The 60,948-nt window shown below is 44.0% G+C and overlaps 3 protein-coding genes across 3 annotated transcripts; all 3 read right to left on the bottom strand.

The window, feature by feature from the left end:
* Positions 1–21,514: 21,514 nt before the first annotated feature.
* On the bottom strand, positions 21,515–22,312 carry LOC102919559 (proline-rich protein 23A3-like). Its single transcript, XM_006975187.2, has one exon. It carries the CDS (start codon positions 22,310–22,312, stop codon positions 21,515–21,517), a length of 798 nt encoding a protein of 265 aa, XP_006975249.2.
* A 7,754-nt stretch (positions 22,313–30,066) lies between these two features.
* Positions 30,067–31,335, bottom strand: Prr23b (proline rich 23B). Its single transcript, XM_006975188.3, has one exon. The coding sequence runs from the start codon at positions 31,333–31,335 to the stop codon at positions 30,553–30,555; it is 783 nt and encodes a 260-aa protein (XP_006975250.2). The 3' UTR covers positions 30,067–30,552.
* An 8,230-nt stretch (positions 31,336–39,565) lies between these two features.
* LOC102920184 (proline-rich protein 23A3-like) lies at positions 39,566–41,428 on the bottom strand. The gene has a single exon (XM_006975189.4). It carries the CDS (start codon positions 41,289–41,291, stop codon positions 40,491–40,493), a length of 801 nt encoding a protein of 266 aa, XP_006975251.2. The 5' UTR covers positions 41,292–41,428; the 3' UTR covers positions 39,566–40,490.
* Between the last annotated feature and the right edge of the window lie 19,520 nt (positions 41,429–60,948).

Genomic DNA, 60,948 nt, shown 5'->3' with positions numbered 1-60,948 from the left:
ATACCAGAATTTATTACTTGAATTTTGGGACTTAAGAAATGAAATGAACAATAGATTTCATTGCAATGGGACAATTTTGAGTTTACTTATAGTATTGACCTAGGAATTGTTTTCTGGAATTGTGTTAAAAATGAACTGTGCTTAAATGAAGAAATTTATTGTTTCTACCTTGACTCAAGATAGTTTTGTGTATGCATATATGCTGGTGATTCCTAAATTGTTCTTGGTTAAAAATGCAATTGTTTTGTGGAACTGTTGATGTAAAAATGGAATTACTTATGGAACTGGTTTTGTCTTACAAATGAAACTGTTTAAACAGAAAAGTTTGGGTTTTCTAACTAGGCTTGAGATTTGTTTAAAAAAATTATAAAAAAAAGGGAGAGTTAATATTCCTTAGTCTATTTAATTAAAAAAATTGTTTGAGTGGATTAATGTCATGTTTTGTTAGTAAGAAATGCAAATGGGGTATACTAAGACTACTTTTAAAGTGTAAAGAGTTTTAAGAAACTGCTTTTGGATGTTTTGCTAAAACTTTAAAGTGTTAATGGTTAGATTGAAAAGATTGCTTTTCAATATGGGTTTGTAGGAATTGTATGAGTTTGGATTTTCTTCTAACTAGGTTTGAGATTGTTTCAAAAATTATAAAGAAAAGGAGGAGTTATGAGTGAATTAAGGTTGAATTATGTTTGCAGAAATTATGTTTAACCTATTGGTATTAATGCACCCTGGTTTTGTGTAGTTAAGGAAATATTTAAGTTTATGAATACATCAGAAGTTTTTCCTATTTTCTGTTAGCAAGAAAATTCAAATGATTCTACTAAGAGTTAAAGTTGTAAGACTGAGGATTGTTAACTATATTTAGCACCCTATGTTAATTCAAATGGTTCTCTTAAGAGTTTGCTTTGACTTGTAAGATTGGGAGAATTGTGACTATGTATAGCAATATTTCTGTTAAACTGTTAATGGTAATGATGAAGCTAAGGGATTCTTTAAGTTTGTGATTGCATTAAGTTTTTGGTTTAGAAAGGGCTTGAAGCAGCTAAGACTGCTGAGGTCACCTTGGACCTAATTCATAAAAGAAATGCCATCTATATCATCCTCTACTCCCATACTGGGAGGTATAACGGCTATGGAGATTGCTGTAAGCCATTAATAATGAGTTATTTTTTATTAAGAAGGGGGGACCTGTGGGAGCCCGTTTTCGGGCTCCTCGTGGCTTTACCCAGCAGGTCCGCATAGAGGATGATTAGGGCCACGGGCCTGAGTGCAGGTGTCCGAATGGTCTGCACTTTGGCTGTGCTGGGGGAGGATGTCTTTTGCTGAACATTCACTACGCAGGACTTGCCTGCTGTGAGACCGGGTGTGTTTCTGTGTGTCTTCAACCGCAAGTAGCTGAAACCCTCAAGGGGATTAGCTGTGGGGTTGGTGGGTAAATGCCCTGCAGCTCTGGAGAGGCAGAACTGGAGACAAGTTGAAAATGGCAGGCATGAGAGAGGGCTGAGGTCAACAGGGGATCATGTTGCCCAGCAGGGTTTAAGCAGGGTGTTGTGCAGTGAGATTTCTCTAGCTCTGAGCAATGATGGAGGCCTGAGATGAGGGATGGTTCATTTTCTGGATTGTGCCTCCTTGAAGGACCATCTTGGTCCATGATGCCACCAGAGGCCATGTTGGTGTTCACGATGCTGGCCCAAACGGTGATGAAGCTTGAGATTCACCTGGATGTTCATGGTCAATACTGCTGACTGAGGCCATGTTAATGACAATGGGCCATGCTGACGCAGGGGACCATATTGATGTGAGTGGTCTGTATCGCCACCTGGAGCCACAGTGATGTCCAGTGTTGCCACCAAGGGGCATGTCTGAGTCTAAGGTCCTACTGCAAACCAGGTCTATATTGATGTCCCTGGCCCATGGTACCACCAAAGGCCATGCGGTGTCCATGATCTGTGCTGAAGCCTGAAGCCACATTGATGTCTGAAGCCTGTGCTGCCACACGAGGTTATGTTGATGGCAGTATTTGGGCTGCCTCCAAGGGCCTTGTCTGGGTCTATAGTCCTACGGCAGCTGGAGCCGGTGTTCTTGATGTGTACTGTCGACAGAAACATGTGGAGGCACAGTATCCATAGTCCTGCTGACTGTGAAGAGCAAAGAGACTGCTTTTTCAGTGATAGCAGTGGTTGCAGAGGCAGAGTTGAGAAAGGGACATAGGAGACCTCTATGACAACTCCTATGTCCCCCAAAAGTAACAGCCTAAACAGGAGGCTTTTGAAGAGAACTCATAAAAATTGTGATAAGAATGCTGGTTAGCTCGCCACAATTGATGGCTTGTGGCAGAGTGCTGAAGGGGAATGACTCAGTCCTATTTACAGGGCAGGACAATGAGAGTAAGAAAATATTCCAGTGAGTATATAGATAACACAAATTGGGCTTCTTTATTTTTTTATTCTTTATTTAGTTTTTTCTTTTCTTAAGAGAGAGGTCCTGGGTTGGAGAGATGGCTCAAAGGTTAAGAGCACTGGCTGCTTGCTCTTCCAGAGGTCCTGAGTTCAATTCCCATCAACCACATGGTAGCTCACAACCATTTAAAATGAGATCTAATATCCTCTTCTGGCATAAGGTCATACATGCAGATAGAGCACTCATATATACATAAAATAAATAAAAAATTCTTTAAAAAAAGAGAGAGGTCCCAAAACAGGGTGGGGTGGACATGGAGTGACAGGAAAGTGTGATAAGGTGCATGCTGTGAAATTCCCAAAGATTCAAACGTATTATGCAAATAAAATTGAAAAGACTACTTTAAGTGTGGAAATGGTCTCAGTGGTTAAGAGCACCAGTTGCTCTGCCAGATGACCCAGGGAAAAATTCCCAGCACCCACATGGCAGCTAAACCCTGTCAGGAACTCAAGTTCCAAGGGATCTGGAATCCATGCAGAGAAAACATGCAGGGAAAAGACCAATGCACATGAAAATAAATCATAAAATTAAACTTAAAAATGGCAAAAGAAAAAAACCCTCAAACAATTAAAGTAATATATTATTTTTCAAGAAGATGAGACAAACTCAATAATGAATAAACATTTTAACAAGTTTGGATTACATGAGAAAAAAGGGAATGGTGGAGTGAAAAGCATGAACCATGAAGCAAAGACTACCTCCAGCACGGTTTCATAAGTCAATGGCAAAAGGCACTATGAGAACTTACAACAAATGGAAATCCAAAACTCAAAGAATACTGAAAACCGCAGACGAAATTCTGCATCAAGTCTCGTTCACCAGAGGGGAAGGACTGCTCCAGAGGGTGATAGTATAGCAGCCAGGAAGAAATGAACAGCTTTCTCCCACTGGGGTATTCATCAGTTCTCCCAAGTCTTGCCGCCGTTTGCTTCTCTCCTCCTCCTAACAACTGTACAAAATACTGGGTTTCCTTAGGACATTCTCATACATGTGTAAAATAGACCTTGATTTCATTCATGCCCCACAACCCCCTCCTCTTGCTGGCTCTGTTCCTTTTCCTATTTATCCCTCAAAGTACTCTAAGGACTTTAGAAATACTTTCAGCATTTCTCTTCAGCAAGAGTGTCATGTGCCCAACCCAACTGGCCCAAAACACACTATGCAGTGAGGATAACCTTGGACTTCTGATTGACTGTCTCTACCTCCCAAAGGCTGGGGTGCATGTACCAACACCTTCCTTCTCCTGCTGTGCTGGGGGTCTTTCCACCTCTAAAGAACCAGATTCAGATTGGGTCCTCTGCTGTGGGATGTTCTGTATGCTGTGAATCTATGTTGTTCTGATTGGTTGATAAATAAAATGCTGATTGGCCAGTAGCCAGACAGGAAGTATAGGTGTGATAAGCAGAAAAGGAGAATTCTGGGCAGAGGAAGGCAGTGACAAAGGACACCAGCCTGCTGTCCAGGGAGCAGCACGTAATGACAAACAGATAAAGCCACAGAACACTTGATGACATATAGATGAACAGAAATGGGCTGAATTCAAGTGTAAGAGGTAGTCAATAGTAAGCCTGAGCTAATGGCTGAGCAGTTTTAATTAATATAAGCCTCTGTGTGTTTACTTGGGTCTAGGCAGCTGTGGACTGGGCGGGACTCAGAAAATATTCAGCTATACTTCCCACCTCAAATGGTTCAATCAAGAAAAATCCCTCACAGGCATACTTGACCTCTAGGGGTTTAGTTAATTCAAGACGTAATCAAGATGACAACCAAGACTAGACACCACACACTCCCTGTAGAAGAAATTCTTAATCTGATTTTTTTCATTCTTTATGTCAAACTTTTATATTTCATTGGCTTATGTGCACGTTTGTAGATCTTTGGCAGTGTACATGCACTTGGGGCATAGAAGAGCCTGGAGAGAAGAGGGTGTTAGAGATCTTCAGGAACTGTAGTTACAGGTGGTTAAGTGCCATCCTGTGGGTGCTACAAGAGCAGACAGTCCTTCTAAGTGAATGGTTCACCACTGTCCTAATGCTGGGACCCTTCAAACAGTTCCCCATGTATTGAGGACCCACAACCCTAAAATTATTTCTGTTGCTACTTCATAACTGTAATTTTACTACTGTAATGAACTACTTTGTAAATATCTGCTCTGCAGTATGCCTCACATGGGACCTCTGACCCCTCAAGGTTGCCTCTCCCCATGGGTTGAGAATCACTACTCTAAGGGCTGAACCATCTCTCCGGCCCCTCTTTACTTTTTGATCTCTTTGACACTGTCCCTTACAGCCCCATTGCCCTTGACCTTCCTCTGTAGCTGTGTGTGGGCTCCAACTCCTGATCCAGCTGCCCTCACCTGGATTACGGGCATGCACAGCCACACTCAGTTGCTCCTCATAGTTTCACATGTTACCTTTCCCAGCTTACCTCTCTGTCAGGTTCACCAAAGGTCAGTGTGGCCAGTGTCCACCTGAACCCTTCCTATTCTTCTCTCAGTGTCCTCCCTGCTGCTGTTGGAAGCATGGGCCACCACACCCAGCACAATTTAACCTCATATCTGGATGGAATTGATTATTAAACCCACCAGATAGTTATTCAATTTCACTTTTCATGTGAAATATGATGGTCCAGTCATATCTTACTAAAAAATTACCTTTTCCCATTGAACCCCATAACTTCCAGTGGCTTATTTTGGGTGTGCGTGTATATGTGTGTGTTCATTTCTGTTTGTGTGTTCTAATTCTATTTCATTTTTTTTCTTTTTTTTTTGGTTTTTTTGAGACAGGGTTTCTCTGTGTAGCTTTGCGCCTTTCCTGGAACTCACTTGGTAGCCCAGGCTGGCCTCGAACTCACAGAGATCCACCTGCCTCTGCCTCCCGAGTGCTGGGATTAAAGGCGTGCGCCACCACCGCCCGGCTCAATTTTTAAAGATACCTGTTTCTCTTGATATGTGTAGGCAGAATGAATTTCCCGCAATTGACATTTTAATATGTTTCTTATTGAAGATGATACATTTGGTATTGCTTTATACTCGGCAGGGGCAAGGGAAGGTGAGACCCTCCATTTCACTAGCAGGCTGATTTTCAACCAATGTGTGTGTTCACACAGTCCCCCATATTGCTTGTGGTTTTATTGTCTGCTTTCTCTAATACACACACACACACACACATAAACACACACACACACACACACACACACAGAAAAACACAATCTCTCTCTCTTTCTCTCTCAAACTCCTTTACACAGCCTCACATACTGGGGTCCACAAACTTTATTAATTTATAAGTGAAGTTGGAATTACAAATACTGTTCTGGAGAAGAGCATTTCAAAAGAAAGTCATGAAACTGGAGTTTTTTGTTGGAGAGCAAGCTCCAGTTCAGAGAGATCTGCTAGGGAGCCTCTGGTTTTCCAGGGCTGGGAGCTAAAGGCACATGGCAGCTCTCCTTCCCCAACTGCTTCCTTCAGTAGCTTTGTTTGTTTGTTAGCCTTGTCTTCTGAGATGGCATTTCACTATGTAGGTTTGGTTGTCCTGAGGAGATAGATAAGGGAAGACTGTTCCAGCAGGTTAAGGGATGGTTGGGAAAAAGCAGAGAAGCATCATACACTCAGGGCTAGAACCCACCTTCTCCCACTGGGTTATTTGTTGGTTCCTGGAGGAGCAGCAGCTTGAACTGTCCAAGAGGCCGAAGGCAAGGTCAAGTCTCCATCCAGTCTGGGGACACAGAAAGGACAGTGGTGGGGTAGCAAACCCAGTACTCTTGGTTCTGTTGAAATAGGGGACACAGAGTATCTGTCCAGGGAGCCAGCGATGCAAATGAGGGGGATGTGGAAGGTTTTGAGATGAAGACTTGAATTGGTTCTGGAAGGCAGCATTTTGACTTCAGGGGTGAGATCTAGTGTCTCCATTCTTCCACAGTGCACAGCCAAAACCACCTGTGTGTAGCCAGGCTCAAGGCTGGGTTGTTTGGTGTCTGGAGTAGCACAGGAGCAATCCTCTTTCTTGGAAGAGGCATCTCCGGGCCTCGCAGCAAGGGCACCAGATCTTCTGATGACTCTGAGGCTCCTGTGCCTGATGACTTGAAGGAGGAGAGGGAGATGGAGGGAGAGGCTGCAGCGGTGAGCTCGGGAGAGGCCACAGCATGCTGCCTTTGAGGCTCCAGACGGAGCTGGGAGCATATCTCTCTGCACCAGGAGGGGCTGATGGGCCCCAGGGACGTGACACTTGGCCTGGGAACAAGGGGCTGGACACCACAGTGAAGGGGAGAGGCTTCCCTGGTACCATGCTGGCTGGAGCATTCGTCCATGGCATAGGCCTCAGGAAGTCTGCTAAGCCTCCTGAGAGTCTCCATGTGGGTCAGAGGCGTTTCCCCAGCCTTGGGTGTCTGATAGAGATGTGCTGGAGGATCCCTACTGGAGGATGACCTGGTGGTAAAGGTGCATTTCTAGGAGAGTGGCCTCCAGCTGGCTGGTGGGCCAGATGTCAGGCTGTGCAGTCTGTGTGGAGTTCTGGAGATCCACCAGCACCATGATGGTGTGTCCAGGGAGTGTCACACTCATGTCCCAATCCGGCTTGGCTTGAGCATTCATCCATGGCATAGGCTTCAGGAAGTCTCCTAAGCCTCCTTGAGTGTCTTGATGTGGTTCAGAGGTGTTTCCCCAGCTTTGGGTATCTAACTAAGATGTGCTGGAGGATCCACACTGGGGGCTGACCTGGTGGTCGAGGGGCATTTCCAGGAGAGCGGCCTCCTGCTGTCTGGAGGTCCAGAAGCCAGGCAGTGCAGTCTGTGTGGAGTCCTAGAGATACTCAGGCACCGTGATGGTGTGTCCAGGGAACGTCACTCTCATGTCCCAATCGGGTTCAGCTTGAGCATTCATCCATGGCATAGGCCTCAGGAAGTCTCCTAAGCCTCCTTGAGTGTCTCCATGTGGGTCAGAGGCGTTTCCCCAGCCTTGCGTGTCTGATACGGCTGTGCCCAGGATCCCTGCTGGGGGCTGACCTGGTGGTCCTGGGGCATTTCCAGGACAGCGGCCTCCTGCGGCTCGAGGGCAAGAAGCCACGATGTCCAGGCTGGTCGGAATCCTGGAGATCCTCGGGCACCACGATGATGGTGTGTCCAGGGAGCGTCACTCTCAGGACCGAATCTGGCTCGGGCTCCAGCAGCAGGTCTCCCCCTTCCAGATGGAGTTTCAGGGCAAGGCCAGCAGGCAGCAACATGGTGCTGGTGAGCTGCTCGCTGGCCGGCCTGGTGGGCGCTTCCAGGTCTGGCTGTGCCTGCGATCCCGGGCAGGTTCATTCGTGGAGGCGTCGGCACTTGGCAGGTTTGGGTCCTTCTGGTTGTGGTGCCCAACAGGGCAGCGGGTTGTCGGTGGGGCTGTGGGGCCACATTCCTGGCATTATGCGGCGTTGACACTTGAGGAGAGAGTTGCAAGACAAGATCCAATGCTGCTGATGGACTCTGCTGGAGGTCTTCTTTCAGGGACAGCTGTTGTCTGGCTTCTCTGCAAGAGACTCTGGACCTTCATGGAGAGAGATGTGATCAGGATGACTGACGACTCATCAGGAGTGTTTGAAGAGGACCACAGTTCCCTATTTAAGCCTGACTTCCAAGAAAGCCCCACCGAGGCAGGGCGGGGCCCAGGCAAGGTGTGACCCTTAACCATCAAGAACCCACCTGTGTGCAAGTGTGCATGTGTGTGTGCATGCACCCAGGTGTTATTGGGTGGTGGTGGTGGTTGAGAGAAGAAATCGACCTTGGCGTGTCTTTATTGTTTGTATAGCCTGATTGTTGGCAACAGATAGAAACAGGAAAACCGCTTTCCCAACCCCTTCCTACATTCTCATGGATTCTTTGCCCCATCCCCACATGCCAAGTCCTAAAAGTTTTCTTCATTCCCAAAATAAAACAGAAATGGAAATTAACATAGTGAAACTTGAGTTCGTTGAAGGTCAAGGTTGCTAATAAAAACCAGTGGCTACATTTTTGTATATGGCTATTTTTTAATTTAATCAAAAATTGATATCAGATTTATATGGTATCATGAGCAAAGAATTGATCTAAGAAAATACCCCAAGGATAGAGTGTTTGTCTCACATGCTGGAGGCCAATGGGTTCGATCCCCAGAAAGAAATTTAAAAAAGTATTAGTGTGAGTACTTTAGAACATCCCTAACCCCAGAAGTTGGGAGACAAGGACAGGGAGATCAGGAGTTCAAGGCCAGCCTGCTGCATGGGGAGTACTAGGCCAGTCTGTGGAAAAGGCAAATTCCAGGCTAGGCTGGACCCATGACGCCATGTCTCTAAGACATAATTAGTTTATCCTCAAAGGTCACCAGGGGTGAAAAAGAAGTCTTTCAAAATTAAAACCTCGTTTGTTTTAAAAATGAAAGTTAAGCATAGTCCTGCTTAATTTGTAAGTGGCATCTTGGATATTTTTTCTTGTTCTATTATTGTTATGCCCTGTGTCTGACACCTGAAACCAGTTTTACTCTTTCTCTCTCTCTCTCTCTCTCTCTCTCTCTCTCTCTCTCTCTCTCTCTCTCTCTCTCTCTCTCTCTCTTCCCTCTCCTCTCTCTTTACCTTCCCCTGTGGGAGGAGCTCATCCTCATACAGGCCAGACAAACACTAGAGCTAAGGGCCAAGCCCAGCCCCTTATTGGGCCTGTTTGTTTGGTTATTTACTTACTTACTTATCTACTTATTTCTTTGTTTATATCTAACAGGGGTCAGGTAATCCATCTGGCCTACTCAAGATGTAGGCCTAAGATCCTGATGGGTGAGGTTACCATGCTTTTTCATTTGCATATTTATTGAATGTTTCTTTTTATTTTCTTTCATTCTTTTTAATTTTTAATTTTTTTTTGGTTTTTCGAGACAGGCTTTCTCTTGTGTAGCTTGGTGCCTGTCCTGGATCTTGCTCTGTAGACCAGGCTGCCCTGGAACTCAGATTTCTCTGACTCTGCCTCCCAAGTGCTGAGATTAAAGGCGTGCGCCACCACTGCCCAGCCATTGAATGTTTCTTACCTTTTAAATAGTATATCAATAAATCTACTACATGGCACTATGGATGTACATTGGAGAACTCTGTTGAAAGAGGGAGACAGTCATGTGATGATTCTGTCTGCCCTGCTGAGTGATCTTTTTGGAGAAGTTCTCCCAAAAGTCTTCCTTCCATCTGTTTCTCTCCTCCCCCTAACAACTATACATAATACTGGGTTTCCTTAGGACATTCTAATACATGTGTAAAATAGACCTTGACTTCATTCATGCCCCATGACTCTCTTCTTACGGGCTCTGTTCCTTTTCCTAATTATCCCTCAAAGTACTCGAAGGACGTTAGAAATACTTTCAGCATTTCTTTTCAGCAAGAGTGTCATGTACCCAACCCAACTGGCCCAAAACACACTATGCAGTGAGGATAACCTTGGACTTCTGATTGACTGTCTCTACCTCCCAAACACTGGGGTGCATGTGCATGGGGTTCACCTTCCTTCTCCTGCTGTGTTGGGGATGTTTCCACCTCTAAAGAACCAGATTCAGATTGGGTCCTCCATGCTGTGGGATGTTCTGTATGCTGTGAATCTATGTTCTGATTGGTTGATCAATAAAATGCTGACTGGCCAGTAGCCAGACAGGAAGTAAGAAAAGGAGAATTCTGGGCAGAGGAAGGCAGTGACAGAGGACACCAGCCTGCTGTCCAGGGAGCAGCATGTGATGACACACAGATAAAGACACAGAACACGTGATGACATAGATGAACAGAAATGGGCTGAATTCAAGTGTAAGAGGTAGTCAATAGTAAGCCTGAGCTAATGGCTGGGAAGTTTTAATTAATATAAGCCTCTGTGTGTTTACTTGGGTCTAGGTGGCTGTGGACTGGGCGGGACTCAGAAAATATTCAGCTATACTTCCCACCTCAAATGGTTCAATCAAGAAAAATCCCTCACAGACATACTTGACCTCTGAGGGTTTAGTTAATTCCAGATGTAATCAAGATGACAACCAAGACTAGATACCACACACTCCCTGTAGAAGAAATTCTTAATCTGATTTTTTTCATTCTTTATGTCAAACCTTTATATTTCATTGGCTTATGTGTAAGTCTGTAGACCTTTGTTAGTGTACATGCACTTGGGGCATACAAGAGCCTGGAGAGAAGAGGTATTAGAGATCTTCTGGAACTGTAGTTACAGGTGGTTAAGTGCCATCCTGTGGGTGCTACAAGAGCAGACAGTCTTAAGTGATTGGTTCACCACCATCCTAATGCTGGGACCTTTCAAACAGTTCCTCATGTATTGTGGACTCACAACCCTAAAATTATTTCTGTTGCTACTTCATAACTGTAATTGTACTACTGTAATGAACTACTTTGTAAATATCTGCTCTGCAGTATGCCTGACATGGGACCTCTGACCTCTCAAAGTGGCCTCTCCCCATGGGTTGAGAATCACTACTCTAAGGGCTGAACCATCTCTCCGGTCCCTCTTTACTTTTTGATCTCTTTGACACTGTCCCTTACAGCCCCATTGCCCTTGACCTTCCTGTGTAGCTGTGTGTGGGCTCCAACTCCTGATCCAGCTGCCCTCACCTGGATTATGGGCATGCACAGCCACACTCAGTTGCTCCTCATAGTTTCACATGTTACCTTTCCCAGCTTACCTCTCTGTCAGGTTCACCAAAGGTCAGTGTGGCCAGTGTCCACCTGAACCCTTCCTATTCTTCTCTCAGTGTTCTCCCTGCTGCTGTTGGAAGCATGGGCCACCACACCCAGCACAATTTAACCTCATATCTGGATGGAATGGATTATTAAAACCACCAGATAGTTATTCAATTTCACTTTTCATGTGAAATATGATGGTCCTGTCATATCTAAAAAAATTACCTTTTCCCATTGAACCCCATCACTTCCAGGTGCTTATTTGTGTGTGTGTGTGTGTGTGTGTGTGTGTGTGTGTGTGTGTGTGTGTGTGCATTCCTTTGTTGTTTGTTCTACTGATTTGTTAATTTTTAAAGATACCTTTTGATCTTGATATGGGTAAGCAGACGCAATTTCACACAATTCACATTTTATTGTTTCATATTTAGGACGATTTATTTGATATTGTTTCATATTGTTGGGTCTTAGGGAAATGGAGGGTCACACATTCCCAATCAGGCTAATTTTCAACCAGTATTTGAGTTCACACTGTCCCCTTGGATTTTTTTGTTTTTATTGTGCTCTTTCTCAAATACAAACCCATAGACACACACAAACACACACTCTCTCTGTCATGAACTCCTTTACACAGCCTCACATACTTGGGTCCAGAAACTTTATTACTTTGTAGTTGAAATTGGAATTACAAACGTTGCTCTTGAAAACAGCATTTCAAAATCAAGTCATTGGATGTGCGGAGGTGGTTCATGCCTTTAATCCCAGCACTTAGGAGGCAGAGCCAGGTGGATCTCTGTGAGTTCCAGGCCAGCCTGGTCTACAGAGGGAGATCCTGGATAGACACCAAAGCTACACAGAGAAACCCTGTGTCAAAAAACCAAAAACCAAACCAAAACAAAAAGTAAGTCATGAAACTGTAGTTTTTTGTTGTAGAGCCATCTCAAGTTCAGAGAGATCTGCTAGCATCTAGTTCAAGGGCTGGGAGCTAAAGGCACATGGCAGCTCTCCTACCCCAAACTGCTTCCTTAAGTAGCTGTCTTTGTTTGTTTGTTTTTTTGTTAGCCTTGTCTTCTGAGATGGCATTTCACTATGTAGGTTTGGTTGTCCTGAGGAGATAGATAAGGGAAGACTGTTCCAGCAGGTTAAGGGATGGTTGGGAAGAAGCAGAGAAGCATCATACACTCAGGGCTAGAACCATCTTCTCCCACTGGGGAATTTGTTGGTTCCAGGAGGAGCAGCAGCTTGAACTGTCCAAGAGGCCAAAGGCAAGGCCAAGTCTCCATCCAGTCAGGGGACACAGAAAGGACAGTGGCAGCGTAGCAAACCCAGTACTCTTGGTTCTGTTGAAATAGGGGACCCTGAGAGTGTCTGTCCAGGGAGGCAGCGAGGCAAATGAGGGGGATTTGGAAGGTTTTGAGATGAAGCCTTGAATTGGCAAGCAGGTTTTGTGGTTCTGGAAGGCAGCTCTTTTTATTTCTGGTTGAAATCTAGTATCTACATTCTTTCTGAAGATAGTGGGCAGCAAAAAGCACCTGTGTGCAGATAGGATGGATATTAGGTTACTGGGTGTCTGGAGTGGCACTGGGAATTCATTGGATAGCCTGGTGAGTGTCCAAGGTGCTGTTTGTCTGGAGAGCAGTCCTTTTTTCCCTAGTAGAGGCACTTCTGGGCCTTGTACCAAGGGCACTAAATCTTTTGATGACTTCGAGGATGCCATAGAGGCTTCTGAGACAGCTATCATTCTAGCAGAGTCCCTGAAAGGAGCCCCTTAAAGGAAGTCCCAAGCTCTGAAAGTGAAGTCTTGTTTGTGGTGGAGATCCTAGGGTGTCAGTATACCCACACCATGAGGTTTCTCCTGAGGAAAGCTGTAAGCTAGAAGTGGAACCAGCCTAAGAAAAAGGCTACGTCCACTACAGGCAGCAGAGATGGAGGACTACTGCTTTTTATGCTCTTTGGGGTTCATGTGGTTTAACCTGAAACCCTAGATTCTGGACACAAGCTTCAGGATTTGGTATTTGCCCTGCTGGGCTTTAGGTGGTCCTCACTCCTATCTGTCGTTTCTGTACCCTCGTTCCTCCCTTTTGGGATGATAATGTTTAGTCTGTTATTGTATGCGAATTTCTTTTGGGCATCATAGGGCCTCACCGTTAAGAAACTGAGTTTCAGAAGAGGCAACTGTACGTGTGAACTGTATTAGAATCCTTAAAGACCGTGGAGACTTTTTAAGTTGGACTGAAGGCATTTTGCTGTATGGTCATAAATGTACGGGACCAACAGATGAAAAGTTACCAACTAAAAGTGATGTGTTCGGTCCGTATCAAGTTTACAAGGGACTGTGATGGTTAATATTGATTGCCATTTGATGGGGTTTAGAATTACCATGGAAATGTATTCACAGTAATTTCTGTGAGGGGTTTTCTACTGGATTGAGGTGAGAAAACTGACCCTAGATGCAGGCAGCTCCGCTCCTTGGACTGGGATGCAATGAAAAGGGGAAGGGAGCTGAGTGGCATTATTCATCCCTCGCTGTCCTAAACAAACACGATGGAACCAGCTGCTTTGAGCTCCTGCTATTCCCCACCCAGATGGATTGTATATCTGAACTGTGAGCCAAAACCCAACCCTCCTTTTTTTTTTTTTTATTTTACAATACCATTCAGTTCCACATATCAGCCACGGGTTCCCCTATTCTCCCCGCTCCCACCCTCTCCCCTTACCCCCAACCTACCCCCCCATTCCCACCTCCTCCAGGGCAAATCCTCCCCCGAGGACTGCGATCAACCTGGTAGACTCAGTCCAGGGAGGTCCAGTCCCTTCCTCCCAGACTGAGCCAAGTGTCCCTGCATAAGCTCCAGGTTTCAAACAGCCAACTCATGCAATGAGCACAGGACTTGGTCCCACTGCCTAGTTGCCTCCCAAACTGATCAAGCCAATCAACTGTCTCACCTATTCAGAGGGCCTGATCCAGCTGGGGGCCCCTCAGCCTTTGGTTCATAGTTCATGTGTTTCCATTCATTTGGCTATTTTTTTTCAATAATTGAGTAAAACCGAAATTTATTATAAGCCACAGTTGTCCTAGGGACCTCCATGATATATATATAGCCTCTATGGTTCTATGGGTTGTGGTCTGATTGTTCTTTATTTTATATCTAGAATCCACCTATGAGTGAGTACATACCATGACTGTCTTTCTGGGTTTGGGTTACCTCACTCAGGATGATTTTTTCTGGTTCCATCCATTTGCCTGCAAATTTCATGCTTTCATTGTTTTTCTCTGCTGAGTAGTGCTCTATTGTGCATATGTACCACATTTTTTCCATCCATTCTTCCATTGACGGGCATCTAGGTTGTTTCCAGGTTCTGGCTATTACAAATAGTGCTGCTATGAACATAGCTGAGCATGTATCTTTATGGTATGATTCAGCATTCCTTGGGTATATGCCCAAGAGTGGGATGGCTGGGTCTTGAGGTAGTTCGATTCCTAATTTTCTGAGAAACCGCCATACTGATTTCCACAGTGGTTGTACAAGTTTACATTCCCACCAACAGTGAAGGAGTGTTCCCTTTGCTCCACATCCTCTCCAACATTCCAACCCTCCTTTTTAAAAATTGCTTTTGTAGGTATTTTGTTCAGACCTCGAGAATGGGAACCAACTCAGAGGCCTTGTGGAAGCTAATTAGCGTGTTGGAGGCATGACTCTCAAAAAGACTAATGAGGCTCTCACGGGAACCCGATTTTGCAAAAGTGGCTGTCACAAAAAGAGAAAAGCAGGTCACCACATTCTCTTGCTCCCTGCATCGCCTCATGGTCTCTTAGTTATTTCATCTGCCATGTTTCACACAGCCAGAAGGCCCTCTCTAGAGACGGTCAGATGTTTGTCCCATGCTCTTCAATCTCTAAAAGTTACCAGCAAAATAAACCTCTTTTCTTTATAAAGTTCAAGAAAAAAAATAATAACCCACAACACAAGACATGCCAGCCTCTATTTTGTTTGTTTATTCATTTTAACAGTGTCTTTTAGGTATTCTTTGACAATCTCACACATACAAACAATGTATCTTGTTCACATCCACTTCCAACTCCTCCTTATTCTCCCTAGGCACCTCTACCACGTCCCCCTTCCCACTTCACCTCTTCTCATCCTCCCCTCTTCTTCCCCCTGTAACCCACTGAGTTCAGTTGATGCCACCTGTTGTAGTGTTGACTGACCTCATGGGCCACATCCTGTGCATGTCTTGTGCAGGTAACCATAGCTACAGACAGTTCATGAGTTGCAGTGGCCACATCATGTTCATAAGTCAGCATTTCATAATGCTCCTCCTCTTGTGGTGTTGCCTAAGGTTTGATCATGGTGGATGTGGGGGTGCAGCTGATAGAGATGTCACATTAGGGCCGACACAAGATACTCACTTCTTAGCACTTTAATAGGTGTGGGTTTCTGTACCAGCTGCTAACCACTGCAGAGAGAAGCTTCCCTTGGCCAAGGCTGAAGGCACCATAACCTAGATGCATAAATATAAATGTTTAGAAGGCAGTTTGACAGCATGCCCATTTATTAATATAACAGCATTGGATTCTACTCTAGGGCCTATAACTTCCAAGCCACGGATTTTGATCAAGCTTACTTGTATTCCAGGCATGAATTCCTTCCTGTGGAACGACCCTCAAAGCCAATGCAAAATTAGTTGTTTACCCCCACAATCCTTCCAACCAATATTGTACCAGTGAGTGTATCTTGCCTGGCAGGTTAGTATTGTAGCAGGTAAATTTTCCCACTGGCTAATAGCATGAATAGCTTTTATAACCAACACCTATTTTTAAAAGAAAGGTACAGCTCTCACCTCTACCCTAAATAGGAACCAGAACATGAGGAGTAAATCCAGTTGTTGGCTAACAAGTTGACATTTTAATGTATTCCTTGAACTGGGAATAAAAGTTCTGGTTATTAAGATTTCCATTCCTATGAGGAGCTGAACATCTGCCCATGGTGAAACGAACGGTGACAAGTAACTGTGGAATTGCTTCACTGTTGGATATGTATTTTCTAGAGACAAGCTGCAAACCTTCCACAGGGGAGTGAGCTGCATATGTGCAAGTGAAAGAATTAAAAATGCAGGATGGCCCACCCCAGCATCCACCTGTGAACTGTTGGAGCATGTGATGGCCCACCCCAACATCCACCTGTGAACTGTTGGAACATGTGATGGCCCACCCCAACATCCACCTGTGAACTGTTGGAACATGTGATGGCCCACCCCAACATCCACCTGTGAACTGTTGGAGCATGTGAAGGCCCACCCCAACATCCACCTGTGAACTGTTGGAGCATGTGAAGGTCCACCCCAACATCCACCTGTGAACTGTTGGAACATGTGAAGGCCCACCCCAACATCCACCTGTGAAGGGTTGGAGCATGTGAAGGTCCACCCCAACATCCACCTGTGAACTGTTGGAGCATGTGAAGGCCCACCCCAACATCCACCTGTGAACTGTTGGAGCATGTGAAGGCCCACCCCAACATCCACCTGTGAACTGTTGGAGCATGTGATGGCCCACCCCAGCATCCACCTGTGAACTGTTGGAGCATGTGATGGCCCACCCCAGCATCCACCTATGAACTGTTGGAACATGTGATGGCCCACCCCAGCATCCACCTGTGAACTGTTGGAGCATGTGATGGCCCACCCCAGCATCCACCTGTGAACTGTTGGAACATGTGATGGCCCACCCCAACATCCACCTGTGAACTGTTGGAGCATGTGAAGGTGACGAACCTATAGATCCAAAACAGCAGGATCTTAATGACACAAGACAACAACAGGAAATCCTTGAGGAGTCCCAGTGAGAGCTCGGAAACCAGAGGCCTTGAGGCTGACCAATGATTCATGGCAATGAACACTTATAAGTAAGCACAAAAGGACTAAAGGTAAACTGTGCGTATCAACGGACCACACCACAGCTTCTACAACAAGATTCTTCTTGTGTGTGTGTGTGTGTGTGTGTGTGTGTTTTAAACCAAGATTATTCTTTTAGTTTTGTTGTATTTGATTCTTGGTTTTTCTTTTAAATTTGGTTTTGATTTGGGGGTGGGGGTGTTGTAAGGACAGAGGGCAGATGCGAGGAGATGGGGAGATGAGTGGGATCAGACTGTATGATGTGAAATCCACAAAGATTCAATAAAAGGTAAAAAAATACAGGATGAAAAAGAAAACTGTTGAACAATGAAGTAATCCAATATGAAGAATAAACACATTTACAAAAAAGGTAAAATGTAATAAAGTAACATCCACAAAACAAGCCTATGACTTTAAGGGGAATTTTTGAAATAAGGACAAAAACATCTTGGAAAAACTAATGCGATCTTGAAATGTGAATTTTCTTACAAATATATTATTAATAGAATCCTGGAAGGAATTAATGAATAGTGATTATGTTATAAACATGTTAGGATATTATGAGTATGGTGACTTGATAGAGAAATGCCCCCCCAACCCCACAGGTTCATCGGTTTGCTCACTTAGTCCCCAGTTGGAGGCACTATTTGGGGAGATTCTGGAATCTTTACAAGTGGAATTTTGTTAGAGGGAAGTAGGTTACAGGGCGACTGTACTGGTTGGTTTTGTGTCAACTTGATACAAGCTAGATTCATCAGAGACGAAGGAGCCTCAGTTGAGAAAATGCCTCCATGAGATCCAGCTTAAAGCATTTTCTCAATTAGTGATCAATGGGGGAGGGCCCAGCCCATTGTGGATGCTGTCATCCCTGGGCTGGTGATCCTGGGCAAAGAAGCAAGCCAGTAAGCAGTACCCCTTTATGGCCTCTGCCTCAGCTCCTGCCACCAGGTTCCTGTCCTATTTGAGTTCCTGTCCTTATTTCCTTTGGTGATGAACATCTATGTGGAAGTGTAAATCAAATAAACCCTTTCCTCCCCAAGTTGCTTTTTGGTCATGGTGTTTTTTTTTTTTTTGTTTTTTTTTTCCAACAACAGAAACCCTACCTAAGAGAAGTTGATACCAGCATAGTGGGGTACTGCTGTGACAGACCTGACCATGTTTTTGGAAGGAATGTAGAAGGACTTTAAAACTTTGGGCTAGAAAAGCCATTGAGCTTTGAGACCTCAGTGGGATGTTCTTTAGGAGCTGAGAAAATAAGAAAGTTTAGAGCAGTGCAGAAGATGAGGGCCTGGCTTATGAAATCTCAGAGGGAAAGTTAAAGACTCTTTAATTGAAAGATAGTGGCTTTGAGGGTTGATAGCCTTACCCTCCTTTCTGCTCTCTTGGCTTTCTGTGTGGATGAAAATGTTGTGAGCCAGCCCATTGCTCTGGCAGCCATGCCTGCCTTCCCTGTCATTGTGATTTCCAGCCCTCTGGAATCAGAAGCTAAGATAACCTCCCTTATGTTCCTTTGATCATGATATTTTATCAAGGTAACTGAAAAGTTACTAATACAATGAGTCATAAGAGACAGAGCACTGCCATCATATATTTGATTGCATTTTCTTTCTTTCTTTTTTTTTTTTTTTTTGGGTTTTTGAGACAGGGTTTCTCTGTGTAGCTTTGCACCTTCCCTGGATCTCGCTCGATAGACCAAGCTGGCCTGGAACTCACAAAGATCCACTTGCCTCCGCCTCCCGAGTGCTGGGATTAAAGGCGTGCGCCACTACCGCCCGGCCTTTGATTGCATTTTCAACCTGAGGATAGGTGAGATACTCTGAGACAAAGTCTTTTTGTGGGATTTCAGGTAAACGATAATTTTTCAACAACCACAGTCCACTGCATTCAGTCAAGCCAAACAGAAAGAGCTCCTTGTAGACACACTACAATCAAACTATGAGACATGAAAAGCCAAACAAACACTTTAAGTATGGTAAAATGAAGCCAGATGGGGTAGCACACACCTGTCATACTGCGACCTGGGAGGCTAAAGCAAGAGGATCTGGACTGCAGAACCAGCCTGGGCTCCACAGCACCTGTCACAAAAAAAAAAAAAAAAAAAAAAAAAAAAACCCCACAAAACACCTCAAATCCCTCAAACTAAAACACACAAAACCAAAACATTCATACAGAGTATTTTATTCAGCAAATGACCATTTATTTAGACCAAAAAAAAAAAAACACCACCATGGTGAAACACTAAATGAATATAGTTAATGTAGTCAAGGATAATGAGAGAATTAAGAGTGACTGTGTGTAGCATCAAGGCTGGGGAAGGTATGAGACACCACATCTTCTGCAAAGGTGGTTAGCATGTCCCTTGGGCTGACCTGAGGCTTCTAAAGAGATAGACAGAACAAAGTTCTAGGCAGAAACAGACAAAAAGAGCAGAAGAAACTCCAGGAGCTAAAAGTGAAGCCTGCAGGGAAGAGCCCCTGGCCATAGGCGCAAACAAGAGGACTGATTTTTCAAGAGTGATATTTAATCATTTATTTTTGGACTGAGATACTGATGCCCCTTGATTCTTTCTACTTCTACTGAAACTTCTGGATTCCCTGCCAGTCCACCTCACCACCACCACCACCATCACCAACGTCTAGAATGCAATATTGTGTTGGAGTCTATTGTGCATTTAAGAATAAAGTTTTGTAAAAAAAAAAATCATACAGTGGTTTACAGCCTATTGACTTTTACTCTGCCATTTCTATTTCAGGCTAAGTAAATTTTAGAATCTTGAAGAAAAAAAGTGAATATGTAATCAAAACATTTTCAAATATTAAATCCTAAGAATTTATCACACAAACTCATGCTCAGGTTTACAGAACCAAGAGAGGATGGACATCGTGGAGATAACTATTAAGGCATATTTTTTGGGCAGGTGAGATGGTATCAGTGGGGAGAAGTATTCACTATACAGGCTTGATGACTTGAATCGATTCCCTCAACTCATGGTAGAAGGAAAGAACTGATTTCCAAGTTGTCCTCTGACTTCCACAGGTGTGCTGTGGCACAGACATGTGATGGCACACTTGGTCCTGTACTCACACTTGGTCCTGTACTCACACTTGGTCCTGTACTCACACATGGTCCTGTACTCACACATGGTCCTGTACTCACACATGGTCCTGTACTCACACATGGTCCTGTACTCACACTTGGTCCTGTACTCACACTTGGTCCTGTACTCACACACATGCACCCAAATACACATCAATAATAACCTAAACAATAAAAAAAGCCGTGTGTAAGAGCTACCCTCTGGCCTGTAATTTCAGCTCCTCTGGTGGCTGATGCAGAGGATTTTATATTCAAGGTATGTCTAGGCTAAAGAATGAGTTCAAAGTTAGCCTGGGCAACTTAGTGAGACCCTGTCTCAAAATAAAAAGGAGAGAGCTAGGGATGTAGTTGTGTTAGACTGCTTGCCCAGAATGTGTGAGACCCTAGCTTAAATCTGCATTAATGCAAAAAGAAATTAAAAGCAGATATATAGTCCCTAGCAAGATGAAAATTTTGGTTAGTTCAAGAACGGAGAGGAAAGATTTGGTTAGGTAGGTTGGTAAATCTGAATGGCTGTGAGTTTATGAATGATCTTGTAAACTTCACCTTTACCTGTAACATTAAAAAAATAAAAATAAAACAAGGCAAATATGGTAATTGCATACACAACGTTACAAAGTAGGCTTATCAGAGAAAAAAAAATCATTTCAGAATTTAAAACATAAAATAATGTGGAATAATAGTAACAAAAACAAATTTTCCACCGGCTTACTGGTGAAATTTTGATGTGAACATCAAATGCAAGCCAGGGATAGTGGCACAGGACTTTGATCCCAGCACTTGGGAGGCAGAGGCAGGCGGATCTCTGTGAGTTCAAGGCCAGCCTGGTCTACATAGTGAGTTCTAAGACAGTCAGAGCTACATAGTGAGATCTTGCCTAAAAAAATAAATAAATAAAACAAATAAAAATTAAAAACAAAGAAAAAGAAAACAAATGCATATCCCAGTGCATGCTGAAAACAGCCGGTAAAATTTACCATAAATCGCATTTATAATGAAGAGACTGAAAAGGAAGACTGTACCAGTAGCTTCGGAGATTGCTGAGAACATGTACAATCAAGTTAAGTAACCACCACAGCTCATCATGGCATTGGGGAGTTTCCTAGGAGAGCAGCCTGAAAGACCAAGGAGGCGAGTGATGTCCAAATCTTCAAAAAATCATGAGAAAATTCGAAAGGACACCGAGAGCATAAGAAAACTACTTATTCTTGGTTAGTCAAGAAACAGGGAAACAGAGGGTATTGGGAATTTACCACTAGGACTTCTAGGAATATTAAGGCCCTCGGCAAGAGTCTGCGGTCCTTTGTGTCAGCGAGAGTGGGACTTTTATTCCTAAAACAGGCAACTTAGTGCCTTGCATCTAGGAGCAGAGAAACCTCTTATTTGAGGGGCATCAAGAATTTTTGCGGTGCAGTTCATTCACAGAACAGTCGCCTCCGGGCCTTGCACGGGGCCCGTGGAGAGTGTGGAGGGTGTGGAGGGCGCTGCTCTTGAGGACTCGGAGGAGGAGATGGAGGCAGAGGCTGAAGCGGTGAGCTAGGGAAGGGTCCCAGCAGGTAGCTGTCCAGGTCCCAGATGGCCCTAGGAGAATATCGCTCTGCATTAGAGGAGGCCATCGGAGCATGTGGCTCTGTGATGCGGCCCTGAGGCCAAGGACTGGGCATCCTGGTGTAGGAAAGGAGCCCAGAGGCCTGATCAGCTAGAGGTTTAGCCAAAGGCGCCAAGAAGCCCAAGTCTACATCTTCTTCACAGGCGTCCTCTTGGTAGGAGCTGTCTAAGACGTACTCACAGAAGGATCCCTGTGGGAGGACGACGAGGTGGTCCTGGGGTATGTCCAGGAGAGACGCCTCCTGCGGGCTGGCGGACCAGAACCCAGGCAGTCCAAGATGGGCGGAAGACTGGAGGCCCTCGGGGACGAGGATTAAGGTGTGTCCAGGGAGCGACACTTGCAGGACCGAGGTGGGCTCGGGCTCCAGCAGCAGGTCGACGTCTTCCAGCTGCAGTTGCATGGCGCAGCCGGCGGCCAGGAACACCACGGAGGTGAGCGCGTCGCTGGCGGGTCCGGCGGGCGCTTCCATGTCTGGCGACGCCAGGGGCTCGTGGCGGGCGGGCTCGTGGAGGCGGCGGCGCTTGGCCGGGCTGGGTCCTTGTGGCTGCGGTGGCCAGCAGGGCTCGGGGTCGAAGCTGGGGCTGCGGGGCCTCACTCCCAGCATGTTGACGGTGATGCGGGGCTGGAGAGAGATGCGGGGTGCGGCGCAGATAGGTGAGACGGCGCGGGCGGAGAGGCTGCAGTCTGGCGCTCTGGGCACCTGTGTACCGCCTAGTGCAGGGAAATCTCGATCTTGGGCAGGCAAGGCCGGATACTACTAGATGCCAATCAATTTTGAAAAGATGAACCGGAACCCAGGTCAAGACGCAAAAGGTCAGGTTAGGCTGCACCTTTAGGAGCCTGCGTCCTGGAAGCTCCACCCAGGAGTGTCCGGCTGACCAATAGCCTTGGCTGTAGTTGGGAAATACTTTTTTTGGCCTATAGGAGGCAGAACAGCTCGTATAGCTTGACCTACCGGGAATAGAATTCAAGATGGCTCATGTTTAGAACTTCCATGCTTTTGGGGATTCAAAAGATCACTGAAAAACTTGCGGCCCCCCACCCCCACCCCGCTTCAGTTAAATGACATTTGAAATTGCTTTAGCGTTTAGAGAATGTTTAAAGAGTGGGTTACTAGGTAGCCAGGTCTGATGTGAGACGTCAAGTACCCACGCCTGAGATTATGCATGTTTTTGTGCAGCCCGTAAATCCCTCATTCCGGAGGCTGAGGTAAAGAGAATCTTGTGGCAAAGATGAGCTGCAGGGTGACACATGGTTTCAAAAACAACAAACAAAACAAATCTGGTCCAAAGAGGGCTTAATATAATAGGTAAAGGCTCTCATTTCCTAACCTGATGACCTGAGTTCGATCTTGGTCCCATATGGTGACATGCTGTGTGTGGCACATGTATATGCATAGTAAATAAGTGTAATAAAAATTTAAAAAGAAGGCCGGACGGTGGTGGCGCACGCCTTTAATCCCAGCACTCAGGAGGCAGAGCCAGGCGGATCTCTGTGAGTTCGAGGCCAGCCTGGGCTACCAAGTGAGTCCCAGGAAAGGCGCAAAGCTACGCAGAGAAACCCTGTCTCGAAAAACCAAAAAAAAAAAAAAAAAAAAAAAAAAAAAATTAAAAGAAAAAAACAAAGGATAAAAATACCTTTTTTTTTCCTTTTTCTTTGAGAAAGAGTCTCTTGTATACTATGCTTCCTGGACTCCCTATGTAGTGGAGAGAGTGTGACTTTGACCTTCTAATCCTCTGCCTCAAACTCTCAAGTTCATAACCATGCACCATAACACGTGGGTTTAATGCCTTACCTAGAGCTGAATGCAGCCAGGGCTTTCTGCTTGCCACCAGTTGAGCTACATTCTTGCCCTTGTCCCCTAAACCAGCGGTTCTCAATACGTGGGTCACGACCCCAGGGTTGAAGGACAGGGGTCACACATCAGACATCCTACATATAGGATTCATAGCGGTACGAAGAATTGCAGTTAGGAGTAGCAATGAAATAATTTTATCGTTGGAGGTCATTACAGCATGAGGACTATTAAAGGGGACTCAGCATTAGGAAGGCTGAGAACCACTGCCATAAACTAAATGGAAAATTCCCTTCTCCAGTTTTAGAACGTGGGTTTTTTTTTTTTTAATTTTTTAATCTTTTGGATTATCGAGACAGGGTTTCTCTGTGTAGCCCTGGAACTTGCTCTGTAGACCAGGCAGACTCAAGAGATCTACCTGTGTCTACCTCCTGAGTGCTGGAATTAAAGGCGTGTGCAACCACTGCCTGGCTCAAAAACGCTTTAAAAACAGAAAAGCGTAGGAGTTGGGGATTTAGTCCTGTGGAAGAGCGTTTGCCTAGCAAGTGCAAGGCACTTGGGTTCCGTCCTCAGCTCCATAAAAATAAAAACAGTAAAGTGGCCAGGCAGCTGGTGGTGCATTCCTTTAATCCCAGCACTCTGCATCCAGATGCAGAGCCAGGCAGATCTCTGTGAGTTCGAGGCCAGCCTGGTCTACAAAGCAAGTTCCAGGACAGGTACCAAAACTACATGGAGAAACCCTGTCTTGAAAAACAAAACAAAACAAAATAAATAAATAAATAAATAAATAAATAAATAAATAAATAAATAATTGAAGTGGAACATTTGTGTAGATGCTTCCTGAATATCAAATTTATTTAAAAAATATTTTTTATTTTATATGAATGCGTCTTCTGCCAGCATATATATTTGTGTACAACATGCATGTATTGCTTTATGGAGGCCAGAAGAGAGCACTGGATCCCCTGCAACTGAGCCATGGTGTGGGTTCTGGGAACCAAACCTGAGTCTTTGGAAGAGCAACAAGTATTCTTAATGGCAGAGCCATCTATCTCTCTAGCCCCCTTTCCTCTTTTTAACTTATTTTTTTTGTGTGTGAATTCATGCATGAGTACTATTTTTGCATCATTCCTACCGTTCCCTCTCTCCCTCTAACTCCTCTTGCATCTCCTTCAAATTTATGACCTCTTCTTTAATTGTTACATGTGTATCTTTATATGTGTATATAAATACTCTGCTGATTCCATGTAGTGTTACTTCTATGTTTATTTAGGGCTGATCCTTTAGGTTCGGATATACTATTTGTGGGACTCATCCCAGAAGAAGACTGATTCTCTCTTTCAGGAGGCAGTTATTGCCTGTAGTCCTCATTTGGGGGTAGGGCCTTGTGAGATTTCCCTCATCCACCTTGGCATGTCAACAGGTGTTGTCACTGTGCAGGCCTTATTAAGGTGATGTATTTTTGAGATTTCATGGGTGTAGCTTTTTGTCATATGGAACATAGTATCTCACAGTAGATAGATGTCCTGGTTCTCTGGCTCTTAATTTTTTTTTGAGACAGTGTTTCACCATGTATCACTGCCTGGTCTGGAACTCATTATATACATGATCAGACCACAGAGATCTGTCTACCTCTGAATCCTGAGTGCTGGGATTTAAGGCGTGGACCACCATGCTCACCTGGTTCTTAGAATCTTCCTGCCCCTCTTCCATGGTGTTCCCTGAGTTTTTGTTGTAGGAATTGTATTGTAGATCAACACAACTTGCATCAACTGGGTTTGAACACTGCTGCAAAAAGAAACTTCTTTAATAAGGGGTAAGAGCTGCATTTATCCATGGATATAAGGGTAAATATTTAGAATGCAGCCAGAAGTTACACTGTTATAGGAAAGTGGCTGTCCTCTAGGGACCATTAGCCATGGTTAATTGGCTAGATTTACAATACCATGCATGAATGTCCTCATATTGAGCAGGCTTTAAGTAGACAGCTGTTGGTTGCAACCAAGATACAAATGCCATTATTGTTGTACCCTTTGGGAATATCCTACCATGTTGGTCTTCGTTGTGGCTCATAGGCTTTACAGCTGGTTAGAACTTTTTATTGCTTTTCTCCACTGGCAACTTGCAAAGCACTTTTGGATGCCATGAGAGCTAGTCCTTACAGAGGTCAGTTCCAGCTCAATTCTTGTGTCTAAAGTGTGGATAATTTTTAGCAATTGCATCTTCCCTTCAAGTCCTGGGAGGCAACCAAGGGCAATGGCAATAGCCTATGTTATTTTTGAGAGTCTCTTCCATTTCCCTCACCAAAAACTTGGAGGGAGATTTCTTACACTTGGCACTGGGTGTGCGTGTGTGTGGGGGGGGGGAGGAGGAGGAGTTGTGGGGTTGTTAGGGAGTCTATGTCTATCTGTAGGTATTTTCTGGGCTATTTAACTTTTGTCACCCAGGATTTAGGATATTCTGACCAATATGTGTATGAGACTGATCATTTGTACAAAAAGAAATGCAAATTCTTAGCCAACTATACTAGTGCACACTTATAATCCCAACACTTGGAAGGCTGGTGACAGTCTAAGAATTATTTAGGATCCTTCAAGGCCAGTCTAGGCCAAGAGAACTCTATGAATATTGATTGGTGTTGTCTGTGGTTAGGGAAAATTTTGTTATTAATTTAGCTTATATCAAAAGTTTAAATCCCATAGTTTCCTTAATACCTGAACCCTATGGGGTCAGGGAGTCTTTAGAGGCAATTGATATGTTAGGTTCCTGGCAGAATTGTTGGAAAAAAGGTAGGAGGCTTGGACAAACAGAACTGAAGGGCAGATTGGATTGAGGGACTAGTGAGGTAATGGCTCTTAGAGGATAACCTACTACATCTACTTTACTAACTCCAAATAATTCCTACCTTCATTCTAAATATTTATCCTTATACTCACTGATGAGTGTGGAGATTGTTACAGAAAACCAAAACCACTCAAAAAGCAAAGAACAAGTGACCGTGGATGATCACCAGTTGATACATCTACAACCTAACTCCTGTGGCCCGAGAAACATAGCAAAAGAGAAGGTGGGAAGATTGTAAGACACAGGAAACCTGCTGTGAGAATGAGTCTCCAAGAAATGACAGGGAAGCTACACCAGGATACCTTAACAACATGGCTGCCTAAACAAGACTTGAAGAAGCATACCACCAATGGGTATGGGGAAATCTCATGAGGTCCCATCCATACCAAAGATTACAGGCAACTAAGGAAGGCTTAGAGTGGGAGAAAAAGTCCTCCTCATGCTTGGGCCCCTAACTGGTTATCCAATACCATGTGGTTAGCCCTAAAAGTCATAACACATACAAGTAACACTAAAAAGACTGGGCAGGTTGCATATCAATATTCACTTACATATATGTGAAGTTTGTGGAGGTGATAGAGTATGATCAAAATATACTGCATGAAACATTTTACATAAGTAATAAATTAACATATACATTATTTGAATAATAATTGGATCAGAGTAACCATAGAACCTGAGAATAATTCCTAGAGAGCAGCTATGATGATTTAGTTGTTAACTTTCCTATCAATCTAAGGAGACAGGGATATGGACATTCCATCCAAGCATCTCTTGTATTAATATCAGAAATTGGACCATTTGTGAAGTTTGAAGATTAGAAGTTTTTTTTTTCTTTTGAGTGTCAGATGGTATGCATTCCATACCGTTTGGCTCTTATTTACTTCTGTGTCTTTGGAAACCAGGAAGAAGCAAATGTAAAATTCACATATGGAGCAGAAAGCCAATGTCCCTTCAACTCCAAATTTGTTTGTTCAGAAAGAATTAGTAGACACAAGGAAAGCACTGATTATGTAGGTTCATCATTTTCCTAACAGGTATTGTAGCCACTGAAGAGGAATTCAAGGTTCAAGAGAAAATGACTCTTTAAATTATATTTTCTGTGGATTGAGTCAACTTTACACAGGTTAGCAGAATATTTTTACTGATGAGCTATATCCCAAGCCCAATGACTCATTGTAAAAATGGAAACTTTGAAAAGGAATTAATCTCAAGATTTAGGAAGTTCAGTGAGAAGCAACAGATACATTTCCTGTGATTAAAGATACCAAGTTGAAGGTGTAGATCATCAAAGACAATCAAAATACTAAAATGAGCAGCCTCATTCCATACAAAGAAATGGCAATGCAACTGGACATCAAGCTTCTCCTCTGTAACAGTGGACAGTCTGAGAAGCAACGCTTGGAATGAGGTGAGAGATACAGAGGTTACTCCAGAATTATAATCCCAGCTAAAGTAGCACACAGGTTTAGATGTATTTGAGACATTTCCAGACACAAACTTGAGACTGATCACACAGGCCATGGAGGAAGGAATCCTTAAAAAGTGTACTGAAGGGGTCATGCGATAATACTTGCTTACAATAGAAATCCTTGGGAAGCTAAAGCAGGAGGATTGTAAGTTTATTGGGAGAGGGAAACCCTGTCAAAAATGAGAAAAGAAAATTGTACTACAGCAAGAAGACACACGAGGACAGAATGAAGAGGTGGAGCGCAAGGATGAAAACAAGGAAAGAAACTGGCAAAGCATTCCCAGGTTTAAGTAACAAATGTTGATGTTCAACACACACAAAAAGGCTAGCATCTGGTTGGTTTCAGCTTTGGCAGAAATGATTTATTTCATTATAAAAAGCATAGGCAAACCATAAAAAGTAGACATTTAACAATAGTCGTGATGTGCATAAAATCCAAACAACAAACACATGAAGAAAAACTAACCCCATACAATACAAGCTTCCTTTGGGCGCACGCGCACATGCACGCGCGCATGCTCACGCTCACACACACACACACACACACACACACACACACACACAAAACAAAACAAAACAAAACCCCTAAGGATTAAACAAAAAACAAAAAACAACCCAGTCTGGAACTGCTGTCTTAAGAAAATTCTCTGGGATAGCAGGAATGCAAAGAATGTAGGTATTACAAGTCCTGCCACTGAGAGTCACCATGTGGGCTGATGAAAAAGACAACACAGGTTCTAGAAAAATGGCTTGGCAGTTATAAGCATTGGTTATTTTTTCAGAAGACCTGGGTTCAATTCCCACCACCCACATGGTAGCTCACAATCATCTGTAACATCAGGGGATCTGATACCCTCTTCTGGCCTCCACAGGCACTGCATACATGTGGTGCATACATTCAGGTAAACACTCATGCACATAAAATAAAAGTACAATTAAAAGAAAAGAAAACACAGACATGCACACACAAATTTTTGTAAAATCTCACATTTAAAGCCTGAAGTGGTCCTTCATTCATTTCCACCTCCCACCCATCTGCTTCCAAGTCTTCAAAGGACCACCTAAAATTTACAAAGGCCTGTAGCCCCAACTATGGCCTCATTTATTATCTTCCTAGTTTTTTAATAACCTCAATGAATCAAGGTTCCCCATAGCTCTTATGTGAAGACATCTGAATAATTACATTTTAAAATGAATTCATTTATTCAATCAAATATTTTAATAATTTGATGAAGTCTTTTTAGTTACTTAACCAAACCAACACAGATATCTCCCCTCTTTTATATTAAGAAACATTAACAAGGAGCTTCTTCAAGAGGAAAAGAACTACTGGTCAACTATGATGAAACAGATCAGCCTTTATGATAAAGTAGAAGAGTCAACACATCTCTTAAGACTGGACTGCCCTGATCAAGCATCCTGTTCCCCCGGGACTTACTATCTCATGCAGATCCATTAAGGAAGATTAAGCTTGTCAAAACTGGCCTGTGCCATTTTTCTCATTAGAAGTATCACTGCCTTTATCAACCAGCTGGAAGAACCTAGGCATAAATTATTAAAGTAATTAAAATTGTGTTGCCTGTCAGATAAAATATGAACTATTTTATTCATTAGTAACAATAAACAAAACAAATTCAAGACCCTGTAATTATTCCTATACCAATATAATCTTATAATTGCCATAGCCTGAGAACTGTGAACTTCTTCAGACTAGGAGAAATTAAAAAAATTAATTAAATAAAAAAGAAGGGGCTGGAGAGATGGCTCTGGCACTTGAGAGCACTTGCTGCTTCTCCAGAGATTTGGCTCCCAGCACCGGCATGGAAGCTCTAACATGAAATTCTCTAACTCTAGTTCCACGGAATCTGATGCCCCTCTGTTACCCCTGTAGGCACCAAGCCCAGAGAAGGGCACATACACATATGCAGGCAACACACACACACACACACACACACACACACACACACACACTCGAAATAAAAATAAATCTTTAAAAATATACAAAAAGAAATGAATATTTAAACCAAGAAAATACTTGGCTTTTGTGGAACACCCTCCCACTCAACAAAACAAAACAAAACAAAACAAAACAAAACAAAACAAAACAAAACAAAACAACTAACCACCTACCACCGCCATCATCAAAAACAAAAGTCTCCAAACCATAAAGCGTTGAAAACATAAATTATTTCCTCACTTAAGTGTTAAAAGAAAAAAGACAACACTTTATAAAAAACAACATCTGTGTAGTAAAACTATCTAGTAGAGTCACCTCCAGGCAGTTGGAGTCCTAATGAGGAAAAGCTGCATGGTAAACGGATAGGCACAAAGTAGGAGAGATTAGGGCCAAACTCTACCACCCCCATCATATTATTAATAGCTAATAGCTAATTAATCCCAGAAGGGGTGCATGGTAGGGTGGAGTTTTAAGGAAACGTGTTGGAGTTGAAGTTTGAGGCACCACTTGGGGTACGCAATTTCCTGAGGATGACTTCTGTATAGAAAAGAGCATAAGCAGTCAATTCAAGGACCAAAAGTAGGTGATTTTTCAAACAGCATGTGTTCTGGTGGCGATGATCTTTCCTCCAGACCAGTCCAATATTCTGCATTCTGCCCATTTCAAAAACAAGAGTGTCCTTGTAACCTTGTAGACTTTGCAAAGGCACTCACAATGGCTTTGGGAAGCCTTTCACTTGCAGGGCTTCAAGGATTTGTGTGGGGGTTGGGGGGTAGTTCATTCACAGAACAGTCGCCTCCGGGCCTTGCACAGGGGCCGTGGAGGGCATGGAAGGTGCTGCTCTTGAGGACTTGGAGGAGGAGATGGAGGCAGAGGCTGAAGTGGTGAGCTGGGGAAGGGTCTCAGCAGGTAGCTGCCCAGGTCCCAGACGGACCTCGGAGAATATCTCTTGGCCCTAGTGGAAAGCACCAGAGGCCATGGCTCTGCTACTGCGTCCTGAGGCCAAGGACTGGACACTCTTGTGGAGGAGAGATGAAGCCCAGCGGCCTGACTAGCTGAAGCATCCATCGAGGGTGACAGGAAGCCTGGTTCAGGATCTTCTTCCTGGTCATAGGCGTCTTCCAAACCAAAGATGTCTGATACAGACGCACCGAAGGATCCCTGCTGGTCCTGGAACACGTCGAGGAGAGTGGCCCCCTGCGGGCTGGCGGACAAGAACCCAGGCTGTCCAAGATGGACGGAGGCGTGGAGGCCCTCGGGGACGAGGATTAAGGTGTGTCCAGGGAGCGACACTTGCAGGACCGAGGTGGGCTCGGGCTCCAGCAGCAGGTCGACGTCTTCCAGCTGCAGTTGCATGGCGCAGCCGGCGGCCAGGAACACCACGGAGGTGAGCGCGTCGCTGGCGGGTCCGGCGGGCGCTTCCATGTCTGGCGGCGCCAGGGGCTCGTGGCGGGCGGGCTCGTGGAGGCGGCGGCGCTTGGCCGGGCTGGGTCCTTGTGGCTGAGGTGGCCAGCAGGGCTCGGGGTCGACGCTGGGGCTGCGGGGTCGCACGTGCATCATGTAGACGGCGCAGCGGGGCCGGCGAGGCGCGGGGTGCAGCGCAGACAGGTGCGAGGACGCGGGCGGAGCGTTTGCAGTGCAGGGCTCTGGAGTGCAGCGCTTTCCTCAAGTCCCGCCGGATATACCCTGGACGTCAATTATATCCCAAGTGATGCACCGGAAAGTGAAGTCGTGAAATGTCACACTAGGCTCCGCCCCGCGTACCTCCATTCCAGAGGCTCCGCCCAGGAGTGGCGGCTGAGCTTTCCAATAGCCCAGGCTGTACTTGAGAAATACTGTTTTGGCCCAGAGGGGGCAGAATAACTTTTCTCGCCCCCACCCCTTTTTTTCTTTTAAATGACAGGCCCTGAATAGGATTTTAAGATGGCTGATCTTTAGAATTCCTGTTTTCGAGTAGGTTTCAGGGATTCAAAAGACCACCGAGAGTTGGCCAGCCTGGTCTACATAGCTCCAGAACAGTCGAGACTACAAAGAGAGATCCTGTTGTTCCTGCCCCACCAATAAATAATAAAAACTCTGAAAAGAATGCTCCCTCCATTCTCCAAAGATTCAGTTCTCTTAACTTCAGTGTTTATCAAATTTTGTTTTCATTTTTCAGAGAAAATGTCATTGTATAAGTGTGTCCTGTGGTCGATACTACAAGTATGTGATCCCAGCATTATGGGAAGGTAATGGAGGTGAATCTCAAGTTCGAGTCCAGCCTGGGTCACATAGTGGGACACCATTTTTAAAAACAAACAATGCACGCCTTTAATCCCAGCTCTCGGGAGGCAGAGGCAGGCAGATCTCTGTGAGTTTGAGGCCAGCCTGGGCTACAGAGTGAGTTCCAGGAAAGGCGCAAAATTGCACAGAGAAACCCTGTCTCGAAAAAAGAAACAAAACAAACAAACAAACAAAAAGCATGGGCTGGATAGATGGCTCAGTGCTTACAAGCAGGTGCTGCTCTTCCAGAAAACCTGGGTTCAGCTCCCAGCACCCAAATGGCGGCCCAGAGTCATGAGTAATTCTAGTTTCAGGGGATCTGGCGCCCTCTTCTGCTCCACTGACAGCAGGCAAGTACTTGGTGTACAGACAAACATTCAAGAAAACATCCATACACATAAAATAAAAATAAATACATTCTTAAAAAAACAACCCAAACTAATAAATGTTGAAGAAATAATTTTCTGAGTGTCTGAATTTCGTGAGTACCACCTGACTTGACTTACAGCTTGTCGTGGCTTGAACCCAGGACTTTGTGCAAGCATTCTAAGCATCATTTGGAACACATCTCCCACCTCATGGTTAGCGAAATGTACAGGTCTTTCTCGGCTCTATGAAAAGTGCCTTAAAATACTAAAGTGGCTGGGCGGCGGCGGCGGCGGCGGCGGCAGCAGCAGCGGCAGCAGCAGCAGCAGCAGCAGCAGCAGCAGCAGCAGCAGCAGCAGCAGCGGCGCACGCCTTTAATCCCAGCACTCGGGAGGCAGAGGCAGGCGGATCTCTGTGAGTTCGAGGCCAGCCTGGGCTACCAAGTGAGTCCCAGGAAAGGCGCAAAGCTACACAGAGAAACCCTGTCTCGAAAAACCAAAAAAAAAAAAAAAAAAAAAAAGAGCTGTAATAAAATTGTTAAAGACAGGCCCAATGTGGTGATGGGCAGCAGGAATTCCCTCCTGCCTTGTCTCAGAAAGCTAGAGGTCAGCCTCAGTTGAATGAGGCCCTGTTTAAACAGTAAATAAAAAGAGGACTGAAGAGAGAAATTTAAAAAATCAATTAAAAACAAAAAGCCTGGCGGTGGTGGCTCGTGCCTTTAATCCCAGCACTAAAGAGGCAGAGGCAGGAGGATTTCTGTGAGTTTAAGGTCGGCTGGCACTACATAGAGAGTTCAGGACAGCCAGGCCTACACAGAGAAACATGTCTCAACAAACAAACAAACAATAATGAGAGAGAGAGAGAGAGAGAGAGAGAGAGAGAGAGAGAGAGAGAGAGACAGAAGGCTGATGGTGGTGGCACACCCCATTAATCCCAGCACTTGGGAGGTAGAGGCAAGAAAATTTCAGTGTTTGAGATAGGCCTGGCCTGCATAGTGAGTTCCAGGACATCCAGGACTATAATGAAAAAGCCTTTCTCAAAACAAGAAGAAAGAAAGAAGAAAGTATTATTGAGAGTGTTCAAAATCGAATATTCTATGTACATGTTCTACGTTACATTTTTATTTTTATTAACTAACTAATTAATTAATTTTTCTCTTGAAATAGAATTTCACCTTTATCAAAGTTGGAATGTGGAGGATGACCTTGAACTTCTGATCCTCCTGCCTCCACCTCCAGAGTAATTAGATCACAGGGGTGCCCTGCCCTATTCAGTCTCCTTTGTGCTGGGTATTGAACCCAGGGTTTATTACAGCCTAGGTGAGTGTTCTACTAAAGCGTTTTTAAAAAATATACATTTCAATCCTCAAAACACCTAGCGCTCTGAATGGTGTTAAATATCTAGTTTAAGTTACCGTGGGAATATGATGCAGACGTGTATTTTAATTTAAACCAAAGACACATCATTTATGTCTGCTGAACTCCTTGCTGTGAGATGCTCACTGGTACTTTGTGTGCCTTCTGAATTAACATGCAATGTCTCCCCCACCTTCTCTTTTCTTCTTTCTCCTCCTTCTCCTCTGTCTCTTCTCCCCCCTTTTTTCTTTTATTCAGTACTAGGGATCAAATCCACAGGCCTTTACATTCTAGGCAACCCGGCCAACCACTGAGCAACATCTCCAGCTCCTGTGCCCAACTACACACACTTTCCAAAATATTTTTGTCACAGTTATCAACCTTACCAGCTGCATATATTTCCATTTCACTGCTATATTGTCTTCTCAGTTCTCTTTTCAAAGCTTTTTATTTTGAGACAAGGTCTAGGTAAATTATCAGACTGGCCTTGAAATTGCTCTATAGAACAGGTTGGCCTTACCCTCAAGATTCTTTGACCTCAGCCTCCCTCGTCAGGCCTGGCTCCTCTAATCAGTCTTATGCTCCCTCCTATTTCATTAGCTGTGGACTCTGTCATTACCCCAACTTGAAATTCTTCTTTAATCACAATTTCAAACATCTTATTCTCAGAGCACTCTCTCCAAAGTTTCCAGCTCAGTCTCTTAAATATAAAAGCATCAGTCTTTCATGATTTATGAAAAGCTGATTTTTCCCCATATCTTTTCATTAAAAAATGAGGTCATTAGGTTCTCATTCCACTTCTTACCTGGGAGTTCAAGTCCATGAGTAGTTGTTGCAATCACATGCATCCACATGGTCACTTAGTATCTTGTAGAAAGAATTTCAGTTAACTGAGTGAGGACTTAATTTAGAAAAAAAAAAAGGCATTTTGATCTTAGAAAAAAATGCACTGTCTGCAATATCCAACTACTTTCAATTATCTTTAGCAAGGTGTCTGGACCATTTGGGGGTGGTTTTAATGCTACAGAGAGGGAAGATCTGTTCCTAATAGCAAGGAAATGGAATCAACTGACTTGTCCTGACTTTTCTGTTGCTTTGATGAAACACGCGGACAAAAGCAGCTTACGGGATAAAGAGTTTATTTCAGCCCACAGTCCAAGGCTACATTATATCGTGGTGGGAATTGGTGAGGCAACTGGTGCTTGAAGCTGCTGGCCACACTGCGTTCAGTCAGAGAGAAGAGAGCAAGGAATGCTAGTGTGCATCTCACTTCCTCCCTTTTGTGTAGTTTAGGATTTCAGCCTAGGAACTGGTGCCACCTACAGTGGGCACATCTTCCCATTTCAATGAATCCAGTCAAGGGAGTCTCCCACAGGCATGCTCAGAAGTGCATTTCTCAGGTGATTCTAGGTCTCATCAAGTTGACAATTGAGACTAACCATTACAATGTCCATTAAGTGGTGAATAGATAGTGAAAATGTGGTACCTACACGTGGTGGAATTTTATTCAGCCATTAAGAAAAATGAAGTTATGAATGTGAAGAAAATTTACAAACCTGACAAAACATACATATTAAATGTGATAACCTGGACTTATAAACAGGAGCCCCATGTTCTTTCTCATATGGAGATCTTAGCTTCTAATTTTTATATATGTATTTAGGTGGAAGTAAGGTGTATGGACGTCAGAGAACAAGAAATGGACCCATGGAAGGAGAAATAACAGACTTTAAAACAGAGGTGGGAGGGTCACAGAGCACATGTGATATGAAAATGGAAGGGGGAACCCTGAGAGTTCTCAGGAGCATTTAAACCAAGATGGGGAACAGAGATGAGGGAGAGGAGGCACCAGACAAGGCTCAACCACAGCTGTGCATGAAAATATCACAAGGAAACCCGTTACTTTGTGAAAATTAAAATAACAACAATGGAACTGTGACTTGACAGAATTGTAGCCTCTTTTGAAACTTTTTGTCTCTTCCTGAAGCTGGGGATAAGTAAAGGAGACCCTCTCTACCAGCTTCTCATTCTCAGAGCACAGTAGGAGATCATTTATATAGTTCATGAGGACCTAATCACAAGAGGAATTTTGAATCTTTTAAGCCTTGTTTAAGGAACTTAGAAAATCTGTGGGGACACCAGTGAATGCTTTAGGGATATAATCATCCTCCCTGGGTAAAGGCAAAAGGACATTGACTACTCTGGTCCAGAAATACATTGAAAAAGATATATATATATATATTTGAGATAGTGTCTTTCTCTATAGCCTAGGCTGTCCTCAGATTTACAGTGGTCCTTCTCTCAGCTGCCTGAGTGCTGGGATTACAGGTGTGGAGTCCTATGCCCAGCCTAGTGTATACTTAATCACACAAGTCTATATGCAAAGTGGGCTTTTCTCTTTTAAGACCTCATGAGCACATCACAGAGCTGGAGGAATATTTTCAGTCAAGGGACCAAGGTTTTTAGTAAAAACTGTGATATTGGGAAAATGTGTGAATTATTTGAACTGTCTTATATCTGTGTGGTCCTTTTCCTCCAGCAAAGAGGCTGGACAAAGCTAGCAGTGTTTAGTGTAGAAATAATAGCGCATGTATCATTTTGAGACAGGGTCTCACTATGTAGCTCTGGCTGTCCAGGAACTTGCTGTATAGACCAGGCTGGCCTTGGACTCACAGAAATCTGTCTGTCTCTGTTTCCTAATAGAGATTTAATGGGATTAAAGATGTGAGTCATTATACCCAGTCCACTTGTATTAATTAAAAAATATTTATTTATTTATTTACTTATTTATTTAATGTGTATGTATGTGTGTCTGAGTGTATACATGTGCACCAGATGAGTGCTGTGCCCAGGGAGGCCAAAAGAGGGTTTTGGATCCCCTGGAACTGGAGCTACAGTCAATTTGTGAGCCACCTGATGTGGAATCTGGGTACCGAATGTGGGTCCTCTGGAAGAGCAACAAGTGCTTTTAATTGTTAAGCATCTCTCCAGCTTCAATATGCATCAATTTTATTGGAAATGTTTTAGAAAGTATAGCTTTGAGGAGTCCTTGACTTCTTATCCTTTTTTTTTTTTTTTTTTTTTGGTTTTTTGAGACAGGGTTTCTCTGTGTAGCTTTGCGCCTTTCCTGGAACTCACTTGGTAGCCCAGGCTGGCCTCGAACTCACAGAGATCCAGAGATCCGCCTGGCTCTGCCTCCCGAGTGCTGGGATTAAAGGCGTGCGCCACCATCGCCTGGCCGACTTCTTATCCATTTTTACCCTTCAGTTTTATTACAAGAAGGGAAATCTATAAGTCTCTTTCTGGGCCAGTTCAACCAGCTTTATTATCTAGAATGTATAATCTGTGTTTCTGACAAGTATGTGCATGAGTCAGTATAAGTCATGCAATACTGGCTCATCTGTGCTCAAAAGAAAGGTAAATTCTTTGTGCCATGTAGTAGCACATGCTTGCAGTCTCAGGACTTAGGAATTGGAGGCAGGAAATTTATTAGTGATTAATTAGGCATGTCACATACAAGGCCACCCTAGTCTAAGAAAACCCTTCTGTGACTATTGTCTGTTCTTGTCTGTGCTTAGGAAAGTTTAGTTTTTACTTTAGTTCAAGTCCAAAGAATAAACTCCATCGTTTCCTGAATGGGGTCAGGGAGTCTTCAGAGGCAGACATTTAAGGTCCCTGGGACAGGTATTGGTAAATGATTGGAGGTCAGGATAAGAAGGTAGAGTTGATGCATGTGTTGAAGGAGAGAGGCTGGCAGTGTGATGGGGAGGGAGATCTGGAGGGAGAGAGGACAAGGAGGGAAACCTTATTAGAGAACTCAGACAAGTCTGTTGTTGCCTTTGCCCCCAAACTCTTTTAATGGAGATATTTTTGATTCAGAAGTTTGTGGGGGTCTGTGAGTACCCAATCCAAAATGGCCACCATTGAACCGGAGGAGTCTTTCCCCCTTCCTTTTCTAAGTGCTCTTCAAAGGTTTTTGAAGTTAAATGCTCTGCAGCATAACCCCTAAGAGCCCACATAATCCTTGACTGAACCACATCATTCAGAAAGAGAGACCCAAGATCAGGAGTGCAGTGAAACTACCTATGGGAAGCAGCCACTGTTCCTGAAAGAGTAGACATTGTTGACAGAGTAGCTGGCAAGGGCAGTAAAATGTGTCAGAGGCCCAGGACAGGTGGTGGCCTCCGTCCGATATGATAGTTTGCCTTTAAACTACCAGAAAGGACAATCAATAGATCAGAAGCCAAACACTCAAGACAGAAAGTGGAAATGGAAGCAGGAAACTCATCTGGTTTTACTGGTGACCCCTTGGTGATCCATGTGGATGATGTACTAGTGCAAACTGCAAAATCCCAGACCGTGAGGCTGGCTCAGACAGTGGACATATGGGGGCCTCTGAATTCAAAACCCTGTGGTTTTCTTTCTGGGACACACTTTTAGACAGCACAACAAAGTGAAACATAAGAGGGAGCAAATGATAAAAGAAAAGGATTCCAACAAGGATGGCAAACAGATTAAGCTGATAATAAAATTTGGTGTTAAAACCTAGAATAAATAAACAATGAACTCAAAGAGTTCAGACCCCCTGCTGGTAGTCCATACTGGGTTATGTGGACCATTAGAAAATCTAAAAAAATGAAAGCCCAGCCAGTGAAAAAGAGCAGAGGCAGTTCAGAGCATTCTGCAGCAGAGGCAGAAGCTGTAGATCAATTCGCGGGATGATCAACTTCCTCAAGGATTGAAATGCTGGACCTAGTTCAGCGAGATCCTGGATCCTAGGAAAGTTGTTAGCTCTTTGGCATGACTTTTCAACAGCTATTACTGGACTAAAAACAGATATACGATATACCTCAGAGTTGTGATTTAGATCCAATTAAGTAAGCTTGTATTATATATGGACATTTTAATATTAGTTAGGAGTGATGTGAATAAAAACCAAACAGCACACACATGAACAAAAATGTACAAACAAGCCGAGCTTGGTGGCATTTGCCTTTAATCCCAGCACTTGGGAGGCAGAGGGAGGTGGGTCCCTGTGGGTTTGAGGCTAGCTTGATCTATATGTATGGTGAGTTTCAGGAGACCCTGTCTCAAAAAACCCAACCTAACCAACCAACCACTCTCTAACCTCCCAAAGCAAAACCATCCCGGAGTGTAATTACAATCTCAAGGAAATCCTCTGGAGTAGCAGAGATGCAGGGAACCTTACTCAGTTGTAATTCCTGTCACTGCCACGCCACCACAAGAACTGAAAAAGACAGTGTGGAGCACCATGCACAAAGCAAACATTTCTTAAAATGTTAACATTTGACACCTTAAGGCAACTCTTCAATCATTTCTCATTCTAACCATCTCTGCTCAAGTTTCTAAAAGAGCATCTAATTTTTAAAAAGTCCTTTAGTTCCAATCCTGGTCTCATTTGTTCTCTTACTGTGTGTATGGGTGTATGCCAAAGACTCAGGGCTCAACATAACTCATGTATGAAGATACTTTAATGCTCAAATTCTTAAAATACAATTTAATTCCATTATTAAATCCAACATTTTGGACAAAATCTTTGTACTTAGCCAAAACCAAAAAAATCCAACATTTTTTTATGATCAGAAATATTATAAAGTAACATCTTCAACAGGACAAAGACTATCTAACAACTATTTACAGAAAAGATAATATTCTATGATAAAATTTAAGTAAGTGCATTACAATAGGAATGTCCCTCCCAAATACACTTCAATTGAACTTAAATATCCAATAGAAAATGTTAAGGAAAAATAAGATGTTTTAGATGTGTTAAGGGCCCTAATTTTTTCATTAGTTTTTTTTTTAATCAACCATCCAAAAGAAGGTACATAAAATTACTAAAGCAATTAATAAATTTTGTTGGATGTCAAATCAACATAAGACATATCTATACAATAGTAACAATGAACAACATAAATTTGGGATCTTTTAATTATTCTAACAATATAGTCTTATAACTAATTATCCTAACATTAGAATTATGACCTCCAGAACAAGAGAACTATATTAAAAATACAGAAAATGATATCAAAAGATTTGGTGTTTGTGGAAAGAAAACGAGAAAGAAAACCCAACTCCTTCTAAAGTCAAATCTAAACAACCCCCAAACAAAAGCCCCACCAACATAAACTACTTCTTAATTATTAAAAAAAGAACATGATCATTGCTTTCCTTGCTAAATTTATTTTATAAAGAACAGCATCCGTGAGGTGCAACCATTTGCTAGATTCTCCCAAGTGAGGAATAGCCTCCGGAAGGAAAGGGACCATGGCAAAAAAGTGGGTACAGAGTAGGAGAGATTAGTGCTAAAGCTCATAACATAAACGATTTTCACTACTAATGACTAATTAATTCAAGTAATTAAGTTTGGGGAAAGGGTGAATGGTAGGGCGGAATTTTAAGGAAAAGCGCTGGAGTAAAACTGAAAGTTGGGGCAAAACCAGGATTGCAAGGACAAGACTACTTAAGGGTGACTTCTGTATAGAAAAGGGCATAAGCAGTCAATTCAAGGTCCCAAAGTAGGTGATTTTTAAACAGGATGTGATCTGGCAGCGATGGATCTTTCTTCCAGACTTTCTAGCCAACCACCAATCCAATATTCTGCATTCTGCCCATTTCAAAAACAAGAGTGTCCTTCTAGCCTTGTAGACTGTGCAAATGGCTTTGGGAAGCCTTTCGCTTGCAGGGCTTCAAGGATTTGTGAGGGGCAGTTCATTCACGGAACAGTCGCCTCCGGGCCTTGCACGGGGCCCGTGGAGAGTGTGGAGGGTGTGGAGGGCGCTGCTCTTGAGGACTCGGAGGAGGAGATGGAGGCAGAGGCTGCAGCGGTGAGCTAGGGAAGGGTCCCAGCAGGTAGCTGTCCAGGTCCCAGATAGACATGGGAGAATATCGCTCTGCATTAGAGGAGGCCATCGGAGCATGTGGCTCTGTGATGCGGCCCTGAGGCCAAGGACTGGGCATCCTAATGATGGAGGAAAGGAGCCCAGAGGCCTGACCTGCTGGAGGATCCATCCAAGGTGACAGGAAGCCCAAATCTGCATCTTCATCACAGGCGTCCTCTTGGTAGGAACCGTCTAAGACGTACTCACAGAAGGATCCCTGTGGGAGGACGACGAAGTGGCCCTGGGGCATTTCCAGGAGAGTCGCCTCCTGCGGGCTGGCGGACCAGAACCCAGGCTGTCCAAGATGGGCGGAAGGCTGGAGGCCCTCGGGGACGAGGATTAAGGTGTGTCCAGGGAGCGACACTTGCAGGACCGAGGTGGGCTCGGGCTCCAGCAGCAGGTCGACGTCTTCCAGCTGAAGTTGCATGGCGCAGCCGGCGGCCAGGAACACCACGGAGGTGAGCGCGTCGCTGGAGGGTCCGGCGGGCGCTTCCATGTCTGGCGGCGCCAGGGGCTCGTGGCGGGCGGGCTCGTGGAGGCGGCGGCGCTTGGCCGGGCTGGGTCCTTGTGGCTGCGGTGGCCAGCAGGGCTCGGGGTCGACGCTGGGGCTGCGGGGCCGCACGTGCATCATGTAGACGGCGCAGCGGGGCCGGCGAGGCGCGGGGTGCAGCGCAGACAGGTGCGAGGACGCGGGCGGAGCGCTTGCAGTGCAGGGCTCTGGAGTGCAGCGCTTTCCTCACGTCCCGCCGGATATACCCTGGATGTCAATTATATCTGAGAGATGCGCGGGAACCCATGTCGAATCGGGAAATGTCACGCTAGGCTCCGCCCCCTCCAGGCTCCGCCCAGGAGTGTCAAGCCGACCAATGGCCATGGCTGTAGTTTGTAGGTCCGCGTGTGGAAATGCCTTCGTCCCGCTCCAGGAGCAGCCATTGGTTTGTAGCCCTTTGCTTCCGCTTTGGATTGTGGGCCTTGTATGCTTCCGTCAGGTTATAGCGGTAAGCTAGCCCTGCTCAAGTCTCGCGAGTGGAATGTTATGTCAGCACACTGAGGTGTAAGCCTGCATTTCAGCCTTCGTCTCAACATAGACCTTTCCTGTTCTACTCTTGACATACGGTGTCGGTAGTTTTGCGTGTATCCTCGAGCCTCTGTCCGATTTTTAAATGACCAGAGCAATCGTTCTCCAAGGATGTAAAGCTAACATGCTCTGTGATTAAAGTTGCTGTCTTTATGATGCGAGCCAGTCTTGTGAGCGTTATGCTGTCGGCTGTAACACAAGCTTACTTAATTGGATCTAAATCACAACTCTGAGGTATATCGTATATCTGTTTTTAGTCCAGTATATAGCTGTTGACAAGTCATGCCAAAGAGCTAACAACTTCCCTAGGATCCAGGATCTCGCTGCACTAGGTCCAGCATTTTAATCCTTGAGGAAGTTGATCGTCCCGCGCATTGATCTACAGCTTCAAGACCTGTTTGCCGTATCAAGACGGCGGAATGATAACAGGGTAAAAACAGACATCGCTGAGTTTTAGAATGGGTAATGTATTTAAATACCAACGGATGGCAACAAAATAGTTCCTCTTACGCCTGTCTTTTAGCCGTGTTATTCCTCAGCCCGAAGGCAGTTATATAATAGACGATCCTGTTCATTTAAAATAAAATCATGCACATATTATTTATATTCCCTTACTTTTTTTTTGGGGGGGGGGTTCCAGATAGGGTTTCTCTGTGTAGTTTTTGGTGCCTGTCCTGGATCTCACTCTGTAGACCAGGCTGGCCTCGAACTCACAGAGATCTGCCTGGCATTTTTTAGGGCTATGTAAATGTCCACCCTGTTTGAATACTCTCTCCCTGTTTTTTTTTTTTTTTTCTTTTTAATGGAGACTGGCTATCAAGTCCAGAATGACTTGAACTGAAGTTCCTCCTGCTTCCGTTTCAGAATTGGAATGATAAGCCCTGTGACACCAGGCTCCACCTACATCAGGCCCTTTTAGATGGACATTTAAGCCTGTGGAGTGCCAGTGCTGACGCGGGAATCCTCTTGCACGACTCTTTGATATTAGTGCTGTGAGGGGAATTTAAAAGTCCTGCCTGTGTGCTGAGCCATTCAGGGAATGCTGGCCTTCAGTCTGGAAATTACCTTCCTGCTGGATTTCTGTTGTTTCTGCCCTCGAGGCTGAACATTTCCCCAAGGAATAGCGGCCTGGGGCAAGACAAGTCTGGGAGGCCAGTTCGGGCTCCTGGAGGATTTCGAAGGCCACGGTGGGAACCTGCAGATGCTCCTTCCCTGGGGTGAGAGTGAGTGTTTCTGGAAGCTGTGTTCTGTCAGGCTCCCAGGTGACCTAAGCTGAGTGCCTGGCCAAGGGCGGGGGTGGGGCGAAGCTTGTTTTTGGGTTCTGGAGAGGTCTATCTGTGACCCTTGACCGTTCCAAGATTCCAAGTAGCAGAATGTTCCCGAATAGGGAGGGTGCTACTGAAGATAAAGGGCAGAGGGCATAAGCGTCACAGTGTCACAGGCAGCACACAGCGGGGGCTCAGGGCTGAGTGAGTGGCACCGATATCTGTTGTTTGTTTGGTTCCACGAGCTGAGCTTATCTTGAAGAAAAATCTAGACCTTCTGACTAGGACAGAAGTGATCCCAGCACGGATCTTGGTTTCCCCTCCTCTACCAGTTCCTAATTGGGGGATACTGGGCCAGTCGTTTCCCCATTCCTCTAGGACTCTGTTTTCTCGCATGTAAATGCGGGAAATGCCATCCTTCGGTACAGCCTGGCTGGAGGGTCGAGTGCAAAGTTCTTGGAATGGAGCGAATGCTTACTAGATATTAGCTATTTACCGCAAGATTTACACATGGTCTCTCACTTGGACCTGCCAGCTTTGTTCCTCCACACCGTACAGCAAATGCTTAGAGAGCGGGAAGGAGGTCATTGTATCCTAAAGGGACGTTTGAGCCACTAGGAAGCAGGCTTCTAGCTGTTTTCATGGTGCAGTATCTACCTGTTCAGGAATGGCTGTGCTTGGCTTCTAATCAGATATTCTTCATCCTACCTGAGTTTATCCTCCTCTTTAAAAAGCCCAAAGAAGCTGGACATAGTGGCAAGGCCTTTAATTCCCTCACTTGGGAGGCAGAGTTCAAGGCCAACCAGGGCTACGTAGTGAGACCCCAGTTAAAAAACAAAAATGTCCGACAGGCAGTGGCCGCGCACGCCTTTAATCCCAGAATTTATGAGGCAGAGCCAGGTGGATCTCTGTGAGTTCGAGGCTAACCTGGTCTACAGGACAGGCACCAAAACTACACAGAGAAACTCTGTCTCCAAAAACCAAAACCAAAACCAAAACCAAACAAACAAAAAAATCCGAGGTTGTAGGGTGGATTGTTAGGCATGCTCATGGGTATCAGTTAACATGATCCAGCAAATTAGTGCAACATGCTTAAAGTTCTGTGTGGACTAAATTGGCCAAAATGACAGGTGATTATGTATACACAGGTGGGCCCAGTTGAGAGGAAACTGGCTAAAAGGAGGATATAGATTAACTGGACTTGAGAGTTTCTTAAGGCTTGGGTGTCTGGTAACTAAAGCCACCAAGAACTTGGGACTTAGTTGGTGTTCTTGACATTGACCATTTCTTTTTTCCTAATTTTAGTTTTGTTTTTGAGACAATCCCATGTAGTCAGGCTGGCCTTGATCTCCTGTGTAGCAGAAGCTGACCCCAACTCCTGTGTTAGCACTGCAAGTGACTGAATTACAGACACATGCCACCACACCAGCAGTTTTGACTGTATATTCACCCACTTTAATACAGAATTAAGTGGCTTCAAAACTATGATTCATTTTTATTTATATGAGTAATAATTGTGTTTCAAAAAAATAAGCCAAATTGTAAGGTTGTAGCCTCTGGTTAGGTCCCACCTAACTCATGAGTTAGAGTTGGGGCGGTGAGCTCCTTTTCTGTGTGGTTACAGTGGTTTTCTCTCTGGAATGGTGATATATTGTGAGCATTTTTCTGCCATGTCAGGGCTCACTGCCATTTTGTATTGTTACCTTCAAAGTACATGATCTCCCCTGTTTTATTCCAGAGGCCATTTCAGCATGCAATGTTGACATCTAGATTTTGATTGTTTTGTATAAGAAAAGGCAACTTCAAAAAAAAAAATCACTTGTGTATTAACTTCTTTTCCTTTAACAGAATGCTGAAAACAGCTCAGCTCTGCTGGCCTTGCAGTAATCCTGGTAAATGTGGTATATTACAGTAGGCCACCTTTATTTCCTGACTATCACTCAAGGGTGAATGCTCATGTATTGCTGATGCTGTTTAAGGATTAGCTATGATGATGGCCTAGGTGATCCCAAGATCATTAATCTTGTGCTATTTTAAGGATGCCAAACTAACATTCAAGTAGTGATTTGGCCTTAAAGCCTAGGGATGAGAGGAAATAGCAGATTTTTGCCAAGTCCTTAGGGAGAAGTCAAGCTTTCGAGTTTTGCTGTTACCGTCAAACCCCAATGATTTCTGCTTCGGTCTTCAGCTGTCTTACAAAGACTCATTTGTTTCTGGGCTGTGCAATTGTGTGGTTTGCAATGATGATGGTTTCCCTCCTGGTCAAGCTCTATACCTGCAGTTGTTTTCCCTTGTCTAATTCTACCCACCGGGGCCTTCAGTGCAACATAAATAATAATGGGAAACACTGTCTTTGTTTTTTTAAATCATAGGCTTTGGTGAGAGTGCTGCTTGTCTTTGCCAGTTAAGCATGCTAGTCCCATTGCTCAGAAATATACAGGTAAAAGAAATGTTTTTCTGCCTTATTTTTAGTGAAGTATTTTCACATTTACAGAAACTTTGCAAAAATGAACCAACATGTATCTTTTCTCACCATCATCATTTTGCTGCATTGACTTTATCATTTTGTTTGTCTCTTGGGAGGATCATACAGTTGTCTGTCTGCTCTTACAGTGGTACACTTAGGTTCCTCCAGTTCTCCTAAATCTTGGCTTTTTTTTTTTGTAAATCTTCCCCATTTATTTCCTTCTCACTTCTTTCAGGATGAGACCCCCAGATTCTCTCAATTTATTTACCAACTGATCCATTCATATAACTCTTACAGGTTAATTTTGGACTTGATAGATTTTTATTATCACAACAAACTTAGTAAAAACTTTCAAGATTTATTTGCATGTATTTGTCCTGCTACTGCCTGAAGGACCATAGTTAAGAAAGATGCTGTGTTCAGAATGTACTTGGATTCATACTTCTCTTTGGTGAGGTCATTTCATTGTATAGAAATATAGCTGGATTCATTCATGTATGTTTTTATCTTCAGTTTTAGCTTTCCTTTCCTGATTTTCCTAGGTGTGTGTGTGTGTGTGTATGTATGTGTGTGTGTGTGTGTGTGTGTGTGTGTGTGTGTTCATGATGTGTATTAGTAGGTACATATGACATGGAACACAAGTGCTGCTCAGCACAACAGACTTATGAAGCCAGCTCCTTTACCAATGACCCATCTCCAAGGCCCTAATAGTACAGTTTTGAAATGTGCCATTGGATTCTATTTGTCAGTGTATTTACAATTTAACTTTATAGTGACATTGATCTGCAATATTGTTTTTTCTTTTTTCAAGATGGTACCTCATTATGTGGCCCTGACTGGCCTTGAACTTACTGTGTAGCCCAGGATGGCCTCAAACACAGAGATCTGAGAGGACTGGGTGGCCAAAACAGGCTCCCCTGGCAGCCCTGATGTGGACCAGGCCTTAGTTTCAATTCACTAGAACGGGCTGGAGCTGAGCAAGCAATTCTCAGAAAAACCACAACTTAGGGGCAACCAATCAACAGGTGCCCTCCTTAGCCTCCTGCCGGCTCAGCAGGCACCCCAAAGCCCCTTCTGCTGGCTCAGCAGATGCGCCCCAGACTTCTTTTTTTATATTCTTTTTTAAAATCTTATTTATTTATTTATTTATTTATTTATTTATTTATTTATTTATTTATTTATCTATCTATCTATTTATTTATTTTTTATTATCAGCTTGATACAGTATAAATTCTTATTCTAATAGTGAAATGTTTCACTGAGGCTTGCCCAGTGATTGATTAATACCAAAACTTATTATAAACCACAGTCATCCTAGGGTCCCTGCTGCTATATAGCCTCCCTGGTTCTGTGGGTTGCAGTCTGATTGTTCTTTGCTTTATATCTAGAATCCACTTATGAGTGAGGACATATCATGTTTGTTCTTCTGGGTTTGGGTTACCTCACTCAGGATGATATTTTCTAGTTTCATCCATTTGCCTGCAAATTTCATGCTGTCATTGCTTTTCTCTGCTGAGTAGTACTCCATTGTGTATATGTACCACATTCTTAATCCATTCTTCAGTTGATGGCACCCCAGACTTCTTATAACGTAGCATCACATACCTCTGTCCAACTATAAAGCATCCCCAAGTCAAAGTGTAGGTCAGGAAACCAGGTCCCCAAAGGGGCTGCCTGGGAAGTTTGGTTCAGGATCTTTCCTCAGCAGCATTGATAATTTTCCATGTGAGATTAAAGGGTAGGTGGGGGTTGTGGTCCCTTATGGTGATATTACTGCAAAGTCCCAGCAGGCACATGCATATGCTGAGGAAGCATAGGGACAAGCCCATCACTTAGCTGGATTGGAAACTTTCTGGATTCTTAGTTTTAAAGGATCTCTCAGGTGTACAAAGGCCCTCCAAAGTCCAGGATTGGCTTCCTCTGGAGCATAGTCCTTAGGATCAGTGTGTGGGTCCACAGGCTTCATGTGGGAATGATGAATCTACATGGGGTCCCCGACTACTTTGACAGTGGTGGGTGTTGTCAGGATGACAGTGTAAGGTCCCTTCCAGCCAGGCTCCAAGGTCTCTTTCCTGTGTTTCTTGATGATCACCAGGTCCCCTGGCTGGAACCATGGGGCACATGGGGCACTTCATAGTCTACACACAGCTGAGGCCCAAGTTGTTTCTGCACCTGAGACAGAACTTGTAGGGAGGAGAGAAATTTGTGGCCATCAAATTCAGCCAGCAATTCTGCTTTGAGATTAGGCAGAATGGGTGGTGGCCTGACATACATGATCTCAAATGAGGTCAGGCCTAAAGTGTAAGGAGCATTGTGAACCCAGTAAAAAGCAAAGGGGAGGCTGGGCTGTGGTGGCGCACGCCTTTAATCCCAGCACTTGGGAGGCAGAGGCAGGCGGATCTCTGTGAGTTCAAGGCCAGCCTGGGCTACCGAGTGAGTTCCAGGAAAGGCGCAAAACTACATAGAGAAACCCTGTCTCGAAAAACCAAAAAAAAAAAAAAAAAAAAAAAGCAAAGGAGAGGAGAGACACCCAGTCACCGTCAGTCTCAAGGGTTAATTTAGTTAAAGTCTCTTTCAGCGTCCTGTTTATCCTTTCTCCCTGGCCTGAACTTTGGGGACAATAAGCACAATGGAATTTGCAGTTGGTTCCCATAGCCTTAACTAGTTTCTGTGTTACCTGTGAGATGAATGCAGGCCCATTATCTGAGCCCAAGAGCACCGGGAGGCCATACCTCAGGATAATTTCTTCCAGCAGCTTCTTGACCACCATGGCAGCCACCTCGTGTTTAGTTGGAAAAGCCTTAGTCGATCCTGAAAAAGTAAAAACTAGCAAACATTTATAGCCATACAGGCCTGGTTTTACCTCTGTGAAGTCAGTCTCCCACTTGGCACCAGGTCGTGTTCCCCTCCCTGTGTCCAGTTCTTGTGACTTCACTTTTTGCATTGACAAGACGGCAAGTGGGACACCGGCCTATAGCTTCTGCTGTTTGGGCCCTAAGGTAAAAAACCTTAAGGTGTGCTCTTCTCAAGAGATCATGGATTTTTCTTTTTCCCAGATGGGTACTCTGATGTATTTGTGGGACTAGCTGAGTGGCAAAGTTTGCTGGGAGAATGATCTGTTCATTGGGGATCTTCAGCCATCCTTTCTTTTCATAAGCGTTTGTACATGAGTAGATTCTCTCTTTGTTGGTGTAAGCTGGAAATTCTGGCAATGTGGGTGTTGCCATCTTTGGTATGGGCAACAGGATGGCTGCCATCTGGAGTGCAGCTTCCTTTACTGCCTTGTCTGTCTGTCTGTTTCCTCTCAAGATTGGGTCCTCTCCTTTCTGGTGTCCAGAGCAGTGCATGACAGCTATCTCTTAGGATAACCATATGGCCTGTAAGAGGTCTAAAATTTCCTGTTTGTTTTTTAACAGTTTTTCCTTCTGCAGTCAACAATCCCCTCTTCCTATAGATGGCACCATGGACATGTATCATGGCAAATGCATACTGGCTGTCAGTATAGACATTAAGTCTTTTTCTTTTCTCAACTGCAGTGACTTTATTAGAGCTATCAGCTCGGCCCTCTGGGCTGATGTCCCAGGAGGTAGGGCCTCTGTCCATATGATTTGTTCCTCAGTTGTAACAGCTGCCCCCTCATACCTGATACTATCTTTGATGAAACTACTGCCATCTGTATACCATGTTACCTCAGCCCTTGATAAAGGGACATCCTTGAGGTCTGGTCTGGACCCGTGGAGATGGCTCAGGATGTCCAGACAATCATGGAGAACTTGGTCCAGGTCTGGGTCTGGGATCAGGGTGTCAGGGTGTCAGGGTTCAGGGCACTGCTGGGGGTGTATTGGATCCTGGGTGGGCTTAGGAGCAAAGCCTGGTAATGAGTCAGCCAAGCATTAGAAAGCCATCTATCAGGAGGGTGTTTAAGAATCCCCTCGATAGCATGGGGGTGATTACTTTAAGAGTCTACCCCAAGGCTAGTTTATCTGAGTCTTTGACTAATAAAGCTGTTGCTGCAATTATGCAGAGGCAAGAAGGCCATCCAGCAGCCACTGGGTCCAGCTTTTTGGACAAGTAGGCTACTGGCCTTTTCCATGGACCCAGGGTTTGCATCAGTACCCCCTCGGCCACTCCCTTCTTCTCATCCACATATAGGTGGAAGGGTTTGGTGACATCTGGTAGTGCCAAAGCAGGTGCACTCAGTAGAGCTGCCTTGATTTCACTGAAGGCCCTTTCCATTTGCGGGGTCCAATCAAGGGGATTCTTCCCCCCACATGGCCTCCTCAGGCAGAGGCTGGGCTAATTCAGCAAACCCAGGGATCCAGAGTCTACAGACCCCAGCAGACCCCAGGAACTCCATCACCTCTCGGCGGTTGCTGGGTCTGAAGATCCTCAGGATGATCTCTTTTCTTGCTTTGGACAGCATCTTTTGCCCCCCTTGAGTATGCACCCCAGGTAAGTTACCTCAGTCTGGCAGAGTTGAGCCTTCTTTGCTGACACACGATACCCCAGATCTCCCAAAGTTTTAAGTAGTCCCACAGTGGTGGCCTTGCAGGCTTCCAAGGTATCGGCTGCTATCAGGAGGTCATCCACATACTGTAATAAGCTGATGTGGGCGTGGGCTTGTCAGTACTCACCCAAGTCCTCGTGGAGTGCCTCTTCAAAGATACTAGGAGAGTTTTTGAACCCCTGGGGCAGTCTTGTCCAAGTCAGCTGCAGTCTAGGCCTATTGCTCAGTCCTTGCTTCAGGCCTTTCTTTCTATGTAGTAAGCTGCCTGACATAGCTAAGAGGATTTTGGTGAGTCCCTGTGTCTGTCTTTCTAAAGCCTTCATGAGCCCCTTAGTCTGTCTATCTTCCGGGGTCTCCCTATTATTGAATACTTTCTCAGCAACCACAATGAGTTCAGCCAACTTCTTACCTTCAGAACCTTCTAGTTTTTGCAACTTAAGGCAGATATCTGGTGCTGACTGGTTGACAAAAGCCAGGCTGACTGCAGACCGATTCTCTGGTGCTTCTGGATCCAAGGGTGTATAGGTTCTATAAGCCTCTCTCAGCCTCTCTAGGAATGTTCCTGGTGTTTCTTCAGGCCCCTGGCGAACCTGACTAACTTTGGACAGATTTGTGGGCTGCCTCGCAGCAGCCCGGTGATCCCCCATTAGAGTCTGGCGGTAGATTTTCAGCCTCTCCCTGCCTTCCTCCTTGTTGAAAGCCCAGTTGGGTTGCATCACAGGAAAACCAGTATTTATGAGGTCTGCATTGGTGGTCAGTCTTCCATCTGGGCTCAGAACCAGTTTCTGGGCCTCAGCTATGATCTGCTCCCTCTCTTCAGTAGTAAAGAGCACATGGAGTAGCTGGAAACAATCATCCCACATTGGATGGTGTGTGAAAAGGACAGAATCGAACAAATCAACAAGTTTGGCAGGCTTCTCAGAAAACTTAGGGTTTTGTAACTTCCAATTATAAAGGTCACTAGTGGCAAAGGGCCAATGGACTAGCTACTGCCTGCCCTCAGCATCAGGTAGGCCCACAGTGCGCAATGGAAGGGCCTTGGAATTGGCCCTGGCTGGTGGCTCCTCCCTCTGAGACTGTGCTAGTGGAGGGGGTATCTCCTCCATCCCTCCCCTGGAGCTTTCCTGGCTCCTTTATTTTGGGGCACCCAAGGGTAAGGTGGTGGGGTAGAAAAGAGCTCCTCCTCCAAATCTTCTGGTGATGGAAGGACAGGGTACAGGGGTGCAGAAGGCTGTGGTCTGTCCCTCTATTCCTTTAGTTTCTCCTTTTTCTCACAGCCATGACTGCCCTGAGGGAGGAAGAAAGGGTTTTAGCCACCAGGGGGCTTCTCTATGAGGTGCTGCCAGGTGGTGATATAGGGGACCTGATCAGGGTGGCCTGGTGACGCATAGACTATGTTCTTGACTTGATAGTTGAGAGGTCGAAAGTCCACTCCTCAGGCTATCCCACATCAAATGCAGGCCATTAATTCCTACAAAAGACAGAGTTTTCGCTTCTGGATCATGACTCCCAAGTCTGCAGCTTGGGCCTGGAAGTCCTTAAAATGATCCAGCAAGATATTCAGGGGAGGGGAAGCCACCTGTCCCATTTCTTCTAAAGGAACAAATATAACAATATAATGAACAGATAGAAACACGGGAGGGTTATAGAAATCACAGTGTACTGGTACAGCCCTCAAAAGAGGAACTAAAAATGGGCTGATGACTTAGTTCTGCTTTTCTGCCAGAGCAAACTGCTTTCCCATTCAACCAGGAGGACCCTCTGCCCCAATTTAACCGAAGGGCCCCAGTTGTCCCTCTCAAGTGAGTCCAGAACATCTCCTGGCCCACCGTGGCAGGGGTGCCTCTAGCGTGTCCGCCAGGCACCTCAGCCTTCCGATACACTTAGCCCGAGCTTCCAGGAGGAAGAAACACAGAATAATGAACAAAACCACAGAACATGGAACAGAACCGTGACAGCCAGTCAGAACAGAGACAAACCAAGACAAGAGCGCTCACGCTTACACTTACCAGCCAGCCAGGTTTTCAACGCTCATATGCCAGGGGGTCTTCAGGGCTTCCCATCCAATGCACCAATTGTTAGGGTCTAAGAGAAGCCCCAAGAAAGACCAACAGCCACATAGGCAATTTAGCAACAGCGTTTATTTCCAGCATGATGGAATGGCAAATGGTGACCCCGAAGCGGGGAATCGCAAGCTCCTTTTAAAAGCAGAATTAGGGGAATTCCAGGGAGGAAAGATTAATCTGGTGCTGATTGGTGGAGGAAAGATTAGTCTGGGAGCTGATTGGTGGGAGGCTGTAGTGGTTAGGGGCCCATTGGTGGTGGTGGGGTCTAGTGTCTAGGGGCTTATTGACAAGAGGGTAGGGAAAGCTATCTTTAGCTAGCAGACATCTGGGGGCATTTGCTGAGCCAGCAGAAGGGGCTTGGGGGTGCCTGCTGAGCTGGCAGAAGGGGCCTGGGAGCCTGCTGAGCCAGCAGGAGGCTGGGGTGGGGGGGCACCTGTTGATTGGTTGCCCCTAAGTTATAGTTTTCCTGAGAAATGCTTGCTCAGTTCAAGCCCATTCTAGTGAACTGAAACTAAGGTCTGGTCTGTGTCAGGGCTGCTGGGAAGCCGGTTATGGCCCTGGTTTGGCCACTCAGTCCTCTTAAGATCCACCTGCTTCTGCCTTCCAAGTGCTTGCCACCATGTCTGGTCTATAATATATATATTTTTTTAATTTTTCAAGTTTTGGTATTGATATTATATTTGCTATGTAAGAATAATCTGGAAATGTTTAAATCTATACATTGGAACAGTTAAAACAGTGTTGTTTTAAAAACTGTGTAGGCCAGGCACTGCCAGCCTGGCAGGTTTGCTCTTTCTTCTTCACTAATTGTAGTTTTTAGATTTTGTTTCCCTGTTGCTGGAGGGCTTCTCTCCAGGTTCCCCAAGCCCCGCAGTCCCACAATCCACTTATAAAATAATCACTCAGACACTTATATCACTTATAAACTGTATGGCCGTGGCAGGCTTCTTGCTAACTGTTCTTTTATCTTAAATTAACCCATTTTTATAAATCTATACCTTGCCACGTGGCTGGTGGCTTACCAGAGTCTACATGCTGCTTGTCCTGGCGGTGGCTGCAGTGTCTCCCCTCCTTCTTCCAGTTTCCCCAATTCTCCTCTCTCTTTGTCCCGCCTATACTTCCTGCCTGGTCACTGGCCATCAGTGTTTTATTTATATAGAGTGATATCCACAGCATTTCCCTGTTTCTAGTCTTTGGGATAAATTGCATTTTTAAAGAATATAATTATTTCCATGTATCTTTAAAGGCATTTAAGTAAAGGTATTCTTATGGTTACTGTAACTGTAATTATTAATCCTCCACCATGTCATAATGTCTGTTATCTACTTGTTTCATGTTTTCTTGATTAATTATATTAACCCAGATTTGAACTGTGTTGGTTTAAATCTTGCCTCTGTCACTTACTGGCTGTATTCCTGGTCTGTGTCCAGATATCCCCGCCTCTCCTCTAGTCACTAGAGAAGAGCAAACCTGCCGGGTTTCTTTAATTTTGAAGCCCAGACCTTTTGCTAGGAAATAACTCAGTTTTGATTGTGTTTTGTTCCAGTTTTCCCTAGCTCCTGGTCAGTCTGTAAAGCCAGACTTTATTTTACCTAAGGAGAGTGGTCTAAGTGTAGATGTTGAAATGTGGTGCTGATTTCAAAAGCATTTTGAATTATTTTGTTCCCATCACAGTAAACATTAGGCATTGTTTCTCTCCATTGTCTTCTGTGTCCATAGTGTGTTTGTTAGTTAAACATTTTCATTTTATTTCCTTTCTTCACATTCCCATGTGTATCTCCTAGGTCCTTTGCCAAGTTTTCAGAAACTGTGTGCTTAGCCTTCTCTTCTGTCCAATTTGGCCACAATAACTGTCTATCGCACATTGTATTTTCTGGCGTCTTCTCACCCTCTCTCTTCCATGTCTTGCTGCATTACATCATTGAGACTTCTACATTGATTGTGAAGTCATTCCTTCATAATTTTCATCTTTACCTTACATTTCTTTAGTGTATTTGCATTCTGCCATGTTCTTTCTTTTGTTTCGTGTCTCATTTTTGAATAGTTTCTGAGTTGATTCCTTTTAGAGTCCTCTTTTTTGAAGATGGGGTTCTGTTCCTCCCCCCCAAACTAGTAATTTTCTGGAGTGTTGTGAAGATAAATGGACAAGGCCTTGCTGTAAATTAGTTAGAATTTTTCATATGCTTAAGGCTGTGTCTGCAAGTTGCTTGTTTCACTCAGATCCGTGAGATAAAGCCCTGTAGAACTTTTTGTCAAGTAAACTTTGTCTTTCTCGTATCAATTGTGTAAATATGGCAATTCTTGTTCAGCCCAACCCACTGCCTTCTTCAAACTAATGTGGGGTCCCAGCTGCCCCGATTTCAGCTTAGGACACCATTGCAGCTTTCACACAGAAAAGAGTTTCCACTTCAGCCACTGTCCTGAGACATTATCTTTCTGACTTTTCCTGGTATTTACTGATCCTTCCTTCCCCTGGGCACTTATTTTGTGCTGTGTGCTTTTATATGTTCTTTATTTGCCTCCAAAATGGATTTTTCAGGTTTTAACCTTTGTTCCACTCTATACTTATTGCCTCTGGGATCATTTCCATTAAAAGTAGGAGGGGGTATTCAAACTATCAGTGTAGTCAGAAGTTTTTCTGTGTCCTGCTCATCCTACAGCCACTCAGACAAGTAAACACACAGAGGCTTATATTACTTACAAACTATATGGCCTAATGGCTCAGGCTTCTCGCTAGCTAACTCCTATAACTTTAACCCATTTCTGTTAATCTATAAGTTGCCACATGTCCGTGGCTTACTGGTACACCTCTTGCTTCTTCTGGTGGTGGCTGGTGTCTCTCTGCCTCTCCTTTCTCTTCTTGTCTATCTGCTTGGTTTTCCCACCTGCCTCTAAGCTGCCTTTCCATAGGCCAATGTAGCTTTATTTATCAACCAATCAGAGCAACACATATGCACAGCATACAGAAAGCTTGGTATGGGGATGCACATCTGTAACCTCAGCACTCAGCCAACCTAAATTGGAAGATCACAAGTTCAAAGTCAGCCTGGGATGATAGGACCAATCCTGAACACACATGATCAGTGGCACCTGAGGATGATGGGACCTATCTAGAACACATTGTCAGCAGCTCTGGAAGCCTTCACATCTCCATTTCCACCTGTACAGTGTGAGCATTTCTGCTTTTCTGGAAATTTTACTATAGTTCATTAGCAACCCTAAAACCTTTTCTCAATGCATGGGGCAAAATATGACACTTTTTTGTTTGTTTTTCATGATAAGTTTACTCTGTGCAGCCCTAGCTTTCCTGGAATTCAATCTATAGACCAGGCTGCCATCAAACTCAGAAATCCACCAGCCTGTGCCTCCTTAGTGCTGGGATTAAAGGTGTGTGCCACTACTGCCTGACCATCCCCCTTTTTAAAAGCCAGAGTCTTACTATATAGTCCAGGCTGGCCTTGAACTCACTGTGACTCTTGTCTACCTGGGTGCTGGGATTACACATGTACAGTAATATTATTGGCTCCCTGTTGTTTTAGTTAGAATTTTTACAGTAATGGTAAGACTGGACATGTTAATATTTTATTAGGCATATATTTATTCAGAGTTAGTGTAGAGACAACTGGCTAGCCATTTAGAAATATACAGGTATCTTCATATATATATTCTTTCATTAGTATAGAACTTGATTAAATTATTAGAAAGAGAGAAATATTTCCTGTGCTGAGAAAGTTGGCACAGGAAAATTTTATCAAACAAAGTGACATCATTTTTGCAGGACAAAAGATAACCATAATCTAAGGTGGTTAAGGGTGTACACTGCCACTCTGTTCTCCTTGCTGTTTTGATTAGAATTCTCACAAATTTTATTGGCAGCCAGGTGTGGTGGCACACCTTTAATCCCAGCACTTGGGAGGCAGAGACTGACAGAGCTCTGTGAGTTTGAGGCTAGCCTGTTCTACATAACAAGTTCCAGGACAACCAGAGCTACATAATAGAGAGACTCTGTTTCGCCCCTCCCCCAATTGTATTTATTGGGCATGTTTTTTTTTTCATTTTTAAAATTAAAAATAGATGTTTTTCATACAATGTATCTGATTATGGTTTCCCTCTCCCAAGTCTTCCCATATCCTCCCCACTTCCCTACTCACCCAAATCCATACTTTTCATTTCTCTCTATCATTAGAAAACTAAGGCATCTAAAACAATAATAACATAAAATAAAAGCAAACAAATTAGAGTAAGACAAAACAAACAGATAAAAGAGTCAAATAAAAAACACAAGAAAGGCATATAGATCCTGAGATACACATTCACGTGCACAGAAAACCCATACAAACAAGATAGAAAACCATAATCTATAAGCAAAAGACCTGTACAAAATCAACAACAAAACATTGTGAGACAAAAAACAAACTTCCAGAAAATACCGTTGAGTTCCTTTGTGTTGGCCATCTACTGCTGAGCATGGGACCTGCTCTTATGTGTGGTTTGTTTACCCTTTGGGGAAAACTGAGTTTTCGTTTTCGGGCTGGTGTCTACTTCATTGGGTATGTCTTTGTGTTTCGTAAGTGCTCCTTCTGGTCTTTATGTAGTCTCCTACTATGTGGAGTTTGCTGGTGAGCTGCAGACATTCTCATTTATTATGGGCTGTACTCCTTGCTAATCTTTTCTCAAATATGTTGCTTCTTCCCCCTTAGACTATGGTATTTGGTTGTGCAAAAATGGTGTCATTTTCTTTGATAGAATTTTCCAGTGCAAATTAAAAATATTTATTTCCTTCTAATAATTTACTCAAGGTCTCCATTAGTGAAAGTGAGCTATGTATCAGGGTTGTCTTTAGAGTTTTCTTTTTGAGTCAGGGTCTCACTCTGTAGCCTTGGCTTTCCTGGAACTTGCTCTGGAGACCAAGTTGGCCTCAAAGTCATAGAGATCTGCCTGCCTCTGCCTCCTGAGTGGTGGGATTAAAGGCAGGTGCCACCATGTCTGGGCTGGTATTTTTTTTTCTTAGTTCTAAAATTTTTGTGAGTGTTTCACCTGCATGTATACTGGTGCACCACATGCATGCTTGCTGCCTGCTGCCGGCAGAGGCCAGAAGAGGGCATCCGATCCTCTGGAACTGGAGTTTACAGATGGTTGTGAGCAACCACGTGGATGCTGGGAATTGAACCAAAGTTATCTAGAAGAACAGCCAGTGTTCTTAACCATTGAGCCATCTCTCCAGGCCCAGTACTTGGTATCTTCATAATTTTGCACCTTTTTAATCCAGGCATATTACATCTGACTTTTTTTCTTTTTTAGTGTAGAATATTAAATTTTTCTCCACATAGGTCTTGGGAATTTCTTAGATTCATTCTCGTATTTACTCTTGATCCTTTCCATGCTCTTTCCACACGGCTATCTCCTGCTCTTGCTGTTTGTTGCACACAGCTGATGTCCTTAATGAGCTCGTGATCACCATTCTTGTTCTCTTGAATTCATTTGCCGGAGTATCATTTTCACATGTGCGTGAGGGTGTGCCTCTTTCTTCCCAAGCACCTGGCACCTATAAGCGCTTGCGTTCCTGGGGCCATCTCTAGCCATGTGGGTCACAGTGGTTCTGGAGAGTATCCCTGGTTGAGTTCTGACTGAAATAGCCTCCAGAGTTCTCCCCTATTTGAGTTTTGTAGCAGCCTTTTGCTAATTATTAACTTGAAGGTATTTTTCTTCAGTTAGTAGTTTTTCAAGAAATTGAAAAAAGTTAAGAGAGGATATTGAAATGGACCACATGCTTTTAGCACGTATTTTTTAGAATTCTTATATTGGGTTTGTACATACATGTAGTTGGTGGCGCACGTGTGTGTGTGTGTGTGTGTGTGTGTGTGTGTGTGTGTGTGTGTGTGTTCTTAGCTCTGTTACAGTTTTGAGAGGTGAGTTACAATGATTTGATTTTTCTCTATGCTTAGGAACAGTTTTTTACTACCTAGTACTTATCTTGTCTTTAAGTATTTGGGAGAGTTTGTTCATTAAGTTCCTTAAAAATGAATCTACCCCTATTTTTGGTGATTATTGTTCTCCTAAAACCACCTTAATTCCAACCCCCTTTAACCCTCCTCAGCAAAGCATTTAAGGATGCAAATCTTTTGAGCTCCTTGCTGGTTGCTTCCTATAAATATGGAATTGTAACCTCATCTTAGTTGATACTTTCTTCTTGGATGTCCCTTCTTATTTAAGAAAGAGGTAAGAACTAGAGTTTCCTTATATATAGGTATTTATATGTGTGTGTGTGTGTGTGTGTGTGTGTGTGTGTGTGTGTACACATGCTCACATATGTACACATTTTGTTTTTAATTCTATATATGTGAACATGGACTGTAAGATTTTCTTGTGTGTGCCCAGTAGTCAGTGCTTTGTAATGTTTCACGTGTGTTTGATGCAGTTGTGTTTCCTTGTTTGTTGGATGTCATTTTCTGTGTTTTACAATTAGGCTCAGTTGTAGCAGAATCTTAAAAGTTCTTATTAATAAAATCAAACCCGAGGCAAGTTATTGGGGTCCATGCTGGTAGATCAGAGAGACAGAACTAGCCACAGCTATCTCACCTCGCCGGATCCTCAGCTGGTCTTGTCTCCTCAGACTGGAGGCCTCTGAGTCCTCATCCGGAATGAATCTCAGCTGAACTATGTTGCTCCATAGCCTGAATGCTTAACCAGCCACATGCTTAACCAGCCAAATCCTTCCAGTTTCTGATCCTCACGCCTTATATACCTTTTTGCTTTCTACCACCACTCCCTGGGATTAAAGGCTGGCTTTCTGGGATTAAAGGTGTGTGTCACCATGCTTGGCTATTTCCAATGTGGCCTTGAACTCACAGAGATCCAGAGGGATTTCTGTCTCTGGAATGTTAGGATTAAAGGCGTGTGCTATCACTGCCTAACTAGTGGCTTGTCTGTTCTCTGACCCCAGGTAAGTTTATTAAGGTACACAATATTTTGGGGAACACAATACCCCCACATCTCCTCTCTTTTTGTCTAAAATTAAAAAAGCTTATAACTAATACAAGAAAAACTATCCAATAAGCATATATAATATATACAGCCAAAAATTACATTAATGATGTCTAGTCCATTAACATTTGACAGATTCAGATAAAAAACTCCATTATATATATTAACAATGTCCAGTCCAGTAACATCTGATAAACTCAGACCAAAAAATTTTTATTACTTATCTTATTTAAAACAAGTAGTTCCTTTTTAAAAGTAGATTCCATAATCTCCCTTTTTACCTTACCATATCCATATTTTCTCTTCTTTCTTTTCATAATAGATTCAGTAGTCTACCTTTTGTCATTTTTATATCTTCCCCTTTTTCTTCAGTGTAGATTCAATGATCTACCTATTTATCCTATTATTTATCTTCTTTCTCAGAGTAGATTCAATGATCTATCTCATATCTTATTCTCTTTTTCTTTTTGCTTTCTAGGGGTGAAGATATCTCTAGGGAATCTTGAAAAGAAAATTTTTGGGTTAATTTTCAAGTCCTGTATTGTTTGTCCAGTCTCTGGATAATAGGAAAGTTCAGGGCTTGTTTCAAGTCCTTGTTTGAGTAGTCTGTCAGGCTAGATCATCTCAGCTAGTCCTCTCGAAATTGTTCTGACCAGTTTGTAGTCCAAAGTCGATTTTTCCATGGTGTTAATCGGCTTAATGGCTTTATCATAGTCCATGTGGAATCATCGTTGTAGGATCCTGTCATCTTTTTGAAGATTTCAAAGTCACTGTTACGGTCATGGTTTCCTGCAGACTTTTTTTTTTTTTTTTTTTTTTTTTTTTTTTTTTTTGCCTCCTCTGTGGTTTGGAGCAATCACAGTCTGATAAATATCTGTCTCTCGGAACCATGAACATTCTTCCCTAGAACAGAAAATCTTCACAACAATTTCTCCCCACCATTTGTCTTGCCAAACTTTTCCAATCTGACCTTTGCCGATGCTTTCTTGTAACACGATGGTCCTGGCAATTCTTCTCTGAAACAGCAGCAGTAAACCCTTCGTCCCAGGTAGCAGCATCACCGCAGTCACCAACACGATGAGAAGAAGCTGGCAACGTGCCGCAGTAGCCACTGCTTCCATGGTCCCACCACTGTTTGTGGCTCAGTCCGGGCCAAAGCTTCTCCCAAGCCTCTTAGGCCGGCTCAAACTCGGGATCCTACTGCCTCTGTCTCCTTCAGCAAATCCAACAGGCGTGCACCAAAACAACCGGCTGAGTGTAGCTTGGGCCTGAGCTCGGGCTCACAAGGCCACAGGCAAACAGCTTTTTCATGAATTCGTAACACGAACGTTGGGCGCCAGATGTAGCAGAATCTTAAAAGTTCTTATTAATAAAATCAAACCCGAGGCAAGTTATTGGGGTCCATGCTGGTAGATCAGAGAGACAGAACTAGCCACAGCTATCTCACCTCGCCGGATCCTCAGCTGGTCTTGTCTCCTCAGACTGGAGGCCTCTGAGTCCTCATCCGGAATGAATCTCAGCTGAACTATGTTGCTCCATAGCCTGAATGCTTAACCAGCCACATGCTTAACCAGCCAAATCCTTCCAGTTTCTGATCCTCACGCCTTATATACCTTTTTGCTTTCTACCACCACTCCCTGGGATTAAAGGCTGGCTTTCTGGGATTAAAGGTGTGTGTCACCATGCTTGGCTATTTCCAATGTGGCCTTGAACTCACAGAGATCCAGAGGGATTTCTGTCTCTGGAATGTTAGGATTAAAGGCGTGTGCTATCACTGCCTAACTAGTGGCTTGTCTGTTCTCTGACCCCAGGTAAGTTTATTAAGGTACACAATATTTTGGGGAACACAATACCCCCACACTCAGTTTATTAGTTGTGGTATTTAATCCCGGTCAGTAGTGTCCAGCAGGACTTTCCGATG

This window comes from Peromyscus maniculatus, chromosome 7 (assembly GCF_049852395.1).
Source record: "Peromyscus maniculatus bairdii isolate BWxNUB_F1_BW_parent chromosome 7, HU_Pman_BW_mat_3.1, whole genome shotgun sequence".
Classification (NCBI taxonomy): domain Eukaryota; kingdom Metazoa; phylum Chordata; class Mammalia; order Rodentia; family Cricetidae; genus Peromyscus; species Peromyscus maniculatus.
Note: the sequence above shows the minus strand (reverse complement) of the source record. Positions and strands in the feature narration are given on the sequence as shown.

What these genes read in the sequence shown, in the direction of transcription:
- LOC102919559 (XM_006975187.2), bottom strand. Translation starts at nt 22,312, where the DNA reads ATGCTGGGAGTGAGGCCCCGCAGCCCCAGCTTCGACCCCGAGCCCTGC.
- Prr23b (XM_006975188.3), bottom strand. Translation starts at nt 31,335, where the DNA reads ATGATGCACGTGCGACCCCGCAGCCCCAGCGTCGACCCCGAGCCCTGC.
- LOC102920184 (XM_006975189.4), bottom strand. Translation starts at nt 41,291, where the DNA reads ATGATGCACGTGCGGCCCCGCAGCCCCAGCGTCGACCCCGAGCCCTGC.